This window comes from Trichosurus vulpecula, chromosome 3 (assembly GCF_011100635.1).
Source record: "Trichosurus vulpecula isolate mTriVul1 chromosome 3, mTriVul1.pri, whole genome shotgun sequence".
NCBI lineage: Eukaryota > Metazoa > Chordata > Mammalia > Diprotodontia > Phalangeridae > Trichosurus > Trichosurus vulpecula.
The window spans coordinates 366,283,019-366,355,107 of NC_050575.1; the positions used below are offsets into that span (position 1 = coordinate 366,283,019).

Below are 72,089 nucleotides of genomic sequence, written 5' to 3' on the forward strand. Positions count from 1 at the left end.
AAGGTTCATGAACCAGAAATAGTATAAAAAGCATTTTCTTTTTTTTCTTCCTATTAATTATGGGAGTTTCAGATTCCTATCTTGAGCAAGGATTCAGTTTAGTAGGAACGAAGATGGAAGTAAACTACCTGTTAAAATCACCTTGTGCATATATTCTTTTTAACACTTCTGAGCACTACCATTCCTTTGGCACTTAGCCAGATGCTTTGTATTGTTTTTGATCTCTTACTGTATAAATGCTATCTTCCAAGCAGGTTACAAGCTCCCTGATGTCAGGAACTACAAGTGTAGACTCCCTCTCCCTCCCTCCAACTCCCATCAACCTCCAATTTCTTAGTGCCTAGTGGCTCCACACCATCCATACTTGGAACCATCAGTTACAGTAAATGGAGAAGTTTTGAATGCTGTGCATAAGTTCACTTACCTTGGTAGGGTACTTTCCAGGGATGTATACATTGATAATGAGGTTGACCACTCATTGCCAGAGCTAGGCTCAGTGTTTGGGAGGTTCCAAAGCAAAGTATGGGAGAGAAGAGGTATTAGGCTGGTTACCAAACTGAAGGTCTACAGAGCTGTGGTGCTAACCTCATTGTTGTATGTCTGTGAAGCCTGGACAGTCTGCCAGAGCCATGCCAGGAAACTGAATCGCTTCCATTTGAATTGTCTTAAGAAGATTCTGAAGATTACTTGGCAGGATAAGATGCCAGACACTGAGATCTTTACTCGAACTAAATTGCCAAGCAGTCAAACTCTGCTTTAGAGAGGGCAACTCCAATGGGTTGGCCACATGGTTCAAATGCAAAATGCATGCTTGCCAAAAAGAATATTTTATGGAGAACTCACACAGGGTAAGCATTCACATGGTGGTCAGAAGAAGTGATACAAGGACACTCTCAAGGTCTCTCTCAAGAACTTTGGAATTGATTGTGTGACATGGGAGACATTGGCACAGGATGGCTCAGCATGGCATTCCCACATCAGAGAAGGTGCTGTGCTCTATAAGCAAAGCAGAATTGAAATAGCTCAAAGGAAACAAAGGATGTGCAAGTTTGGAGTATCCACCCCAAATATTCACTTGGACTATTTGTGCCTGACCTGTGGTAGAGCATTCCGAGCTCATATTGGCCTGATGAGCCACAGTAGGATGCACTGAATCTTGACTCAAGCATAGTGATGACATTTTGGTCCTCTTCAAGGACAATAATCAACCAGCCTAATGCATCCCAACGTACTAAATGGTATATGCACTTAATAATGTATAGACAATGGTACTTTGTAGTCAATCTCTGTACTACTATTGGTAAGCTGAGGGACTTTGGATGTTACTTCATCTCTCTGACACTCTATCTATATCTAGTCAATCAGATATCATAGATAGAGGGTCTGCCTTGGAGTTCAATTTCTGACTGTGACACACTAGTTTTGTGACCATGGGCAAGTTTCTCAAACTTTCAGTGTCCCTAGGCAACACCCTAGAACCATAAATTACAGACAAATTGTTGATATGCATTGCCAGAAGAAGGTTCTACATCTGGAGATCTATACTGATGAATCTAAAGGGGTTGGGGAGAAGGAGTATGATCTACAGATAAGTGTATCTTTTGTGAAGTTCAAATTCAATTAAACAAGTATGTCTTAAATAGCTACTATATGCAAGTCACTATGATTGGAATTAGTGATGCAAAAGACAAAATAAAATAGATCCTGCCCTCAGGTGTCTTACATACTAATGTGGAGAAAACCAGAGATAATGAACAAATTATACACACACACACACACACACACACACACACACACACACAGCATCTAAAATATTAAAGGGTTTGCACACATTATATTAATTATTGTTTACAATAGGTATGTGAGATAGGTGTAATTATTTTAAATTGATTTGCCCATTTTTTTGCATTGCTTGGTAAGAAAGATAGGATTCATATCTATATTTTTCCCAAATCTGAATCTAGCACCCATTTATCACACAAGAATTCTTTGTAAACTTTGAAATGATAAATATGTTAGAGATTTTTTTAACTAATAATACTACTTTGGCCACTTACTTTGACAGACTATGTTTTTATTATTATGGTGACTACTTCAAGGGACACAGATTGAAATCTCTCCAGGCTTTCTTAATGCATGTGATTTTTTTAGATTGCTCCATAAAAGACATGTGTTATGTACAAGAGGACATCTTTTTTTGTAATTTTACTCTTTTGAGGTTGCAAAATGCCTTATATGCTTCTCAAAACAACCCTGTGAGATAAATATTCCAAGTACTATTATTCTTATTTCAGATGAGAAAACTGAGGCATAACAAACTCAAGCATTTAGCCTGTAAACACTTAGCAAGTAAATCAAATGTGAGATTCAAATACATTTCCTGGTGAATTCAAGTCCAGTAATTTTTTCTGATAAACCACTCTTGGTCCTTTTTTGTTCTTTCTCTCATGCAAGTCTTTGTGATATAGAATTACCTACTTAAATGCATAATGCCTCTTTCCTTTGCTTTACACATAATTTTCATGCTTCTAAGATGAAGGTATTCCACAATTTAGAGTCATATTTAGGGAAATACAGGTAGTAGATTTGATAGAGTTCTGGGTCTGTAATGAGAAAGACCTGAGTGTAAATCTAGCCTCAAATGCTTACTAGCTGTGTGACAGTGGGCAAGTTACTTAATCTTTCTCTGATTCAGTTTCTTCTCTTGTAAAATGGGAATAATCATAACACCTACCTCTCAAGGTTGTTGTGAAGATTAAATAAGATAATATATGTAAAATGCTTAAGCATAGTGCCTGTTACAAAGTAGGTGCTTTATATTTTTTTTTATATTTTTTTCTCTTCCCTTCCCCCCATATAGAGGGACTAAGAAGAGTGTCAGTGTTTCATTCATGGGATTTTGTGGAACTGAGTATTTTGAAATCAATGAAGGCAAGGCATAGAATAAAAATTGAAATCATTGAAGGCAAGGAAAGGTGATATAGAATAAAAATTGAGAAACAGTATTTCTGTTCTTAAATTTGAAGCTCATTTCTTATTTTCTGTGTGATTTTTGGACAAGTTATTTAATCCCCCTGACTGAATTTCCAGCTTTCTCATCTTTAAAATGAAGTTGACCTACTAAACCCTGATCTTATAATAGCTAACATTTATGTCGTGCTTTAAGGTTTGCAATGTGATTTTAACATTTAACATATGTTAATTATAATCTCAGTTTCTGAAAGGCAATATAGACCCATCAACTCCTTTCTCCCCATGCCATATGCACACTCAATTTCAGACCTAGATCGTTGAATGAAGTTAGCAACTGTTGAATTTTGATAAACTAAATCTATGAGCTGCCTATTATACCGACTACCTTTAGTAGTCAGGATCAATGGGTTCCAATTTTCTTTTTTTTCATCAGGCACCACTACAAGTTAAAAAATGAATGATCACCCTTGATATAATTATATTTAATGTTCACAAATCTATACATGATACATACTGTTTTAATAGTTAATTTGTTATAAACCTTATTCCGAAATACTCATTTATAAAGATTGAGATAATAACTGATCCTACAATCTACAAAGAGTAAATGGAGTTTAATGAGTAGGGAAGTGGCTTAATTAGACTTGAGCTTTAGGAAAATTGCTTTGGCAACTGTGTCAAGAATAGATTGGAGAGGGAAGAGACTTGAGGCAGATAGACCAATTAGGAGGCTACTTCATTTTTCCTGGCTGTTATTATTTGTCCTTTGTGCTTGAAGAGCACCAATAACATTACATTTTGGAGTCAAGGATATGTTTGACTATGGTTGATCAGTTCAGTAAGAGCTCAGAAAGCTTTATCAAAATTGGGCACAAATAGTTTCTTTGAACATTTGGGATGGAGATGTCTCTAGAACTGTGCATCTCATGTTTCCTTAGTGCTACTGCGAATCTTATTTGTTCATAGAGCACAGCGCCTTCATTGATGCAGGCATGCCATGGAGGGCAGTCCTGTAGCAGTGTCTCCCATGGGGGTGTGGGGGTAGCTATGGGAGTAGACAGAAAGGGATAGTTATAGGGAGTGTCATTGAAGTAGAAATAACAAGATTTAGTATCTGACTGGACGTGTGGGGTAATTGAAGAGTTAAGGATAACACCAAAGTAGCAAACCTAAGTGATTGCAAAGGTGGGGATACCTTTGACAGCAAGAAAAGCTGGGAAGAGGAGTGGGTGTTACAGGAAAATACAGTGACTTCTGTTTTGAATATGTTAAGTTTGAGGTAGTTTGGAGACATCAAGTTGAGCTTACAGAAAGACTTCAAGGTCTTTTGCATGGCTTAAGTCAGGGGTGAGGAACCTGTGGCCTCAAGGCCACATGTGGCCCTCTACATCCTCAAGTGTGGCCCTCTGACTGAATCTAAATTTCACAGAACAAATCCCCTCAGTGAAAGGATTTGTTCTGTAAAATTTGGACTCAGTCAAAAGGCTTCACCCAAGGACCTAGAAGGCCACATGCAGCCTCAAGGTTTCAGGTTCCTCACCCCTGGCTTAAGTGAACTCTGCCAGAACTTAATATCTATTGATTTAAGTACCTCAGGCTAATTGGACAAAGATTATCTTACAAAAGATAGGTAAAGCTCACTTCTCTGCCGCTGAGGAAAAGGAAGCTACTGCATCAGATAAAATTTCCATTAGATTCCAGCCACAGTTTATCAAAGCTGAAGCAAATGAAAGCTTTGCAGATGGGTGGAGTCACAGCTTGTTGCTGGGAGATAGAGCCAAATTTGTATACTAGGCATAAGGGAACTTCTCCTTATCTCATTGTACAAATTATCCAGTGACTCTTCCCTTCCTCAATAGAATAAGTATCTATGGGAGATTATAAACCTTTGTGTAGTCTACCCCAGGACAATTAAGACAGTTATGGCCTTCAGGTTTCTGCATTATGCCGATGAGTTGAAGAAAATGGGCATATTTAGCTTAGAGAAAATGTAATGGATATAAGATAGATGTCCTCAAGTATTTGATAATGGACATATGGAAGACAGATCCATGTGATTACTTTTTGTTTGTGGGTTTTTTTTTTTTCCTGCTTAGCTTAATAGTTCCAAACAAGAAACAATGAGTGCAACACTGTAAGTTTGCCTGAAAAAAAGGCAATTTTAACCTTATGTTGGGGAACTATTTCCTTATAATTAAGGCTAGACAATTGATCTCTTTAATTGGAGGCCTTGACCATTCATCATCAACGTGCTAGTACATAACCCTTTTCAGGAAGAGATAGACTAGAAAGGTTTGAGGATACCTTCTAAATCTGACTTCTGTAATTCTTGGAATATGTTGATTGCTTGTTTTTCATCCATTATTTTTAATGCTATTCTGTCTCAATTAAATACACTGAAATTTGATAGTTTCTTTCTGTTTATTTCGTTGGCAGAGAATGCACTAAGTTAAGAGTTCAGAATTTTTTGTTTTGTTTTGTTCCATGAACCCCTCTGGAAGTCTGTTAAAACCTATGGACCCCTTAGAATGTTTTAAATTCATAAAATAAAATGTTTGATTTTCATCAAAAACAGTAGCATTTATTTAAAGATTTGATGTTTATAAATTCTTTATTTAAATGGTCTTCTTTTCTTTTCTTTTTTTTTTGGCCTAACTATAACCCAGATATTAAAACTCTTTTTATAAATGAAGACAATATCCAATCTAGGAGGGCTTTGAATTCCTGTCTAGTGTTATGATGTGTCAGTCATTGCAGGAATATCCTAATTTATTTTGAATACTCACAATACCAAAATATAGGACTTTAGATGATAGTTTTTTGGGGAGTCGCCTTTATTTATGAAGGCCATTTACTAAATTATATTTTAAATTGTAACACTGTAGTGATTCCTTACAACAACATGGAACCAGGGGACTAGCCAATGAGCCTACTCCTTAAAAACATGCACAGGCTGATGAAAAATCCAAGTGGACAAGCATGAGCATATTTTCTATCATTTCTATAGAACCAAAAGTCACTAACCAGCCAAAATGATGGTCTAACTCTTTTCTGACTAGTTAAACAGAGTGCAGGGAATGCTACGAACTTCAGTGAGGAGAACAGTCATACGTCTTGATTTATCTATGCTGATGCTTCCCCACAGTGGCCTATGAGTACATGGCCCTAAGGATGCTTTGGTTTCTGTTGTTTCTACACTTCTTGGCCTTAGCTGAAGAAATAATCGAGAGAGCTGTCTCCATGTGAGCTTTAAAATGTAAGAATGGCAAGTCATTAGAAGACCAGGAAGCAGTGTTAATGCTGAAGTTTGCAGCCAGCCATCCCAGTGGTGAAATCCCAAATTATAGCATTCAGCAGCCCCTTAAGAAGCTAATCCCTAAAGATTGAACTAATTACCAGCTCAACAGGTAACTAAGCTGAATACTCAAAAGCCGTATTTGGAAGTGACTTTCTTAGGATCAATTCTATGATAGCAATTGATTTAATTTGAATCCACTCTCCTCTAGGACTAAGGTGTTATAGAGGGGAGTGTGCCACCAGACATTATACATGCATCATGAATACATATATGCACATACATACACACAATACAAACATACACATGCATACATACATATAAATACATACAAGCATATATACACACACATACACACACATATAACAAATATAGGAATTTGGTACTTCTGTTCTTGCCTTATTGTAATAGTAAATGTTCCTTTAAAAAAACTAATAGATGCTAAATGGCTAAATGAAACTATGCCACTAATTAGTAGCAGGTTAATGTTAACTTATTCAAAGATCTAGCAGCATAGAATTGTTTCTCTCCCTCATACATAATACTCCATTAGACAACTTCATGACTTGGCCCTGCTTTACCCCCTGAAGCTCTACCCTCTAGCTTCCTCTGCTTCCTTCAAGAAGCAGATGAAATCCCATCTTCTGTAGGAGGCTCATCCCTCCACCTCTACATCACCTTCCCTCTGAGAGCATCTTTTATTTAGACTTTATATATTTTTGTCCATATAGTTATTTTATGTTTTCTCCCCCATTAGAATTAGGGGAAAAACAAAGTTTTAAATATTTTTTGGATGCCCAGAACTTAACACAATAAATACTTTTTGACTAGTGATCTAATTTCATAAAATCTCATTTAGTGGATGCACATGGTGCTGTTTAAAAATCATTTTAATAAACAAAATTATTTCTGATTATCTCTGTGTCTCTCTTGCTGTCTGTCTCTCTGACTACATCCTTCTACCTGTCCTTGTCCCTTTTTTGTCTCTCTTTCTGTCTCTGTCTCTCTCTCTGCGTACCATAACATTGTATGTAATTATTTAAATATTTAACAATTAAAAGAAGTGAAAATTAAAACCATGGAACTTATTAATAACTTATGCTCTAATCCTGATAATGTATAAGAAAGTTTAAAACAAAATCCTTTTAAACACAGAAAAAGACTAAGATTTTTCCAAAGATTTACCCTCTAAGACTAGATCTCCCAATAGCAAATATCAGTCTTTTACAGCTCCTTGCTGAGGGGCCAGTAACAAAATGTTCTTGTTGATGTGGTTACTGAAATGTTCTCATTGTTATATATTTTCTCAAGATCCTCTAGGATTTACTTTGATATTCGGAAGTATACTTAAAGTATAGTGTCTATAGAACTATGACTGTTCTATAACAGTGCCAAAAGTATTACTATATTGTTATTCATACAAATTTTATTATTTTTTTTCTTGTGTGATAGGCAATTTTGCTAACGGAATAAAAACTGAATAACTCTATCTATCCAAAATCATTACTGGGGACTTACTGAGGGACAAACTGGAAATTGACAGACCAAATGATCTCACTTGTAGCTAATCCCTGTTTCCATATCCAAAGATATCTTGAAATTAATAAAATGGGGTGTGAGGTTTTTTGGACTTAAAAATGGGCAAGAAATATGTCATCAATAAATGACAAATCCAAAAAATTATATGTTAAGTTGCCAGCCTATCTTCTATTATATTGTGACAAAAATGAAAACAGCCAAAACCAGAACAACAACAACAAGAAAAAGTGTCAATTTCTATTTTTTCTGGGATTTTTCCTTTGGTGGTGGCACAAGTGCCTGCTGCCTGCTCTTCTTTACCACAACATTTTATATAAAAGAAGTTTTCTTTGTCTCAGTTGATGTTGGCAATTCCTTGCCAAGGGAGTTTTAGCATTTTCCAGTATATTTTTGTGACATTACATAAGACTTTATGACTCAAGGTAGAAAATCCCAACATATGCACAAAACTTAAGGGATGAGGGGAGTGGAGGAGCACCATGGGCATAGCATTCCCTGATGATCAAAAAAAAAAAAAAGCAAGTCAGTCAGTGGGAGGTGGTCAGGTAGACACAGGCCTTTCCTACCGCAAGTTTCAGGCTTTAAATGATAAACAGGTTTAGCATCAGAATGGCGACCCCAGTGGCAACTCTACCACTACTGAAGAGCAGCAGCCATGAAAACCTTGATGAGACTGATAAGTCACTGGATGACATCATCAAGTTGAATAAGAGGAAAGAAAGAAAGCATAATTTTCCAAAATTGAATAAAAGACTTAATATCCTGGTGCTTGGCAATTCAGGATGAGAGTAGCCAGATGGCAAATACAAGAGCAGATTGGTTTTGGTAAAAATGGTTTGGGCTGAAGAGGGAGAATGGGCCCTGGAAAAAGATATTTTTATGGAATTATCACTGACCTGGAAGCTCATAAAGCAAATGGGGTTCATGAAGAAAACAGTCTTATCAATTGACCAAATCTGAGTAAGAATATAGAGCGATATTATCCAAGGTTAAAAAGGAAGATAGAACATCAGAGGCAAAATGAAATTCAGAGGAAACAAATCCCATTTCTCAGGAGACTTAACTAGTTAAGCAGAAGGAACAATGTTCCAGTCAATTTCACCAGGAGTGAGACTAAATTAAGTCAGGAAAAAAAAATTCTTTTCAGAAGAGGCTTAAGGTACAGGTGCACCCAGGACAACTGTCCTGGAGTGGGGAACCTGTGGCCTCAAGGCCACATCTGGCTCTCTAGGTCCTCAAATGCAGCCCTTTTACGGAATCCAAACTTCATAAATCCCCTTAATAAAAGGGTTTGTTCTGTGAAGTTTAGATTCAGTCAAAGAATCATACTTGAGGACCTACAGAGTCACATTTGGCCTCAAGGCCACAACTTCCCCACCTTTGGATGGCAAAGATAACTTATCAATGACAAACTCCTATAATAACTGGAGGAATTTTGGCTCTATCAATCCATAATCCTAAAGCAATTAATACTTCGGTAGTTCAGATACCCTCATTAATTTATACTCCTATACCATCATTTCTGATAAAAGGGATCACCCTGAGGAGAAAATTCCTAAAAGAGTTCCAAAACAATTTGACATAAAGTATTGGAAAACAGATTGGAATGATTTTGAATAAGCAGTTTGGAAAACTGAAGAAACAAAGAATTGCTCTCACTTGGAACAAAGGAAGCCACTTCGTAACTGACCGTCTGTCAAAGGGACATTCGAGTGACAACAATTTGTTTGAAAAGTTGAGTTGACAGAAGAAAATAATTCTTACTGCTTTTACTTTGAAATAGCATTTTATTTTTAATGTGTGAAGTATTCCCCTGAGATAATATCAGAGAAATCCTGATTTATTCTGTTTTTTTTTTTCTTTCTTTTCTAGTAGTATTTTACTTTTCCACAATTACATGTCAAAACAGTTTTTGGAATTCCTTTTTTTGCAAGACTTAGAGTTTCACATTTTTATCCTTCCATCCATCCCTTCTCTCCCTTCTTCTGAAAATGGTAGGCAATTTGATATAGGTCCTACATGTGCTATCACATAAAACATATTTCTGTACTAGTCATACTTGTGAAAGAGGAGACAGATCAAAAGGGAAAAAAGTACAAAAAAGAATAAAGTGAAAAAAATATTCTTTGATCTGAATTCAGAGGCCATCAGTTCCTTATCTGGAAATGGATTGCATTTTCTTTCCTGAGTCTTTTGTACTTGTCTCGGATCACTGTCTTACTGAGAGAGCTGAGTCACTCGTAGTTGATCATCACACAATGTTGCTGATGCTGTGTGCAATGTTTTCCTAGTTGTGCTCATTTTACCTTGTGTCAGTTTGTACCATTCTTTACAGGTTTTTCTGAAGTCTGCCTGCTCATCATTTCTTATGGAACAATAGTGTTCCGTTTTGTCCATGTGGGTCCTTTTCCCAGTTTTATGATGTCTTTGGGATACAGATCTAGAAGTGGTAGAGCTGGATTGAATTGTATGCACAGTTTTATAGCCCTTTGGGCATGGTTCCAAATTGCTCTCCAGAAAGGTTGAGTCAATTCACAATTCCATCAACAATGCATTAGAGTCCCAATTTTCCCACACCATATCCAATATTTATCATTTTCCTTTTTTTTGTCATAATAGCCAATCTGATAGGGGTGAGGTGGTATCTGAGAGTTGTTTTGGTTTACATTTCTTTAATCAATAGCGATTTAGAGCACTTCTTTCGATGACTATAGATAGTTTTGATTACTTTATCTGAAAAATGCCTGTTCATATCCTTTGACCATTTACCAATTGGAGAAGAATTTGTATTTTAAACTTCACTCAGTGCTCTATGCATTTGATAAATGAAGCATTTATAAGAGAAACTTGTTGTAAAAATAATTTCCCAGCTTTCTGCTTTCCTTCTAATATTGATTGCATTGGTTTTGTTTATATGAAAGCTTTTTTAATATAATCAGAATTATCTATTTCATAATTCATAATGCCTGTAACTCACTTAACTTCTTCTTTAAGAATTTGGATGCTAAGGGGGCGGAGCCAAGATGGCAGCTGGAAAGCAGGGACTAGCGTGACCTCCCTGCCGAGTCCCTTCAAAAACCTATAAAAAATGACTCTGAACCAATTCTAGAATGGCAGAACCCACAAAACAGCAGAGTGAAGCAGGGCTCTAGCCCAGGACAGCCTGGATGGTCTCTGAGTGAGGCCTATCCCACACGGAGCTGTGAGCCGGGAGGGGAGCAGAGCAGAGCCCAGTGTGAGCAGTGCAGACCAACCAGACCAGGAGCCGGGCAGAGCATGCCCTAGCACCCTGAATCAGTGAGCTGCAGCAGTAACCGGACTTTTCAACCCACAAACACCAAAGACAGTGGAGAAGGTTAGTGGGAAGACAGCGGAGAAGGTTAGTGGGAAAAGCTGCAGGAGTGGAAAGAGTTCGCAGTTCGGCTTCCAGCCCCGGGGGGGGGGGGGGGGGGGCAGCGGAGGTGGGGCAGCGACAGCTGTTGTTACTTCCGGCTCCAGGCCCACCTGGTGGGAGGAAATAAGTGGTGGATCAGAGCAGGAGTGCACACCCTGCTGAAGATCTAAGCCCAGTCCGGGTTGGGGGTTCTTGGGGAAGGAGCAGTGCTGGTGTGGCAGAGCTGGCACATCCCCACCAAACGTGGAACATAGAACTCCTTAGTCTGCAAGCAGTCATACCCCACTGAAAAACTCAAGGGTCAAGTTAGGTGGTTGGGAATATGGCCAGGCAGCGAAAACACACTAAGATTCAGTCTCAGACTTTGCATTCTTTCTTTGGTGACAAAGAAGACCAAAACATACAGCCAGAAGAAGTCAACAAAGTGCAAGAGCCTACACCAAAAGCCTCCAAGAAAAACATGATCTGGTCCCAGGCCATGGAAGAACTCAAAAAGGATTTAGAAAAGCAAGTTAGAGAAGTAGAGGAAAAATTGGGAAGAGAAATGAGAAGGATGCGAGAAAACTATGAAAAACAAGTCAATGACTTGCTAAAGGAGACCCAAAAAATACTGAAAAATACACTGAAAAAAACAACACCTTAAAAATAGACTAACACAAATGGCAAAAGAGCTCCAAAAAGCCAATGAGGAGAAGAATGCCTTGAAAGGCAGAATTAGCCAAATGGAAAAGGAGGTCCAAAAGACCAGTGAAGAAAATACTACTTTAAAAATTAGATTGGAGCAAGTGGAAGCTAGTGACTTTATGAGAAATCAAGATATTATAAAACAGAACCAAAGGAATGAAAAAATGGAAGACAATGTGAAATATCTCCTTGGAAAAACCATTGACCTGGAAAATAGATCCAGGAGAGATAATGTAAAAATTATTGGACTACCTGAAAGCTATGATCAAAAAAAGAGCCTAGATATCATCTTTCAAGAAATTATCAAGGAGAACTGCCCTGATATTCTAGAGCCAGAGGGTAAAATAGAAATTAAAAGAATCCATTGATCGCCTCCTCAAATAGATCCCAAAAAGAAATCTCCTAGGAATATTGTCGCCAAATTCCAGAGCTCCCAGATCAAGGAGAAAATACTTCAAGCAGCCAGAAAGAAACAATTTGAGCATTGTGGAAACACAATCAGAATAACCAAAGATCTGGCAGCTTCTACATTAAGAGATCGAAGGGCTTGGAATACAATATTCCGGAGGTCAATGGAGCTAGGATTAAAACCAAGAATCACCTACCCAGCAAAACTGAGTATCATGCTCCAAGGGAAAATATGGATTTTTAATAAAATAGAGGACTTTCAAGCTTTCTCAGTGAAAAGACCAGAACTGAATAGAAAATTTGACTTTCAAACACAAGAATCAAGAGAAGCTTGAAAAGGTAATCAAGAAAAAGAACAAGAAAAAGAAATTGCAAGGGACTTACTAAAGTTGAACTGTTTTGTTTACATGCCTACATGGAAAGATGACATGTATGATTCATGAGACCTCAGTATTAGGGTAGCTGAAGGGAATATGCATATATATATATATATATATATATATATATATATATATATATATGTATATATATATATTTATATATAAGTGAATGTGTATGTATGTATTTATCTATGTGTATATATATATATATGGAGAGGGAGAGAGAGAGAGAGAGAGAGAGAGAGAGCGCAGACACAGGATGAGTTGAAGATGAAGGGAAGATATCTAAAAGAAATAAAATCAAATTAAGGGATGAGAGAGGAACATGTCAAGAGAGGGAGATAGGGAGAGATAGAATGGGATGGATTATCTCACATAAAGGTGGCAAGAGGAAGCAGTTCTGTGGGAGGAGGGGAGAGGGCAGGTGAGGGGGGAATGAGTGAATCTTGCTGTCATCAGATTTGGCCTGAGGAGGGAATACCATACATATACAATTGGGTATCTTACCCCACAGGAAAGAAGAGGGAAGAAGATAAAAAAGGGGGGGATGATGGAGGGGAGGGCAGATGGGGGTGGAGGTAATCAAAAACAAACACTTTCGAAAGGGGACAGGGTCAAGGGAGAAAATTCAATAAAGGGGGATGGGTTGGGAAGGAGCAAAATATAGTCAGTCTTTCACAACATGTGTATTGTAGAAGGGGTATACATAATGATACACATGTGGCCTATGTTGAATTGCTTGACTTCTTGGGGAGGGTGAGTGGGAAGGGAGGAGGGGGGAGAATTTGGAACTCAAAGTTTTTAAAAACAGATGTTCAAAAACAACAAAAAAAAAGTTTTTGCATGCAACTAGAAAGTAAGATACACAGGCAATGGGGAGTAGAAATTTAGCTTGCCCTACAAGAAAAGAAGGGAAAAGGGGATGGGAGGGGAGTGGGGTGACAGAAGGGAGGGCTGATTGGGGTACAGGGCAACCAGAATATATGCCATCTTGGAGTAGGGGGAGGGTAGAAATGGGGAGAAAATTTGTAATTCAAACTCTTGTGAAAACCCATGGTGAAAACTAAATATGTTAAATAAATAAATTAAATAAAATCACCAAAAAAAAAAAGAATTTGGATGCTAGCCATCAATACCACCTGATACTGGCTAAGAAATACAGTGGTAGATCAGTGGAATAAAGTTAGGTACACAAGACTACAGTAATGTACTATAGTGTATAGTAATGTACACTTTGATGAACCCAAAGACTCCAGCTTCTGAAATAAGAACTCACTATTTGACCAAAACTGGAAAATAGTATGTCAGGAACTAGGCATAGACCTACATATTACACCATATGCCAAAATAAAGTCAAAATGGGTATGATTTAGATATAAGGGCTGATATTATAAACAAATTAGGAGAGCAAGGAATAGTTTACCTGTCAGATCTATGGAGAACAGAAGAATTTATAACCAAACAAGAGATAGAAAACATTACGAAATACAAAATGGATAATTTTGATTACATTAAATTTAAAAAGTTTTGCACATACAAACCCAATGTGACCAAGATTAGAAGAGAAGCAGAAAACTGGGAAACAATTTTTACAACAAGTGTCTCTCATAAAGGCCCCATTTCCAAAATATATAGATAACTGACTCAAATTTATAAGAATACAAGTCATTTGGGGGTAGAGCCAAGATGGCGGCTGGAAAGCAGGGACTTGCTTAAGCTCCTGCCCCAGGTCTGTCCAAACACCTATAAAAATAGTAATGAAAAATTTCTAGAGCTGCAGAACCCACGAAATAGCAAAGGGAAGCAGGGCTCCAGCCCAGGACAGCCTGGATGGTCGCTGGGAAGGGTCTATCACACGGAGCTGGGAGTGGAGCGGAGTGGAGCCCAGCATGGGCCACACCAGGACCAAACAGAACAGGAGCCGGGCGGAACAGGTGTAGTGCCCTGAATAAGTGAGCTATGGCAGTTACCAGACTTCTCAATCCACAAAGGCCAAAGACAATAGAGAAGGTTAGTGGAAAAAGCTGCTGGGACAGAGTGAAAGGAACTTGTGGTTGGCCACCACCCTGGAGGTGGTACAGCTTTGAGGCTGCTTCCAGAGCTACAGCTGCAGTTGCTTCCGGCCCCAGGCTCACCTGGTGGGAGGAATGAATCTGCAGATTGGAGTGGGAGTGCAAAGCCTGCTTTAGGCTGCCTGGATATGGGCTGCAATCCTGGTTGGTGGTTCTTGGGGCAGAAGGATCACTGGTATGGCAGAGCTTGCTGTGTAGAAGCAGCTCTGAAAATAGCAGTGCAGCTCCTCAAGCTTGAGACAAAGTACTATCTACTCTACAAGCAGTCATACCCTGACAAAAACCTCAAGGGTCAAGTAGTTGGCTGGGAACATGAACAGACAGGAAAACAGTCTCAGATTCAGACTCAGACATTGGAATCTTTTTTGGTGACAAAGAAGATCAAAACAGACAGCCAGAAGAAGTCAACAAAGTCAAAGAGCCTACAACAAAAGCCTCCAAGAAAAGTATGAATTGGTCTCAGGCCATGGAAGAGCTCAAAAAAGGATTTGGAAAAGCAAGTGAGAGAAGTAGAGGAAAAATTGGGAAGAGAAATGAGAAGGATGCGAGAAAACCATGAAAAACAAGTCAATGACTGGCTAAAGGAGACACAAGAAAATACTGAAGGAAATAACACCTTAAAAAACAGACTAACTCAAATGTCAAAAGAGCTCCAAAAAGCCAATGAGGAGAAGAATGCCTTGAAAGGCAGAATTAGCCAAATGGAAAAGGAGGTCCAAAGGACCACTGAAGAAAATACTACCTTAAAAATTAGAATAGAGTAAGTGGAAGGTAGTGACTTTATGAGAAATCAAGAAATTGTAAAACAGAACCAAAGGAATGAAAAAGTGGAAGACAATGTGAAATATCTCATTGGAAAAACCACTGACCTGGAAAATAGATCCAGGAGAGATAATGTAAAAATTATTGGACTACCTGAAAGCCATGATCAAAAAAAGACCCTAGATATCATCTTTTAAGAAATTATCAAGGAGAACTTCCCTGATATTCTAGAGCCAGAGGGTAAAAAAGAAACTGAAAGAATCTACCAATCACCTCCTGAAAAAGATCCCTAAAAGAAAACTAGGAATACTATCGCCAAGTTCCAGAGCTCCCAGATCAAGGAGAAAACACTGCAAGCAGCCAGAAAGAAATAATTTGAATATTGTGGAAACACAATCAGGATAATACAAGATCTAGAAGCTTCTACATTAAGTGATTGCAGGCCTTGGAATGTGATATTCCAGAGGTCAACAGAGCTGGCATTAAAACCAAGAATCACCTACCCAGCAAAACTGAGTATAATGCTCCAAGGCAAAATATGGATTTTCAATAAAATAGAGGACTTTTAATCTTTCTTAGTGAAAGGACCAGAGCTAAATAGAAAATTTGACTTTCAAACACAAGAATCAAAAGAAGCACACAAAGGTAAACAAGAAAATCATAAGGCACTTACTAAAGTGGAATTGTTATGTTTACATTCCTACATGGAAAGATGATATGTATAATTCATGAGACCTCAGTGTTAGGGTAGCTGAAGGGAATATACATATATACATATATATATATATATATATATATATATACACATGTGTGTGTGCGTATACGTATACATACATACATACAGAGAAAGAGAGAGAGAGAGAGAGAGCAAGGGCACAGAGTGAATTGAATATGAAAGGATGATATTTAAAAAAATAAAATCAAATTAAGGGATGAGAGAGGAATATATTGAGAGAGGGAGAAAGGGAGAGATAGAATGGGGTACATTATCTCACATAAAAGTGGCAAGAAAAATCAGTTCGTTGGAAGGGAAGAGGGGGCAGGTGAGGGGGAATGAGTGAATCTTGCTCTTATCAGATTTGGCTTGAGGAGGGAATAACATACACACTCAACTGGGTATCTTACCCCACAGGAAAGAAAGAGGAAGGGGATATAAAAGGGGGGATGATAGAAGGGAGGGCAAATAGGGGGAGGAGGTAAGCAAAAGCAAACACTTTCAAAAAGGGACAGGGTCAAGGGAGAAAACTGAATAAAGCGGGATAGGATAGGATGGAGGGAGATATAGTTAGTCTTTCACAACATGAGTATTATGGAAGGGTTTTACATAATGATACACGTGTGGTCTATGTGGAATTGCTTGCCTTCTTAGAGAGGGTGGGTGGGAAGGGAAGAGGGGAGAGAATCTGGAACTCAAAGTTTTAAAAGTAGATGTTCAAAAAAAAGTTGTTTTTGCATGCAACTGGGAAATAAGATATAAAGGCTATGGGGCATAGAAATTTATTTTGCCCTACAAGAAAGTAAGGGAAAAGGGGATGGGGGAGTGGGGTGACAGAAGGGAGTGCTGACTGGGGAATGGGGCAATCAGAATATATGCCATCTTGGAGCAGAGGGAGGGTAGAAATGGGGAGAAAATTTGTAATTCAAAATCTTGTGGAAATCAATGCTGAAAATTAAAAATATTAAATAAATACTAAAAAAACTATAAAAAAGAAGAATACAAGTCATTCCCAATTGATATGTGGTGAAAGGATATGACCAGGCTGTTTTCAGATGAAGAAATCAATACTATCTACAGGCATATTTTAAAAAGGCTCTAAATCACTACTGATTAGAGTAGTGCAAATTAAAACAACTCTGAGGTACACCTCAAGTCTATCAGATTGTCTAACATGACAAAGCAGGACAGTGACAAATTCTGGAGATTTGGGAAAATTGGAACTTTAATCCATTGTTGGTGGAGTTCTGAATTTACCTAGCCATTCTGGAGAGCAATTTGGAACTATGCCCAAAGGGCTGTAAAATTGTGCAGATGCTTTGATCCAACATTGTCACTTCTTGGTTTGTATCCCAAAGAGATCATAAAAACAAGAAAACGACGCAAATGTACAAAAATATTTATAGCAGTTCATTTTGTGGTGGCAAAGAATTGGACATTGAGGGGATGACCATCAATTCAGGAATGGCTGAACAAGTTTTGGTATATCGATGTAATGGAATGCTATTGTCCCATAAGAAATGGTGAGCAGGCAGACTTCAGAAAAACCTGGAAAGACTGGCATGAACCGATGCTGAGTGAAATGAGCAGAACCAGGAAAACATTACACACTAACAGCAACATTGTGCAATGATGAACTTTGATACACTTAGTTCTTCTTACCAATGCAATGATCTAAGAAAATTCCAAAAGACTCGTGAGGGAAAATCCTATCCACATTCAGAGAAAGAACTATGGAGTCTGAATGCAGATCGAAGAATGCTATTTTTCTTTCCTTTCTTTTTCCTCACGGTTTTTCTTTTTGTTTCTAATTTGTCTTTACAATATGACTATTGTGGAACTAAGTTAAATATGATTGTACATGTATAGCCTATATCAGATTGTGTGCCATCTCGGGAAGGAGGGAAGGGAAGGAGATGGAGAAAATGTAAAATTCAAAATCTTATAAAAGCAAATCTTGAGAACTAAAACTAAATAAATATTTTTAAAATATTAATAAAAGGAATTTGGATGCTATACCATTAGGTGTATATATGTTTAGTATTGATATAAATTCATAGTCTATGGTACCTTTTAGCAAGATGTAGTCTCACTCCTTATTTCTTTTAATTAGGTCTATTTTTGCTTTGTCTGAGATCAGTATTGCTATACCTGCCTTTTTTTTTTTAAACTTTAGCTGAAGCATAACAGATTCTTCTCCAGCCCCTACCTTTACTCTATGTGTATGTCTCTCTGTTTCAAGTGTGTTTCTTATAAACAACATATTTTAGGATTCTGTTTTTTGATCCCTTCTTCTTTATGCTTTCTTTTTATGGGAGACTTCATCCCATTCACATTCATAGTTATGATTACTAACTGTGTATTTCCTTTTATCCTGTTTTTCCTCATGTTTGTTCTCTCTCTCTCAGCCTTTCCCTCTTGACCAGTTTTTTGCTTCAGTCTACTGCCTCCCCTGGTCTGCCTTTTATTCTGTCAGTTGACACCCTTTTACTTATTCTCCTTCCCTCCTGCTTCCCTGTTAGCTATGGTAGATTTCTATTTTCAACTGATTGTGTATATTATTCCCTCTTTGAGCCAATACTGATGAGAGCAAGGTTCAAGTGATATCCATAGTCCACCTTCCCATTTTTCCCTCTACTCTAATAGCCTTTTTGCACTTCTTCATGTGAAATAATTTACCTCATTCTACCGTGCCTTTCCTTCTGCACCCAGTGTACTCTTTCTCATTCACCTTATTCCTACACCCTCTATGTTTATTTCCTGTAGCTGTATTTGTTGTACCTACAGTGAGCACACGTCAGAGTATAAGTTTTAATTGGAGAATTTATTAGCCGGCGACCGTCCAGGGCACAAGCAGCTCAAATCAGAATGGCCCCACATAGACCTCAAAGGGAGATATTTATACAGAAATCAAGGTGCAGTGGTTAATTATCTCTTGAAACTTATGCACCAGGTCACCAGGTCCAGGGGAACAGGATCAAAGACCCTGATGGATCAAAGACCCTGACAGGTTATCTTTGGTGGGATAATCTTATCTATTGACATTCCTTGGAGCAGTCACTGAGCCCCAGGGACATTTGCTAATGCCAAATGGCAAGGTCTTAGTCCATTCTTTCTTATGCAAACTGGGGGTTTTATCAGGGGCTGTGGGGTGGGGGTCTTCAGCAATAACTGGTTTCTCAAGTATCACATACTATTAGTGGTACAATTTTTAAGAATTAAAAGTATCATTTTCCCATGTAGGGATGCAAACCATTCAGCTCCATTGAGTCCCTTATCTTTTCTTTTCCCTTTTGCCCTTTTTAGGCTTCTCTTTGGTCTTGGTATTGCAAAATTGCAAAATTTTGGTTTAATTCTGGTCTTTCCCATATGAAGGCTTGAAATCTTTCTATTTCTATTTCATTGAACAACCACTTTTCCACTGCTTAATTTTGTTGGATCCTTGACGGTAGTTCTAGTTCCTTTGCCTTTTGGAATATCATATTCCATAACCTCTGATCTTTTAATGTTGTAACTGCTAAATCCTGTGTAATTCTGATTGTGGCTTCCCAATATTTGAATTTTCTTTCTGACAACTCACAGTATTTTTTCCTTGACCTGATAGTTCTGAAATTTTACTATAATGTTCCTTGGAGATTTTGTTTTGGGATCTCTTTCCTGAAGTGATCAGTGGTTTCTTCCTATGCCTACTTTGCTACTGGTTCCAGGATATCAGATCAGTTTTCCTTGGTAATTTCCTGAAAGATTCTGTCCAGGTCCTCCTTTTGATTGTGGCTTTCAGATAGCCCAATGATTCTGACATTGTCTCTCTTGGATCTATTTTCCAGTTCAGTTGTTTTTCCCATGAGATATTTTATATTTTCTTCTATTTTTTTTCATTTTTTTGAATTTGTTTGATTGATTCTTGATGTGTCATAGAGTCATTAGTTTCCACTTGCCCAATTCTAATTTTTAAAGAGTTGTTTTCCTCAATTAGCTTTTGAAGTTTCTTTTCAATTTGGCAAGTGGTACTTTTTAAGGAGTTGTTTCTTTTAGTGGATTTTTGTATCTCCTTTTCCATTTGGCCAGTTCTACTTTTTAAGCAGTTGTTTTCTTTTTCCAAGCTGTTGGCTCTTTTCTCATAATTCTCTTGCATCGCTCTCATTTTTTTTCCCAATTTTTTTCTACCTCCCTTATATAATTTTGAGCTCCTTTTTGGGCTCTTCAGTTTGTTCTTTCAGGGCCTGAGACCATTTCCTCTTTTATTTTGGGACTTTGTCCATAGGTATTCTGACATTGTTGTCCCATTCTGCATTTGTGTCTTGGTCTTCCCTGCCACCATAATAACTTTCTATGGCCAGTTTGTTCATTTTTGCTTATCTTTTTTAGCCTTTTTTGCTTTCTTTTAAGTTTGATCTCTGTTGCAGGGGTGAAAGAGGCACTGGCTAAAGCTTCTTCAGGGGCTGCAGACCCTGGCTGTTTACCTGGTGCTACACTGATGTTGCCCTGAGGCCCAAGGTGGAAACCTAATGTCTGCTGCTCCACTGAGAGGGTGGAGTGAGGAGGAGGCTGGTGCTGCTAGAGGCTATAGAGGTCTGGCAGCTTACCCCGTGCTGCACTGGGTTCTTAGTGTTGGTGTTTGCAGTGTGCTGAGGCCAGAGGGGTGTTTATGTGTTCCCTCCAGATACAATGAAGCCTGTGGCTGTCTGGCTGCTGGCAACTACCTGTTTGCCCAGGGCTAAGCTGAAGCAAGAAGTGGGGTCCTGGAGCTGGCAGCTGCCCATTTGCTTTCTGATTTATTCTTTAAAGTATCCTTTTTGATGTAACAGAAATTTCTACATGGCCTTCATGAGATGGTAAAGAAGTGCATTCTTTTTTGGTTATTCATACAATATATGTGCAATAGACCTGTAGAAGTTTATTATTTTTGTGATAACTCTATTCAGTAGCTTTTCTTTCCTCTACCTATTCAGATTGGTTAGACATGTCCATTATAAATCCCTTTTTATAGAGGCTAAAGTCTTTATCAGTCTATTTTTTTTTTCTAATTGGCATTTGAGGTGGAAAAAAATTCATCAGGGATACAAAAAAGCCAATCAAGGAATTTAGAATTTCAATTCTTGCATGCCATGCATATATCTGAAACTTGTTTTCTCTTGAGGTGAAGGTTTTTTTTAGGGAATGGGTCCATACAGAAGGTAAATTTCTCAGTATGCCCTTTTATTTTTCTAGAAAAATAAACCTGTAGTGGCTATATTTTAACAAGAGATTTGACTCTGGGCATTAGTACCAGCATGTTTAGAGGTTGCAAATGGTTGTTTGCATGTTCATAATCTTGTATAGTAACTGTGGGGGAGAATATCTATTGTAAAAATGTCACTTTTTTGTTTTTTATCAAATGGAGGAAAGGAAAAGGGAAATAACACAAGGAATGACTAGTGAAGAGATGAATGACAGGACTTGAAGCTTCACATCTAGGTCATAGGTATTGTCTAAAGAAAAACAGGCCTGAGAGCTGTACCCATGTCCGAGTGTTCAAATCATATTTTAAAACAATTGGCATAAAATGAATCTGTCTTGTTAGAAACTCAGCAGTAATGTTAACATCTTTAAAGTTCTAAGCTCTACCATCCAGGATGTTTAATTTAACATTCATTAAACACATTGGAAGGGGGCGGAGCCAAGATGGTGGCTGGTAAGCAGGAACTAGAGAGAGCTCCCTACCCGAGTCCCTCCAAAAACCTATAAAAATGGCTCTGAACCAATTCTAGAATGGCAGAACCCACAGAACAGCAGAGGGAAGCAGGGCTCCAGCCCAGGACAGCCTGGATGGTCTCTGGGTGAGGTCTATTCCACACGGAGCTGGGAACTGAGTGGAGCAGAGCCCAGCCTGAGCGGCGTGGACCATCTGGACCAGAAGCCAGGCGGAGGGGGCCCTAGCGCCCTGAATATGTGAGCTGCGGCAGTTACCAGACCCCTCAACCCACAAACACCAAAGACTGCGGAGAAGGTTAGTGGGAAAAGCTGCGGGAGTGGAAGGAGTTAGCGGTTCGGCTTCCAGCCCCAGGCGCAGCGGAGGTGGGGCAGCTACGGCTGCTGCTGCTTCTGGCTCCAGGCCCACCTGGTGGGAGGAACTAAGTGGCAGATCAGAGCAGGAGTGCAACAGCCTGCTGAAGATCTAAGCCCAGTCTGGACTGGGGGTTCTTGGGGAAGGAGGAGTGCGGGTCTGACAGAGCTGGCACCTCCCCCCCAAACGTGGAACATAGAACTCATTAGTCTACAAGCAGTCATATCCCACTGAAAAACTCAAGGGTCAAGTTAGTGGGTTGGGAATATGGCCAGGAAGCGAAAACACACCCAGATTCAGTCTCAGACTTTGGATTCTTTCTTTGGTGACAAAGAAGACCAAAACATACAGCCTAAAGAAGACAACAAAGTCATAGAGCCTACAGCAAAAGCCTCCAAGAAAAACATGAACTGGCCCCAGGCCATAGAAGAACTCAAAAAGGAGTTGGAAAAGCAAGTTAGAGAAGTAGAGGAAAAATTGGGAAGAGAAATGAGAAGGATGCGAGAAAACCATGAAAAACAAGTCAATGACTTGCTAAAGGAGACCCAAAAAAATACTGAAAAATACACTGAAGAAAACAACACCTTAAAAAACAGACTAACTCAAATGGCAAAAGAGCTCCAAAAAGCCAATGAGGAGAAGAATGCCAAATGGAAAAGGAGGTCCAAAGGACCAGTGAAGAAAATACTACTTTAAAAATTAGATTGGAGCAAGTGGAAGCTAGTGACTTTATGAGAAATCAGGATATTATAAAACAGAACCAAAGGAATGAAAAAATGGAAGACAATGTGAAATATCTCCTTGGAAAAATCACTGACCTGGAAAATAGATCCAGGAGAGATAATTTAAAAATTATTGGACTACCTGAAAGCCATGATCAAAAAAAGAGCCTAGATATCATCTTTCAAGAAATTGTCAAGGAGAACTGCCCTGATATTCTAGAGCCACAGAGCAAAATAGAAATTGAAAGAATCCATCTATCGCCTCCTCAAATAGATCCCAAAAAGAAATCTCCTAGGAATATTGTTGCCAAATTCCAGAGCTCCCAGATCAAGGAGAAAATATTGCATGCTGCCAGAAAGAAACAATTTGAGTATTGTGAAAACCCAATCAGAATAACCCAAGATCTGGCAGCTTCTACATTAAGAGATCGAAGGGCTTGGAATGCGATATTCCGGAGGTCAATGGAGCTAGGATTAAAACCTAGAATCACCTACCCAGCAAAACTGAGTATCATGCTCCAAGGCAAAATATGGATTTTCAATAAAATAGAGGACTTTCAAGCTTTCTCAGTGAAAAGACCAGAACTGAATAGAAAATTTGACTTTCAAACACAAGAATCAAGAGAAGCATGAAAAGGTAATCAAGAAACGGAAATTGCAAGGGACTTACTAAAGTTGAACTGTTTTGTTTACATTCCTACATGGAAAGATGATGTGTATGATTCATGAGACCTCAGTATTAGGGTAGTTGAAGGGAATATGCATAAATGTGTGTGTGTGTGTGTGTGTGTGTGTGTGTGTGTGTATATATATATGTTTATGTATATATATAAGTGAATGTGTATGTATGTATATATCTACGTGTATATGTAGGTATGTGTATATGTATGTGTTTATATGTATATATATATATATATATATATATGTGTGTGTGTGTGTGTGTAAAAGAGAGAGAGCAGACACAGGGTGAGTTGAAGATGAAGGGAAGATATCTAAAAGAAATAAAATGAAATTAAGGTATGAGAGAGCAACATACTGAGAGAGGGAGATAGGGAGAGATAGAATGGGGTGGATTATCTCACATAAAGGTGGCAAGAGGAAGCAGTTCTGTGGGAGGAGGGGACAGGGCAGGTGAGGGGGCAATGAGTGAACCTTGCTCTCATCAGATTTGGCCTGAGAGGGAATACCATACATACTCAGTTGGGTATCTTACCCCACAGGAAAGAAGAGGGAGGAAGATAAAAAAAAATAAAAGGGGGGGTGGGGATGATGGAGGGGAGGGCAGATGGGGGTGGAGGTAATCAAAACAAACACTTTGAAAGGGGGACAGGGTCAAGGGAGAAAATTCAATAAAGCGGGATGGGTTGGGAAGGAGCAAAATGTAGTTAGCCTTTCACAACATGAGTATTGTGGAAGGGTTATACATAATGATACATGTGTGGCCTAGGTTGAACTGCTCGACTTCTTAGGGAGGGTGGGCGGGAAGGGAAGAGGGGAGAGAATTTGCAACTCAAAGTTTTAAAATCAGATGCTCAAAAACAAGAAAAGTTTTTGCATGCAACTAAAAAATAAGATACACAGGCAATGGGGCATAGAAATTTATCTTGCCCTACAAGAAAGGAAGGGAAAAGGGGATGAGAGGGGAGGGGGGTGATAGAGGGGAGGGCTGACTGGGGAACAGGGCAACCAGAATATAAGCCATCTTGGAGTTGGGGGGAGGGTAGAAACGGGGAGAAAATTTGTAATTCAAAGTGTTGTGAAAAGCAATGCTGAAAACCAAATATGTTAAATAAATAAATTTAAATTAAAAAAAAAACACATTGGAAAAAACATTGAGGTGACACCTTAAAAAAACAAACAAACTAAAACAGCTTTGTAAATGTGAACTTATCAAATAGAAAAAACAAAAAGATGAGATACTGAATAGGGGGTGAGCTATAACTTCATTTTTTTTTTACTTGTGGTTTTTTTACTTAACAACTTCATGTTAATGGAGTGTTGTCCAGACTCTTATAGAGAGAAATGGTAATTTTATTTGGGTTTTGGCAATCTCTTGCACCCAAAATGTGCTTGAGGGACCCTTAGATTGTTGAATACCATGATGCCAAACTACATAGGAACATTTCATCTACAATCTTTTCATTTCTAAACCTGACTTTTTTTTATGTGCTTTGTCATTTTAAAAATGGATGTTGCGGATTTTTGATCACATTAAGAGTGTTGACTTTATTTTCCTATAAAGAGGATTATTTTCCATCCCATCTCTTCAGTTTATCCTCTTCCCAATCTCCTGCCCCTTATAGAATTTTTTTATTTGGTCTCTTAAGAAGCTAGTGAAAGAAAGCTATCAATGACATTTGCATGCCTATACCAATGAAGTCAGTCTGCCTGAGAGTAACTTTCTGGTTTATATTGATGAAGAATTACAGGGAGTCAGGGGGGAACCTAAAAGAAAGTTAAAATTGTTTATGGCATTTATGTTTCTAATAGAGACCAGGGACAGCTTTCAAATCATTTTCATAGATACAACGCTAATAGTCAATTCATGAAAAGTAGATTTTAAAGTGAGAGTGTTCCAGGTTGATTGATGATTTTAAAAACAAATAACAAAAATATGAGATACAATCTTACTTTCATCATCTTTTGTAGAAAAATTTGAAAGGGGAGTATTTTTTTAATTTTCCTATTGTATTAGTTTTAGAAACATAAAAATAAATGTAGGTGATATTTTATTTTGAAATACCTCATTAGATGTTTACATAAAGTATATCAAACAACAAGTAGGACTGGTTTTGATTTCTGAAGCTTTTTGTCTTAATGTTCCCATAACATTATTGAAGCTAAAGTTTTCTTTTTAAAAATACAAAATTATTGAGGCAAACTGTTTGCTCTCCTTTTTTTTTTTTTTTTTTTTCCTCTTTTGTTTTTTTTTTTTTTTTTTTAGTTTTGCTTCTTCTTTCTCCTGATTTGTTCCATTGGTCATAATTCTTCTTTACAACTCGACTATTGTGTAAATAATTTCAATGAGAAGTTATATGTAGAAGATATATCAGATTCCATGCCATCTTGGGGAGGGAGGGGGGATAAGAAAATCTGGAAATCAAAATCATGTGGAACTGAGTGTTGTAACCTAAAAATTTTAAAAATCTTAATCAAAAAAAATAAAAATACAAAATTACATTTGCTACTACTAAATTGAAAATTTTGATTATTGACTTTTAACAAACATTGAAAATAGTTACGTTAATGGCGGGAAAAGTCCTGGTTGGAGTATAAGTAGTCAATTTGGGTTAGTCATCCTCTTTCAGTGTAAACAATTTCTGTGTTCTAGGATGCAACTCAAAATTATTTTTGCGTTAACATCAGTGCACAACATTAACACAATGTATCATGAAAAGAAAAATTGTATTTAATGAGAACATGCTTTATGCTGTACTTGGGGCATTTTTTGCAAAAGTTATTACATTTAGAACAATTCTGAAGCTAATTAAAAATAGATTGTCACAGCTTTAGAAAAAACAAAGGCTGGGACAATTGGTTCCTTGACAATTTTCAAAGTCATCCATCAAAATATTCAAATGGGTGTTTTCAAAGCTGCTGTTAAGAAAAAAAAAATACTACCCCCCATTCTTTTCCTCCCCAATCTAATTCTTCTAAGGAGACATTTAAAGTTATGAGTCATTAGAAATCATTTAGTCCAACCACCCACTCATACAAGGATCCAGTTCTATAACACTGTTATTATGAATGATTTCTAATGGTGATGGGGAGTTCTCTACATCGTGAATCAGATTCTTCCACTGATGATCAGCCTAAACTTTAAGAGCATTCTTCCTCTAAATGGTCTGTCATCTCCCTCGTTAAACTTCTACCCTTTGCTCCTACTGCAGTTTCTCCTTCTGATACAAAGAAAAAAAAGTGGTTTCCTTTTACTCATAATGCTGTCTCAAAAAAGAATCATACATATATATGTGTGTACATATGTGTGTATTCATGTTCCTTCCTACATATGTGCCCCTAACAATCTACTTTAATCAATTTTTCTCAAGGCTAAACATTTCCATTTTATTCTACTGGTTCTTATATATCACCATTTCCATATAACTAATCCACCCTTATATACTCTCATTGATCAACATCCCTTTAAGAAGCAGATACCCTAAACTACATTCAGTATTGCAGAATTGGACTGAGCTAAAAATCTTGGGATATGTATGCTACATATTAATTAACATGGTATAAAATTGTATGCTAAGACAGGATGGCATAGCTTCCCTTCAAATAAGGAAGCCTTGGGTTTGAGTGCCAGCTCAGACACAAACTTGGAAAGTAACTTGTTTTTATTATTAATGTTCTAGTCCTTTCTGCAGATAATCCTCTAAGAATATAAAATTTCAGAGCAGGTGCTGATTTGCAGTGGTTGAAGGAATTGCCCATACCAGCAAAATCAAAGGTCTAGTTAAAAAAAGATTTTGTTCCATTTTAATAGCCACATCACAATGTTAATGCACATAGAAATTTTATTTAATAAAACATTATATTTTTTTTCTTTTAACATCTACTGATTTCAAGCCATATTCCTTCAGTCCTGCATTTGTGTAATTAATGTTTTGAACCTAAATATAGGAGTTAACATTTATAGCTGTTAAATTCCATCTGGTTGATTCAAGCTCAATTTTCTAGCTTAATATGGTAATTTTGAATCTTGATTGTCATGTTTCATATTATATAGCCCTGCCAACTTTGTGTCAAGCCCAATTTTGATAAGTATCTCCTTTATGTCTTCTAAGTCAATACTAAGAGATGAAAGGTCAAGGACTGATCAGTAGAGAACTATGAAAGACTACTGGAAAACTCCCTCCAGGAAGCCCTCCTGAGATTTTTCTGTAGGCCACAGTTTCCTTACTATAAAATGAAATGCTTGACTTAAATGACATCTATGTAAATTCTGACTCAAACCCTCTCTGAGGTATCGTTTTATTTCACACAACTAAGTTGACAAATCCATAATTAGCCATATAAACAAGAAAATCAAATAGCACTCAACTGCAACTAAATACTTTGGTAAAGTTGCAAAAACAAAATGAAAAATACAGTTACTAATGCACATGAACCCCTACAAAACCACCCCACACTTGAAGAATGTTGTGGGTTAGTGGGTAAGGATTAACTAAAAAACAAAGCTCATATATTTCTGCTTATGTGTATCTTCTGTTTGTGCAAATATAAGGCAAGTGATTTCAAAGCAAATTACATTTAATAAAATAGCATAGTAAAATAAGAGACACCTCCCCCCACACAAATAAATACATTGATACACTCTACATGGGATTTCATCTTACTGGATTTGGTCCTTTATTCTCAGTTTTTGAGGTGTATGAGTCTCATTGCAACACAAAAGAACTATAATTGTTAGCTTATTATTATACACAACTGTTATATTCTAATTATGAATTTCAAATTCAACAAACATTCATTGATCTCCTATTACATGTCTAGATTATTTCCATAGCCTCCTAATTGGTCTCCCTGCCTCAAGTCTCTTACCACTCCAGTTCATCCTAAACACTGCGACCAAAGAAAATTTTCTCAAGTGTAGATCTGACTACGTGACTCCCTTGCTTAAACATCTTCAGTGGCTTTAGAATAAAAGATGAATCCCTCTGCTTAGCTGTTAAAGCCCTACATAACCTGTCCACAACCTATATTTCCAGGCTCACTGAATGTTACTCCCTTTCTCAAACACTGTCATTGATCCAAATGAGTAATATCCCTTTCCTTAATTAAAAAAAAAAACATTCCTTCTACTAACTCCACATTTTTGCATTGTCCACCCCCATGTCTTAAATGAATTTCCTCCTCAATTCTTTGTCTTTGAATATTTCTCTTAATTTAAAGTGCAGCTCCTGACCATCTCCATCCCCATCTTCTGTATAAGGCTTTTCCTGATCCCTGCAATTCATTGAGTCCACCTTCCTAAACAACCTAGTATTTTATTTAACAACTTTGAATATATTTGTAGTTATTAACTTTGTATTTATAGTATATTTATTTTTATATATACTTCATTTTTCCACTATTATACCATGATTGTCTTCAAGTACGTATTCTTTCATTCTTTGTTCTTAAATGCCTGGTGCTTATCAGTGTAGTCTGGCACATAGACAGAGATTAATACATGCTTATTGATTGACATTTCATGCAAGGATCTGTACTAATCAGTAGGGAGATTTCTTCTACTTTGAAGTATCTCAGTAAAGAAAGAGAACAAGCACAATTTCTAATCTTAAGAAGTTTGTAATCAAATTCATTAATTTATCAAAAGATAATGAGGTGAATACTAAATGCTACCTCCACTACTAGGCCTTTTCTTATTTGTAACCCCTACTCTATTATTTTGCACTTAATTTTCTATGTAGATTTTCTTTTCCCTAATACAATGTAAACCCCATTGATGTCGGGGATTTTTTTATGTCTTTACATCCGCAGTACCTATTGGAATGTCTTCTGTATACTGAAAGCTTAGTAAATGCTTGTTGAATGCAATGGAATGGAAGTACTACATACAGAGCATTGTGTGAGGGACACAGGCACTGCTCTCAAGGGACTGACAATCTAATAGAGAGAGAGCCGTGTCAACAAATAACCATGATAAAAGGGAGAGTGAATTAAATGAAAAGAAAGAGCTCCAGGGAAATTCTATGCAGAATTTGAGGAAAGATAATAACATAATGAATATTGGAGAAGTATCAGAGATATGTCAAATGGGGACTTTTAGTTAATTGGACATATAACTTGGATGAAGGGGAAAATACCACACTGGTTAATCCCTTTAAGTGATGAAGATCTAAAAAAATTGTAAAAAAATTAGTCTGGAAGTTCAACGAACAATGTGTGTGTATCTATGTGTATGTGTATGGTATTACTAGTGAGCTGGAATTGTCTGTAGTAATAGAGTTGTCTCACCAAGTGTTTTGTAGCATGAGAGATTAACCATGCAATGATTGCCACTTTTATCATCTGTGACATTTTGAGATGCAGATGTTGCATTTTTTTTGCACAAAAAGAAACATGTAATTGTTATAAAGCACTACTCTGAAATCAGTCTGATTATTGGATTTGATTTAAAATGTCATCTCATAAAGGTTATGTTCAATTGTGAAGATTAAATTCATGTGGCCATATGTTAGAAAAATCTTATGTATTGAAAATATACTCAGTTGAAGATTATAAACTTGAAAATTTCCAGAGGAAAAATATCTTGCTTTTTTTCTTAAGCCATTGTCTCTCAATTAAAAAATCATTACATTAAACTCACAAATGGTAATTTATTATGGCAAATGTAATTCCACAAATGGCAAATCATTCTATCTAAAGATTTGGTGGCATTTTAATAAAAAAAAATACATGAAATTTGCCACTATGCTAGAAATGAAGAATCAGCAAAGAGGATTATTGTTTTACCCTAATAATAATGTAACCATTGAGAGAATAACATTTTCCAATTGCAATTACATGCCCTAATTTTAAAGGCACTATCAGTTACAATAATTTGGCAGATTTGGTCCATATTTCTTTCAGGAATTTATTTCTTCATTATGCCTCAAAACAAATTTATGGTGCATTTATGTTGGTGAAGATAATTTGCTTAGTTTATTGTGAATGGAAATCAGTAATTACATACAATCCCATTTTCTATAGACATAAAGTTAATTCATGGTAGTAATTTTACACACAATATTAGCTTGTGTTAGTTATGATGAAAATGTTACTATGGCAAATGCCTCTATTAGAGCATAATTTCCTTGGACTTGATGAAAAAGGAAACACTGACTTAGTAATATCACTTTAGGGGTTGATTTTGTGGTGAGAATATAGATGAATACTTCAGTTTTTGGTAAGATTATGGTCCACACCCTACTAACCAACACCAAGATAAAACAAACTAAAACAAACCAAAACAACAACTTTCAAAGCCTACCCTAACTTTTGAAGTTTAGATTATAATTTTCCACACAGATTCATATACAGATACTCTGAAGTCCCCTTGAGGAATGGAGACAACCCTGGATTTTTGAAGCCCATGCAAATTCTAGTAGATCCAGCCTATAGAGGCTGCTTGGTATAGTGCATATAATGTAAGACTTGGATTCAGGAAAGAGCTACGCTCAAATAGAGCTGATGCCTATCAGCACTGAAAGCATGAAGTCTCTGAAACTTAATTTTCCTATCTGTAAATTGGGATGATAACAGTAATACCTCCACTGCAGGATAATAGTTAGGCTTAAATGAAATAATGTGTGTAAAACACTTCAGGAAATTAAAGTCTATTATTATTGCCAAGCCCTCAAACTGTCAGTTATGTCTCTCATAAAAAGCTGTACATCTTTCATCAGAGGACAAGCTTATCACCAGAAGATTGCACATTAAATGATTATTTTGTTTTGTTTATTTGTTTTGACACATTTCAAGAAGCCCTAAATACTAAGGTGTAGGACATTTGGGATATACTGATATGTTTCTATGAAGGACGTGACTGCATGAATTACTTTATGGATTTTTGGTATTAGTATGAACATTAGAAATCATTAGTCTAATCCCCTAACTTTACCAATAAAGAAAAAGTCCATAAAGCTGAAGTAACTCAATATCCTAGGACCTGAGGATACAAAAACAATAGCAGTAAGTTCCCTATTCTCGAGGAGTTTGCATTCTTCTGGGGACAAACAACTTGTATGGAAATAGGTAAATATAAAATATATGCAAAAAAACTAAGTAATGTGGGAGGGGGGAGGAGAAAAGTAACCTGGGAGTTTGTGGAAATGCTCATAATAGGAGGTGACACAGGAACTGAGGCAGAAAGGAAACTAGGTACACTCTTAGAAGGAGCAGAGAGAGCATGCCCAATGTGAGGGACAGTGTAAGCAATGGCCCAGAGGCAAAAGATGAAACAGACAATAATAAGTTGGTCAGTTTGATTGAATAATAAAAAGTAAGGAAAAATCATGTAAAAATCAACTAGAAATTATATTCCAGAGCAACATTACTTTTTTTTTTGTTTTTAAATTCATTTTATTTTCAATTCACAGAACAAAAAAAAAAAGCATTTCCATAGCAGTACAATAAAAAAAAAAAAAAGATGATTGCACATGAAACTGCAAATTTACCAAGGACAACTTGCTATTCCCTCCAAATATACAACAAAGTTGTCATGTACATTTCTTTTTGTTTCCTTTTTTTCTTCCCTCTTCCCCTGCCCTAGAGATGACAACCATTACACAAATACACACACACACACACACACACACACACACCACATATGTAAAACTATTCCATACACATTTCCTTTTATCAATTCTTTCTTTGGAAGCAAATAGCAATAGTCTTCATACATTCTTTATTTTTAATCTGTATATTTATAATAGTTGAAGTGGCTTAGTTGCTCCAAGTTATCCTTAAAAGAATATTGCTGTCACTCTATACAGTGCTCTCTTGGTTCTGCTTACTTCACTCTTCATCATTTTGCCCAACTCTCTCCATGCCTGTCTAAGATCATTGAGCTCCTCATTTCTTATAGCACAGTATTTCATCACAACCACATGCCATAACTTGTTCAACCATTCCCCAGTTGATGGGGATCCTTGCAATTTCTAGTTCTTTGCCACCACAAAGAGAGCTACTATAAACATCCCATTCACATTCAAAGTTATAATTACTATTTGTGAATTTCCCTCCATCTTATTTTTATTCACTATTTTCTTTTTCAGTCTCTCTTTTTACATATCCCTCTCACCTTATCTTCTTCCTCCACTCTCCCACCCTCCACTTCACTCACCCTTCCGAGTCCTCTTATCCTCTTCCCCCACCCAGGGAATCTCAAAATCCACATCCTTTTCCAAAAGTCTCCCCCATCCATCCCATTCTCCCCTTACCATCCCAAATCCCAAACCACATATCCCTCTAAAAGTCCCTCCCCATCCTGTAACCCCAGTTTTCTCAATTCTCTACATGTTCAGAAAACTTCTACACCCTTCTAGAAGTACTCATTGTTTCCTCTTCAACCCAAATGAGAGTAAGGTTCCAACATTACCAGCCTTCCACCCTCACCTGTCTCCTCTGTATTAGTTCTTCCTTTCCATACCCCATTTTTATAATATAATTGCTCCCTTTTACCTTTTCCTATCCAGTTTTTTTATAATCACCTCATCATTCACAAATAAGCCCCAACCTTTATTTCAAACTACCTTAGTAAGGATGAGTTTTTAAGAATACTCATAACATATATATATATGTATATGTATATATATATATACACATATATATATATATGTAATAAACAGTTTGTCCTTAATGAGCATGTTGTAATTAATGTTTTATGTTTCTTCTGACCTTTTGTATAATTTTCCATTGAGTTCTGGTCTCTTTATTACAAATACCTGAAAGTGTGGCAGTTTGTTAAATATCCTTTTTTTCATTCAGGATTATACTCAACTTTGCTGGGTAAGTTATTCTTATTAAAAGCTGCAGAAGGAAAACAGAATGATTTCTGCTATATGGACAGAGTCAATAGACAGACAAACTTAAGCCTCTTGAACAAGGAAGTGACATGATCAGAACTGAGTTTAGGAATACATTTTGACAGCTGTGTGAAAGATAGATTAAAAACTGGAGAGATTAGAGCAGGGATTCTTAATCTTTTTTGTATAAAGGATTCCTTTGGGTTTCTTTTGAAACCTACAGATTCCTTCTCAGAACAAAGTCAAATAATTGAAGAAATGTTAAATTTCAGCTAGAAGTTAGTGAAAATAAAGATGCAATTTTTCCCCATCTAAATTCACAGACCCACTATAATCTATGCATGGAACCTTTGAGAGTCTTTGGACCTAAGGCTATGATTATCCAGGAATCTACATTAGAGGAAGGGAGATTAAAAAGCAGGATATTTTAACCATACTGGTGAAAGACTTGTTTGTTTGTTTTGGGGGGCTACAGTGGTAAATTGGTGACCTGCCCATGTGCACATGAGTAGCAGAGCTAATGAAAAAAAAAATAAGGCATTGGGTTTGGAATCAAAGAACTTCAACGTGTATGATGATCCCTCGGTTCTACTCACTTTATTTTATATCAATTTATACCCACTTACATACCTATATACACATATATAATATATATGTATTTACGTATATACATATATATTTGTGCAATCACAGTTTTTTTCCTAAAACCATCCTGTCATTTCTTACATCTCAATAGTATTCCACTATAATCATAGTAGTATTTTATCACAATCATATGCCACAATTTGTTCAGTCATTCCCCAATTGATGATCATCCCTCAATTTCCAGTTCTTTGCCACCACAAAAAGAGCTCCTATAAACATTTTTTGTATGAATAGGTCCTTTTCCCTTTTCTTTGATATTTTTGGGATACAGTTCTAGTAGTGATATTGCTGAGTCAAAGGGTATACATGGTTTTATAGCTCTTTAGGCATAGTTGTCAATTGCTTTCCAGAATGGTTGAACCAGTGCAGAACTCTATCAACAGTGCATGTGCCCTGTTTTCCCATATCCTCTCCAGCATTTGTCATTTTCCTTTTCTGTAGCCAATCTGGTAGATGTAAAGTAGATATGGTATTTTAAGAAATGTTGTGAGAGAGTGTTCCCGATCACTCCAACATATTCAACTCATATCAATGACCTCTGACTATGTATCTTGAGGTTAGGGAGGCACACTGTCTCATGTTTCAGGCTTTCTCATGCTGCTGTTTTCAGAGATAGTTCTATAGGTCTACAAGTTTTCAGTGCTTCTGGAGAGAAGTGTGATCTCTTAGACAGTACTCTGGTTTTTATTTAGAAAGCATCTCTGTTTCCTTAGGACTCCAAGTGCTAGTGCTCCTTTCTGCCTTGAACCTGAGACCAAGGCCCCTACTACCTCATGACTGTTCAGAAGTATTCCTCTTTGCTACTGGGGCCCAGAATAGCATATGGGCAAAGAAGTTGCTGCAGTGCCCAGTCATAAACCCAATGCCAGTGAAGGCCCTTCTATAGACTCTTTCTGACCCCTTTTCCTAACTCTTTACCATCCCTTGGCTGAGAGCTCCTGAAATTTTTGCTACCACTGACCTAGTCACCTCCAAGGTTCACTGATGGCACAGTGTGTGTCTCAGGTTAGCCACCACTCCAGTGTCAGAGACGACTTCTGCTGACCTCCAAAATTGTCTTAGGCTGAAAAACATCTTGCCCCAATCTTGTGTTGGCTCTGCTGCTCCAGTATTTGATTTGAGGTGTTATTATAAGTTGTTTGGTGGAGAATTTTCAAAGAGTTTGACTGAGTTGCTGCCTCAACTCTGCCTTCCCAATTATACTTATTTCAGTTTCTCAGTGGATATCATGATCTCTTTCCCTAACTTCTTAGTATTGTTCCTGTGTATATTGGTTATATGTATGCTTATATAGGTAAATTCTCTCTCCACCAAGAGAATGGAAACTACTCATGAGTAGTGACTGTATCACTTCCTGTGTTTGAATCTTAAGCACAATGTACTGAATACTGCTTAATAAACACTTGATTGATCTCACCAAAACGAGCACTCCTTTAAACTATGCAGTTCATAACCCATCTTCCTCCATATTAGTTCTTCCTTTCCACACCCCATCTTTATAATACAATTGCTCCCTTTTACCTTTTCCTTACCAGTTTTGTCTTTTTCATAATCACCTCATCATTCATAAATCAGCCCCAACCTTTCTTTCAAACTTCCTTATTAAGGATAACAGTTTTAAGAATACTAGTAAAGTATAGTAAAGTATTCCTTTCTATCTTCTGAAATTCTTGCCCAGGCCCTCCCATAAATATTCAAGATAAATCTACCCAAGATGCTCAATACCTTCTTTAAGATCTTTTGACATTTTGGGGTAGCAAGGTTAACACTGAGGTTGCCCATATACTGCCCCTCACTTTTACTACATAACTATTCCACGTCATCCTCCATACTTACATTTCTTAAATGTTGTCTTTTTATACCATTTCTGGATCATGGGTTTAGATGTTAATGTGTTTCAGGCTATTGATACTCATTATGCAGTCCAACATTTGTGTTACTGGCAATATTTTCCTTTGGACATGCTGGTAGTCTAAGTTTTGCTGTCATGTAGTACTACTGGGAGGGTATTAGTGATAAAAAAGAGCTTCAATGTCATAAAGTGGTTTGGAATCATTGAAAATCCTTTACAATCTATATTCACTGTATAAATATTAATCTATAAAAAACATTTCCCATTCATGGTAGCAGACATAAAAAGAGATGAGGAAGATAAAAGAGCTATCATACTAAGGATGAAATTAGTTGTAAGCCAACATACTTGGAATTAGAGATGGGGACTGAACTTGTGATTTCATAAGCATAGAGATCTCCCAGGAGAATAAACTTCTTCTACCAAAAGAGATTGGCAATTTCTGAGCAACTTATAGTCAACAAAAATTGTTAAGAAATTTAAGTCTTCACTGTTTTAAGGATAGACTTCTATCCACTTCCACTGTATCATGCTGACTTGAATGCTTGGAATTGCTATATAGATATTTTAAATAAAATAATGTAATTATGGCTAGGCGACCGCTTCGGGCCCCGGCGGCGCAGACCCCGCACCACACCCCTGGCGGTCCGGGGGACCAGTGGCTTTTCTCCCCGCCCCGCCGGTCCATTCCCGTCCAAGGTGCCCCGGGCTTCTCTTCTGCCCTAGCCCAGCCTGCCGCTCAGGGGCGGGGGTCTGTGATCATGGCCTGTCTTTTCAAGAAGAAGACGGTAGACGATGTAATAAAGGAGCAGAATCGAGAGTTACGAGGTACACAGAGGGCTATAATGAGAGATCGAGCAGCATTAGAAAAACAGGAAAAACAGCTGGAATTAGAAATTAAGAAAATGGCGAAGATTGGTAACAAAGAAGCCTGCAGGGTTTTAGCTAAGCAGCTTGTGCAACTGAGGAAACAGAAAACTAGAACTTTTGCTGTGAGTTCAAAAGTCACTTCTATGTCTACACAAACTAAAGTAATGAACTCCCAGATGAAGATGGCTGGAGCCATGTCAACTACTGCAAAAACAATGCAGGCAGTTAACAAGAAGATGGATCCACAAAAGACATTGCAAACAATGCAGAATTTCCAGAAGGAAAACATGAAAATGGAAATGACTGAAGAAATGATCAATGACACACTGGATGACATTTTTGATGGATCTGATGATGAAGAAGAAAGCCAGGATATTGTAAACCAGGTGCTTGATGAAATTGGAATTGAAATCTCTGGAAAGATGGCCAAGGCACCATCAGCTGCCCGAGGCTTACCATCTGCATCTACGTCAAAAGCATCTACCATCTCTGATGAAGAGATTGAACGGCAACTTAAAGCTTTGGGAGTAGATTAGCTGAAATTAATTTATGATACGTATTAATGATTTACAATCAGTATAAAACTGGCACTGTAGATTCCTTTTACAAAACTTATTTATTTTGCAAAGAAGACAGTCAATGAAGTTTCAGGCCACACCTTGTTTAAAATCTTTTTGCCAAAGAATGATTTACAAAAAGAAAAAACAGTTTGAATCTTAATTACCAAATACTTTGAAGTGATTATGTCTAAACCTCTTTCCTGCATGGCATACTATTCTAAGATTCTGTTAGGTTAGTGCCAGATCACACTTGCATTCTAAATCCTTTTTCCCCATGTAGAGAAATGGCACGAAGCAGCAACACAAAGAATTGCAAAAGATTCAAATGACAGGAGACCTGCATCTGCTACTTTTATTTTGAAATCGATTCTGAACCTTGGCCACAAGAACTGCAATTATCAAATTATATTTAAAATGGTTTGAAAGGAAAGCCCTCTTTCAATATGTAAAGTCTATAACTTTTTAAAACATTCTTGGCACCTGCCTTAAATACTTGCAGCACAAAACTATTGTGCAGATCTTTAAAATTATTAGTGAGAAACTTGAATTATCTATTAAAAACTTAGATTGAGATCTAGTTTTAGAATTCTCCAGGTTTCTTATCTGGGACCTGCCACTTTACTTGACTAATTAGTGCACAGAACTGGTAATCAGGAAATCTGAGTTCTAGACCTAACTCAGACCAGTAGTGTGGCCTTGGAAAAGTCACCTGCCCTCTCTGGACCTCAATTTCTTCAAGCTGTAAAATGAGAGGGTCTGTACAAGGTGGTCTGCAAAAGATCTCCTCCAGCTATAAAATTCTAAAAAATTAGCAGTGAAGGACACTGATTATTTTAATTACAATAATAATGTAACAATTTGTTGGCCCTTGAAAGAACTGTTGTGCCTTTCTCTATATGAATCCTACTTTTCCTTCCACACTCTTATGAGCTCAATTCATCCTTAGACTGAAGCTACTTTCCAGATGCCATTGTGTCCCATATTAAGCACTACTACTAAAAGGATAATGTTAAACATTGCAATTTTAAAGCAAAACTAATTGAAGTTTTTGTAAATAAACCTGTCAGAAAAATGCTGCCTAAAAAAGTGTATTAATATACTATGCTGTATTTTTTTAAGGTAGAAATGTTGTAGTATTTCATGTGTACATATTGGGAAAATTGAACAAAAATAGGATGTAAGTCCTTGTGTTCATTTGGTATCGTTCTTTAAAATAACTTCATGGTAGAAATTGTGTTTAATATTTTTTCCCTAAAAATGTCACTATAGACTACGAGAGACCAGAGTTAAGTCATGTGGAAAATTGAGGGTGGTGGGAATTGTGTGCTATCATGATGATGAATTAAACCCTGAATAAAACCAAAAAAAGGGGAACAAATTCCCTATAAGGATTGATAGGCAGGGAGAAGAAACTGGACTCTACATCTATATAATCAAAAAATTGCACTTTGATTTAGGAACTGATAATGGGAATTTTTTAGTTGACATAGCTTCTCTGAACATAAAAGCCTATCTAGAGATTACTGGATTACAGAGAAAAAAAACAAAACCCTGAAACTCTTTGGTGCTCTTGGGTGTAAATAATAATGCTAACTGTGTTTACTTCTTCTTCATTTATTTTTTGGGGACTCTTCATTTTTATAAATTATTTTGTTTTAAAAAATCCAATAAAGGTTTTATTCCTGGAAAAAAAAAATAATGTAATTATGCTAGAACCTCGTCGAAGTAAAATAAATCAAAGTGAAGGCACGGTGTGGGATTTCGTTTTTTTCTGTATTGAAAATTAGCACAGTGACAGCCAAATCTTTATGCCAAAAATATAGTTGCAAAAAGTAGCTTCTGTGTATCACAATTCATAACAGTTTGTTAAACAATTCCTATGAAATAGCTCTGGAGTATCCTTGTCATTGTTGTTTTTCAGTTCTTTCAGTCCTGTCCAACTCTTTGTGACCCCATTTGGAGTTTTCTTGGTGAACACACTGGTGAGTCTTCCTTATCCAGCTCATTTAACAGATAAAGAAACTGAGGTAAAAGTGATAAATGATTTGCCCAGGGTCACATAACTAGTAAGAGTTTGGCACAGATTTGAACTCAGGTCTTCCTGACTCCAAGCTGAGCCCTCTATCCACTGCATCACCTAGCTGGCCAAGGTGTCCTTGTTCAAAACTAAATATGAATCAATAGTACAAAGATGTACTCAAAAAACTTAATCACTCTATATTGAGAGATTTAGAGTTTCTGGAAGGCAGTAGGTGATAATCTTATAGTACTCTGTCTCTTCCAGATTTATAAAGTATTGCATATTCTGTGTATCCTATTTTAAAGGAATGGAAAACCTGAATGAAATCCAGAGGTGAGCACTTAGAATGGTGAAGAGCCTTGAAAGATGACTGCCTGGAACTCCTTGAAGAACATAGATATACTTCTTTGAGAAACCAGAGTTCAAAGGTAAGCAGCTGTGTAAGATGGGTGAAAGGTAGCTGCCCATGACTATTAGTTAATTCCATGGCTATAAAAGGTAATTAAGACATTCATTTGTTGCTTGGAATCATTGTTGGTGTGGCCATGCAAAATACAAACCCTAAATGATTTTATTATATTGTGTCAAGAATAGAGTACAAAGCAAGCACTGAGGAGATCACATGGAGATCAAGGTATGGAATGGAAGCTATCATGACATTTGTGTTCTGTTGTTGAGAGTAGTGGTGTGAGAATATTAAGAGATGACAAAGTATAGTATCATTCTGAGCCTTATATAGTCACTACTTATGTAAAGAGAGTGACTAGTGAGGCAAAAAGACCCAAAGCTTTGAAAGTGATTGATATTAATGTGAATGTGGTTGGACTCATATCAATATCACCAGCAGCATTGTGAGCGCAGTTCTCTTTCCTGTCGTCACTTTTGAAAGATTGGTAGAAGCAGTGGAAAAATATTGGGGAAATCAGTGTAGTAGCTTTCACTGATTATTTGAAAGCTTAAATAGAAATAATGTATATAGGTAAGTTACTTCCCCCTCAGCATTTCAAGAGAAGTAGGGGCTGATAGCAAGCTCTCTTGGCCATGTGGGAGGCAAAACAAAACACACCAAAAATAAGCTTCATCCTACTTTTGAATTTAATTCTATTGCAGATCCATTTTATTATATTACAAGCACTTGCGGTAAGAGTCAAAGCCTGACACTTTTCCTATGCCAGCCAAAGATCTCCGATTGAAAGCAATCATATCTTGTTTTCATACCATGATGTGAAAAAGTCAAGAGCTAAATTAGGCTGGATTATAAGCTATTATTAAATGTAAGAAAAGTAATATTCCATATAAGGAGGGATATAGACAGAGTATATCACTCTCAGAGGATACCCAGTTCATCATATTAAGAAGAGGAATGCTGGTGATAGCAATTACGAGAGACTTAGTCAATTTTGAAAGTTCTTATGGGCTCAATACACATTTTTCCCATTTCTAAACTTAAGATGAGAATCTTTAGCTTCAATTATTTGAATGAGAGGTGAGAACTCCATTAGGTCTTGAAGCTTCAACAGCATCAAATCATCCCTAGACCCTATGTGCCATATGTCTTTCTATGACATCACAGTGGAATAAATGTAGGCAGGTAGCAATGCCAGTGTAGAATTCAAAGTCATCTAGTGCTTCTCTCTAGAGGAGAGATTAGAAGCCTTGAAGAATTTGGGGTGGAAATGGTTACATGAAATTGGACCAGGGAACATACATTTGCAACTGGATTGGGTTGCTGTTTTGACATAGGGATTGGGGTATTATTTAGCTTTGTTAGCACTGGTCACTTTATCTCCACCTCATGAAAGAACTTATCAATATGCTACTCCCAAAGAAGGTTCAGAAGGGTTATACCAAGATGCCACATATAATATACCTATAGCAACCTAAGAGCAAGATCACGGTTATAGGAAAGGAAATGTTAGTGGCCAACAGTCAGATTAATCATGGGGAAGGAAACAAACACACAAACAAAACAAAGGGAAGGAAGACTAGTGAGACTACATGAGTAATAAGAAACCTTGACAAATGGATTGGATTAAGATGGGATTACTGGAGGTTTTTAGTTGTAACTAGTGTTAGGGTGACAAAGTACAAAAGATTAAGACTGAGGATGGTATCTTAATGAATAGAAGCAAGAAACTGAATTCAAGAAGGAGGGCTGGGAAGGAGGGAAGGAGAAAAAGAGGGAGAAAGGGATGGAAGGGGGAGAGAGACACAGAGAGAGACAGAGAGAGACAGAGAACCAGATAAAATAGGAAAAGCAAGGAGAGAATATAAAAATATTGATGGAGCAGGGGTATCATGATATAGAGAATGGAATACACTAGAAATGCTCAGAACATGAAAATACCTAGATCCAAGCAGATCTTTTGTTTGCATATTGGTTACAGAGTAAATTTGGATTACCTTAAGTAAATTGTTGGTCTGTCCAAGAAGATTTTTAGAAGGTTAGCATTATCCCTAAGGTGATGATGGGGTTGCTCCTGGAGTTAACATTGATTATAAAATCCTGAGTAGATTGCTGGGAATATGTGCAGGCTGGTGAAATTACAGATTTTTTGAGTCCCAAGCATATAGGATGATCCAAAAATTCTTATTGTAAGTTTAAGCTTTAAGAAATTAAAATTCTATTAAGATTTTCAGGCCACCTTATACCTGGGATTTTAGGTCACAGTGTCCTCCAGTGACAAAATTAAAGGTTTTCAGCTTTAAAGGGGACTTCAGTAGACATCTATGCCAATCAAGTCTTAAAAAGGATTCCCTCAACAACATATCAAATGACTATCAGTTCTTTACTGAAAGAATTTCACTGTGAGGAAACTCCTTACTTTCAGAGGCATCCCATTCTACTTTGAGAATACCATAATATTAAAATAGAAGTAATAAAGAATAATGCTAACTCCATATTTATCAAGAATTTTGCTTGGTTGGGACTCCATGGAACACAATTCCCTACTCTGGATAAAATGATCATCTGAAATCTCATCATCATGCTGACTAATTAAGCTTTGGAAACTCTTTTTTTTTCTTTTTTTTTTCTTTTTTTTTTGATTTTAAATGCAATTTATTTATTTAACATATTTGGTTTTCAACATTGATTTTCACAACATTTTGAATTACAAATTTTCTCCCCATTTCTACCCTCCCCCCCACTCCAAGATGGCTTATATTCTGGTTACCCTGTTCCCCAGTCAGCCCTCCCCTCTATCACCCCCATCCCCTCTCATCCCCTTTTCCCTTCCTTTCTTGTAGGGCAAGATAAATTTCTACACCCCATTGCCTGTGTATCTTATTTTTTAGTTGCATATAAAAACTTTTTTTGTTTTTGAACATCTGTTTTTAAAACTTTGAGTTCCAAATTCTCTTCCCTCTTCCCTTCCCACCCACCCTCCCTAAGAAGTTGAGCAATTCAACCTAGGCCACACATGTATTATTATGTATAACCCTTTGACAATACTCATGTTGTGAAAGGCTAACTACATTTTGCTCCTTCCCAACCCATCCCACTTTATTGAATTTTCTCCCTTGAAACTCAATACCTTTCATCTTTCTCAATCTATTGTCCCTCTGATTGGAAGGCTGGAGGGTGGAATACTAAATTCTTCCCAAAGTTTTCCTTTATAAGGGGCTGGGATATAAACTTGTTAGTCAACTATCCACTTTCTCCATCAGCTGCACTTCTTGGTTTGGACTCCATAGAACACAATATCCTGGGCTGGGTACCCTTTGGTGCCTCTCCCTACCCTTCTCTCCTTTCCTGCTTTCATTTTTCATGGTCTTCCTCTTTTAGATTATAAACTACTTCAGGACAAGGATTATCTTTTTCTTAGTTTTACTCCCAGCACTTAGCATAGTGCTTGACACATAATATGTGCTTAATATATTTATTGAATTGAATAGCAAGCCTTTATTGATACTAAATATTTAGCCTAAAGCAGAAAAGACTTAGGGCTATCTGTAAATGTAGAAAGTAGAATAAGACGTGTTCTTCTTAGCTTCCATAACCACAACTAATAACAATAGGTCAAAAGTTGCGAAGTGCCAGACTATAATGTCTTTTTAACAATTAGCACTACCTGAAAGTAAATGGGTTGGCCTATAGTACACACTAAATGTTTGTTGAACAAATCCATGCTATAAGAACTCTTTAAACAAATACCTGTTAGGACATCATAGAAGGAATTCTGACCCAGGTAAGAATCCATGACCTCTTAAGTCTCTTCTGGCTGAGAGATTCTGTGATTCAGTTTTGGGGGTGAGGGGTGCAGTAAAACAAATGTAGAATTAACTTGATCTAGGAGAGTAGAGGGGACTGAGGACATGCCAAAGATCTTGAATATTCAGGAGAGTAATTATCCCTGTTTTGTAATATATCTTAGTTGCATATAGAATAGTATCCTATTAAAAAGGAGCCCTGAGATTCATATTCATTTCAGGGATATATTTGCCTCAATAATAATAACAGCAACAGCAACAATTATATATATATTATATATATATACATATATATTTGATATATATGTATATTATATATGTTTTTTAGGTCTCTGATATAGCATTCATGACAAAATAGCATGTTCTAGTGGACAGAATTACTGGGCATGGAGTCAAGGAAAGATGCTGGTGTCATTGCAAAGTGCTAGTTTTGGAATTGTAGGATCTTACCTGAGTGGCCGGCTATAATGTTAATACAATTTGAAGATCTTCCCCACTCCTTAATAGGCCTATGTGGCCTGCTTTGAACCTGAGTCACATGAGCCTGGGTCACGAGGGCTGTGATGCCCTCTGGCCCTGAAAAAGGGTATATATACTCTGAGGTTAAGCATTTTGCTTTGGGACTCACTCATTGGAAGAGCGTTCATGTGATTCAGCCAGACTAGACTTTGGGTAGCCGTTAAGGAGCATCCCCCCCACCCCCCAGGCTTTGAAAAACTCAGATTTTGGTGCTTTTCTCTCTGGTAACTATGCATGTATTGCTTTTGGTCAGACAGTTGGAAGCCCTGTCTGTTGGTCTTTGCTGTTTGTATTTACTCTGTTTATATAATTTCTGCTTGTAATTTCTGTTTGTATTTTCTCTGAAGTTCAGGGTGCTGACTTTTCGCCCTGAACTAAGTAAATGATACACACACACACACGTATATATAAATGTACATATATACACGTGTGTGTGTGTGTGTGTGTGTGTGTTGGGTTTGATTTAAAGTAAGATTGTTGATCCTTTGAAGTTGCTTTCCTTTAGAAAAGCAGATCAAAGAACCTGTGCTAGCAGCCCTCCTGTGTGCTGGTGTTATTGGTCTTATACCCCCACAGCCGCTGGGAGTAACATTGTTGTTACACTAGCCCTACGACCTATTTTGGTATTTCGGTTTGGTCAAGCTCCTTTCATTTAACTAGGCTTCAATTCGCTCATCCGTAAATCAAAAGGGGATTGGGCTAGGTGGCCTCCCAGGTTCCTCCTACTTCTCCATCCTATGATCTTAAATCCTACTTATGACAGTGATTATCTCTGCAACTCTGAAAATAGCATTTAACTTATCTGTGCTTTCAGCATCTCCCTAGGACATGAAGGTCTACCAAATCACAGAACAGTTGCCATCAGTGTTTGTAGAGAGATTTCCTATACTGACAAAATCACATCACCTTCCCATATGATTGATATCCATAATAACTGTACAGTAGTTTTAGATTCTTAAGGCACTTCACACATATAATTGGTACACAGAATTTAGTTGGTCTGTTTCTGTGCTTCATCTTGAATGTTGTTGTTGAGTCTTTTCAGTTGTAGTAAACTCTTAGTGACCTCACTAGGGTTTTCTTAGCAAAGATATTGGAGTGGTTTGCCATTTCTTTCTCTAGCTCATTTGACAAATGGGGAAACTGAGGCAAATCCAGTCAAATGACTTGTCTAGGGTTACATGGCTATTAAGTGTCTGAGGCCAGACTTGAACTCCAGCTCCAGGACTCTATCCACTGCACCATCTAGCTTTCCTGTGCATCCAGAATCCATGTTTATATTTTAAAGTATGATGATGTAAATGCCTGTAGAAGAAGCTTTCATGAACAATTGCTAATTTGTACCATGAGAAGACTTGTAAAAAGGAAGGATAGCAGTATTCATTATTCTCAAATTGATACTGTAGAAAACTAGATTGTGGTAGGTTGAATGATTATTAAGAGTCATATGGCATATTAATGTGTGGGGGCAGGTCTGAGATGAAAATACCATAGCTTTTTTTATTCTCCTTCATATACATTTTCTGAGCTATTCAATAACTACCTAATATGTTAATCTGTGCTGGACAATAAAAAGAGAATTTTGTGAGGTCAAGTTGTTAAGCAATGCCAGAACAGTTGGAGGATTTAATTTGAATTTATTTAATTCCATATATTATGCAGTTTCTCTCCATGAAGGTTAAATGAATAGTTTTGTCTGTTTAGCTCTCTGATCACTAAAGGACTGGGAAAGAGTCCCCTGTGTTTTTCATAGGCTTCCTATGACCAAGGGCCTACTCTTATTTATCAATTGTTAAAAATCTTGACTACACAAATTGCCCACTACATTATTAAAATAGACATACCAATAAAATCCACACAATCATAATCTATTACTAAAACTCTGTTAACTGTTTTGATACTTGACAACATTTCTCATTCCATTTAGTCTGCTGTTTTTTTTAAAGTACTATTCACTTGTGTGAGTTAATTTTTGAACTAATAATAAAAGTATTTCTTAGAAGAAAAAAATTCTGGAATGATATATTTTAATCAATGATTACTTTTATCTTTTCGTTGAGGTATACTGTTTGACAATGTTTGAACTCATTTTTTTTACCCCATTCTTTCAGGTTAAAAATTGGTGCTCAAGAGTTCTGAAAATGAAACATTAAAGAGTCAAGATTTCTTCTTTTTTGTTAGCACTTGGAAGATGAAAAAACATATATATATATATGTATATGCATGTATATATTTACATGTCTATGTATACATATATGTTGTTGCGACAATCTGTTACCAGCTTATGTAAGGGTGTAAGACCTGCCAACAACCAGCACACAGAAAGCTGCCAACATAGATTCTTTTGTTCTGCTTTACTAAGGAAAGTAACATTAAGGGGTTAACAATCTCAGTTTAATCAAACATACAAATATCATTCACTTAATTCAGGGGGAAAAGCCAGTACCCTGAACTTCAGAGCAAATACAAACAAATTACAAACATCAACAGACAGACCTTGTCTGATTCAAATCTCAATGCATAGTTACCAGGGTTCAACAAAGTACGAACATCAGGGTTTACAAGCTGGGGGGCTCTTAACAGCTGTCCAGAGTCTCTTCCAGTCACATGCCACTCTTCCAGTGAGTGAGAGCCCCCACAAATATCTCTGTTCTAGCTTTTTATACCCTCTTTAGCCATTATCAAACGACCAGAACTTAGGTTCCTACTATTGGCTCTGGTCTTAGCAACTCCCCTTAAGACCCTAAGGGTTTCACACCCACATAGGCTCAAGCACCTAGTAGACATGAGTTTGGGCCTCAGGCTTTGCTCAATCAAAGACACTTAACCATTTTAAAACAGCAAGAAAGTCCCAACTTAATTGATATTACATATGTATATACACATATTTCCCTTGAAAAATGAAAGCACCCATTCTATAGCAATATCATCCATTTCCTTTGGCAAAGTACTGACCTCCTCAGGAATCGATAGTATTATCTTTCTTTGTATATCACCTTACACAAAAAATGGAAATGCATGATGTAAGATTTCTGACATGACTATCTTTGAAGAGGTTCCCCTGCTTTGCACAATTCTGTATTCCTTGCTTTGAATGATGATATTTAACTCTTATGTGACAAAACACCCATTTTCCTTTCATTAGAGTCCATCAAGCCAGAGTGGAATGGCTTAGCTCAAGGGGATGATCTGGCTGTAAGACATTAGATTTGGAATTACCCACATCTGCAGAATCAGAGATCTTTCTGGTGGCAGAGTGAGGACAACCTTCCAGTGTTCTGAGAGAGATAAAAAGAGTTACACTATTAAGGGACTTTCCATAAGAGAGCACTTGAAAACGTCTCTACTCTGAAGAGACATGGAAATCAAAATGAAAATAGATAATTTGGTCAGGATAAAATCTCTTCATTAAGGTTTTCTGACACTGTGGATAGTGTAGACAAAAGGATAGTACCAATTCTTGAGCATCTTACCATCTAACTCTTTGTAGAGACTCATTCCACAAACATTTCAAATTTGGCAAATATTTATTTAGCATTTGCAGAGGTAACTGCTGGAGGAGAGCCAAAGATGAGTCAGACATCCATCTTGAAGAACTTATAGCATTGTTGGAAAGAAATAATCACAAGAATGATACTCAAAACCTTAAAAAATACTCAGAATATAAAGTTTTTAAATGAAATACAAAGAAGGGGCATTTAGGTGGCGCAGTGAGTAGAGCACAGGCCCTGAAGTCAGGAGGACCTGAGTTCAAATCCGGCCTCAGTCACTTGACACACTTACTAGCTGTGTGATCTTGGGCAAGTCACTTAACCCCAATTGCCCTGCCTTTCCCCCTCCAAAAAATAAAAACACAAAGAAATACAAAGATCAGAGAAGAGGATTAAGGAAAGGCTTTATGGAAGATGTGTCAGTTGAGCTATTTCTTGAACAATGGGCAGGATTTCATTGTTTTCCCCTATTGTGCTGCTGAGAGTATGGAAAAGTAGAAAGAGAACTAGCTTTTGTGTCAGAATACATCAAAGTTTAAATTCTACCAGTTACTACTTGTGTGGTTTGGACAAGCCACTCAACTTACCTTTGCTTCAGTTTCATTATCTGTAAAATAAAGGGTTTGAACTAGATGGCATCTAAAGTTCCTTCTAGCTATGGTCCTGTGATTTTGATAAGCAGAGTTTGTGGAAAGGACATTTCAGGAGTATGGAACAATATTCTGGGGGAAAATGCATGACATTTCAAAAGGGGGAAAAGATACTTATTATAGTATCAGAATTATAAAGTCAGGAACTCTTTCAAAGCTTGGTATTTTATCTAGCACTAAACATAGGATTCTTATGCAATGTTTGATAAGTGTTTCTTTAATTGAATTAGATGGGATGGTAAATTTAATCATATTGGAGAATAGAACATGTGGAAGGCTTTCCGGTGTTGGCAGCCCAAGCGGAGGAGCAGAAATGGCACCTCGCAAGGGGAAGGAAAAGAAGGAAGAGCAGGTCATCAGCCTTGGACCTCAAATTGCAGAAGGAGAGAATGTGTTTGGTGTCTGCCATATCTTTGCTTCCTTCAACGACACCTTTGTCCATGTGACTGATCTCTCTGGCAAAGAAACCATCTGCTGGGTGACTGGTGGAATGAAGGTCAAGGCTGATAGAGACGAATCTTCTCCCTATGCTGCTATGTTGGCCGCTCAGGATGTTGCCCAGAGATGTAAAGAACTAGGCATCACTGACCTTCACATCAAACTTCGGGCCACAGGGGGAAATAGGACTAAGACCCCTGGCCCTGGGGCACAGTCAGCCCTGAGAGCTCTGGCACGTTCTGGAATGAAGATTGGGCGTATTGAGGATGTCACTCCAATCCCCTCTGAAAGCACTCACAGAAAGGGTGGTCGCCGTGGTCGCCATCTGTGAATATCACTGGCTGGATTATTTTTGTCAATAAAAGTGTCACAATGGTCAAAAAAAAAAAAGAACATGTGGAAGAGTCTATTTTGTGATACTGTTTAAAAGCTTGTTGGAGCCAGGTTTTGAAAGGCCTTGAATGTAGTTAGGAGGATGAACTTTATTCTGTAGTTAGTCAATCCATTTTTTTTCCTGCAATGTAGTGATTAGGTAACACTTCTGCATTGTAAATAGTACTCTCCAGTGCTTAAGAATAATTATAGGAGAAGGGAAACCTGGGGAGGAAGAGAAAAACTGGAATATAATTATACTAATCAGAGATAGAGGCACTGAGGTTTACAAAGGTATCTATGGAATTGGGGGAAGGGGGAAGTAATGGAGAGATGAAAGAGTTGCAATGGGAACATAGTTACCTGGAATTGGATGCTTAGGGATCTGGAAGTGGGACAAACAAAAGTGGAATATTAAAGATGATGCTCAACTTTCAAGCCTGAGTGATATGCATGGTAGATCCATTAACAGAATTGGGGAAGTCAGAAAGCTATAGGGGTTTGCAAAGGAAGAAAATGAGTTCAATTTAAGACACATTCCATTTGAGATTCCCACAATATATCCAACTCATCACGTTTCCATGAATTTGATGTATCTGTCCATTTTTCATCTGGTAATGATTCTTGCCCTTAATATTTTTTTTTTGCCAACTAGAGGCAATCAGGAATCATTTTCAGTTATATGTCAACAACATCTAATGCACTTCCTTTTGTCTTTTTCAACATAGTTGACACCTTACTTCAGGTTGTCAGCTATGCCTAATTTTCTCCCTGCCTCCAATTTTTCTCCTCTCCAATCCATAAGGCAACCTATAATGTTTTTTTGTAAACATCACTTTTTGGTTTTTAAAGACCTGCTTCATGACCATGGTATTAATTGTGAAGGGGCACTATAGTTCAATGGTAGTTTCCTGCCTTTTGTAGGTTGTAATGACTTATGTTGTCATTAACCAAGAGTAGTTATTTTTAAAATAAAAAAAATGGCTCTCATACTGAAGAACTCTCTGCTTATGTATTAAGTTATGCATGCATGTACAATTGATTTTCATCATTTGTGGTAGCTGTGTTCCATAAAGTCACCACAAATACGCAACCATAGTTGCTAGGTGAAAATACCAAGTTAGAGTTGTGCAAGCCTCTGATCACAACATTTTTATCAATCAATAAATACCCTTGTTTTATATGTGTCTCTCTTTAAAGACATTATTAATTATATTTCTTACAATTAGTTATATGAAATATTACTTATAATGAAACAATATTTCAATTATAACTTTTATATAATGTACTCTACTAAATTGTGATTGAACTACTTTGCATTTTTCACTCAGGCACATACACAGTACACATATAGAGTACTCACTCACATAGAGTAAACACATACAGAACTTTGAAAACATACTTTGCACTGCGTGGTACAATAAAGTGATGAAAAAAATTAGCAAATATTAAGCATTTAAACTTTTATAAAAACATTAACTAAAATTTTGGTGGAGCTGAATAATGTGTGAAGGAGTAGTGCACTTTGTGATTTAACCTTTCAACCTTGATTTGCCCCAATGGAGACATAGGAAGAACCTGGTAGAACTTATTCTGAGGAAGAGAAAGACTTTGACTAGGGTAGGTGTTGATATGTGGCAGTTCTATCTAAGGATTCTGGTTCACACAACTTGTTGGCAGATTCCAATTTTTTCCTCTATATCTAGCTTCAAAAATTATCTCAGCCTTGTCTGCTTGACTTTTTGTCTCAAAACATTAAGCATCTTGGCTTACAGGGTGAATGTAATGGAGGTTAGGTGTGTATATTTGAGGCTGTGTTTAAGTATAAGGACTTCAGCTGGGGAAGTATAGAATGAATGAATCAATTTTTTAACCACTCTGCATGTGTCTACGAATGACTAAGAAAGCACAGAGAATATTGATTTTGGGGTTACAAAGAAATTTTAGCAAGTAGGCAAATTCACAATGTCACCTGCAAATAATGTTTATCTATTGTATTTACTTTTAATTTATTCTTCTATTTGTATATTTATCTACTTATTTTTTTGTTTATTTAGTTCTTTCTTTGTTCATTTATTTATATGCTAGCTTGTTTATAGATACTAATTATAGCATAGTCTCCATTAGAAGAATTATCAATTCAAATGGTAGTCTGGTAATCTGACCCTTAAAAACTTGTCCATATTATTTCCCTACAGAGACTCTTTTCACTAACATGAATACTCTTTACTCCATGCCTTGGCTCATGCCTTTTCCTCTAGATAGAATGATTTTCTGATTATGGAAAAGCCAAATGTTCATTTCATGCTCAATGAGGCCTTCCTCAAGACCTCATTATTCTATAACTACTCCCTAGGGACTGTTCTATTACCTACTTTTTAAATGCAATTTTTTGAATCTTAAGTGTATGGTGTCTTAGATTGAATTTTTTCTTCAGTTATATATCTTGTCTCCTCAATTAGATTATTGTCCCGGTATCGATCATATCTTGCAGATAATGAAAATTTTTTTACATATATTATACATGCATTTATTACATATATGCAAAAATAACATGTGCCTATGTAATATTTTTCATAATGATGCTAGATATTTCACATTGACATATGAAGTATAGTGTTCGTGTTAATTGATAATCTGAAAGTTCTGTTTGTTAGCTTGAAAGGGTGGGTCTCTGATGATTATCCCATCCCATTTAAAAGTAATTTTATATATACATATATATATATATATATATATATTTTTTTTTAGGTAAAAACATGTATTGATCAAATAAGATCAGCTATCAGTGTAACCAGGGCCTGTACAATTTTCAGGATCAAGCTAGTACGTGAGAGATTTTGTTACATGCCGAAGAACTTCTGTAGAAAGGAGGTGATATCTCAACAACAGATATTCTGAGGGTCTACAACGAAAGAAAAATGAGTACAGGGGCATGCTGAACTGGAAAGCAATAGCCCGGATACAACAAGAAAAAAAAATAGAATCGAATTATACAAAAGATGGGATATCAAGCTGCATCTTTGGACCTATAGGCATTTTAGAACACAAGAAAAAGGTTCATGAAACCAGGTACATATAACTACTCAAGCACTGAAGAAAGTTCAAGAAAATGTCTGCTTTTCTCCCAACATTCTCTCCTGGCACCTGCCTATCAATAAAGACTAGTATAATCTGTTACTTTTTTACTTAAATATATCCAGCAATATGAATCTTGCTGCAAGCACAAAATATTCAGAGGTTAACTAGAAAGATTTATAAATGTAAAGTAAGACAGAGATTTGTGCTTAAATGTTAGAAATTTAACTAAATGATTGGCTCAAAGCTATTGCTATACTTTTTAATATAAGGTTCCAAAAGTAATAAAGAAGGGAATCTTATGCCATCATATGGACATCAGTCTCAAAATGTGCTACTAACTTTTCAAATCATACTTATACAACTACTTCTACCAGCACCGATCACAATTAATCTAGATGATATGATCTTGGGCAATTTCATGTCCTATAAATCATCTATAGAGGAACTACCTAACACATCAGAGTTTCCTCTACACTTCTTAAGGTTTAATGGGTAGCAGTGAAGCATTTGACCTTCAATTTCCCATTGTTTACTCGTTATACACCTAGCATATCTTCTTTTCTTATCATCATTTTTGATCAGTCATTTTCAGTCATGTCTGACTCATTTGGGATTTTCTTGGCAAAGATACTGGAGTGATTTGCCATTTCCTTCTCCAGCTAATTTTACGGATGAGAAAACTGAGGCAAACAGGATTAGGTGATTTGCACGGGGTCACACAATGTCTGAGTCCAAATTTGAACTCACGAAGGTGAGTATTTTTCACTCCAGGCCTGACACTCTATCCAATGTACCACCTGGCTCCCCAGGCATTTTCTTTATTATGTCTTTTATATCATTGCTGTTTACATAAAAGCTACTAGTGATCATATACTACAGTTGACTGGTACCCACTAGTGTCTCTCTCTGAACATTCATCTTTTTCAATCTTGCTCCTTTATAGGCAACAGATTATACTAGTCTCTGTTGATAGGCGGGGGCCAGGAAAGAATGCTGGGAAGAAAGCAGACATTTTCTTGGAACTTTCTTCAATGCTTTAGTAGTTATGTGCACCTTGTTTCATCAACCTTTTTCTTCTGTTCTAAGATGCCTATAGGTCCAAAGACACAACTTGATGTCCCATATTTCATGTGTTATGGATCTCATTGAGAAGGCTCTATTATACTCTGGGATTTGGAATAATTAGCAAAAGTAAAGCATCAGTTGCAAATAGAAGAAAGACATTGAAGGATATCATCTATAGGAAATCCATCTTCCATTTGAACTCTGAGACATTCTCCATGATACCAATGAAACATTTTACAAACTAGGCTCCATGTTTTATGTCCTATCCTATACTGATAATCAGCAAAGGGTTGAACAAATTTATTTGGATGTATCTATCAAGTAATCTTGTAAAGAAATTATAGAAAACTTTTACTTCTTCTATGAAAATTGAAGTGGGAATATGTCTTTATCCTTTCCACCTTGCTTTTGCCCATCTTTTATGAATTTGCCACAGAATAATTTGCATTCTCAAGACTGGTTGAAGTAGGGGAAGAGAAGTGTTGAAGGTGTGTGAGACAACTCAAGTAATATTCAGAGACTTCTCATAGAAGCAAAAAGGAGAAAAAGGAGTCTTTATTTATGATCTCTAGAGAAAGAGACAATTCCGAACCAACAAACAATCTGTAGGGAGAGGCGGCGCCCAGATGGCAGAACCCAGCTATGTACTCCTAATGCAAACAACCTCCACCCACCACTGACTTTTACTGTCATTGGTGGAGTTCAGGCTCACAATCTAAACATGGAAATCTACTCCAGGCAGAAGGGACAAGGAAATGCTAATTTAGCCAATGCCAACTCTTACGAACACTTTTATCCTTATTTGTAGAGGCTCCTGCTGAGGGGGTGTCAGGCTGCTCTAAGTTTCAGACTCCCACAGGTCCTACAGGTCAGGTGATTTTTAACAACTCAAAACTTGGGCCCAGCTGTCAATCAGAAGCCCTGAGCCATGCTGAAAGGTCCCCACCTCTATTCATCCCACTCAATTTACAGAAAGGCTGACACCCAGATTCCATGAGAGGTTTTCACAATCCCAATCAAAGGGAAAGTTGAAGGTGTTTCTCCAAACTGATAAGCAGTGAGAAGTAAAGCAACAGAAGTAAATAGGAGATAACTCCACTTGGATAAGGGAGCAGGTAAACAAATCTATTCATTGGAAGATATTGTAGATATCTTATCTTATTGTAGATATTTATCAATGTAAGAATGAAATCTTTGTATCATATTCTGAAGTTTTATAGGTATGAAAAAGCAAGAGCTGAAGAATTTGAGTTTAAAAAGAATTTTCAGGGGCAGAGACCAGATGGCAAAGTGTAGACAGCATTTTTGCAGTTCTTTCCCAATACACTCACCTACAACAACCTTAAAAAATGCCAAACTGGATTCTGTTTGCAAAAACCAACAAAAAGTTACAGTGAAGTTATGTGAATGACAAGATAAAAGAGCAGACTTTTTTTCCTGATCCCCATGACTTCTTAAATCTTTGCAAAACAGAAAATTATCTGCCAAAGATAAAATAACTTCAGCTATTTATATGGCCTAGGATACTAAACCCACCCCGCCAAGTTAAAAACAAAGCCCAAACCCGGAGACTGATGCTCACTGAGCCTGAGCTCACTTAGTGTACTGCCACCCAAACACACACACACATTCCTGGCAGTACTGCACTAGCAGAACCTAAGACACGACACAGACCTACATCAAAACCAATTCCTACATTCTGCTTAGCCCTCCCCTTTTTCCCATTCTGTAGAGATTATGGCTCTGGGGGGCTATAACCCTGCAACTGTGAAAAACTACTTCTGCAAAGCTCTGATCTGCAAGTAGCTCTGTAGTACCAGTGATGGTAACTTAATTTCCAGTGCTGAGGAAAGAAATTACCCATCACAGCAGGCTTTGAATTGCCCACAACAGACCAAAGAACTAAAAAATAGGTGGGACATGTTACCAGGACAGAACACTGTGTGTGCAGAGCTGTGCTGCACTCCCCTAAGCCTGAGGGAAAAGTACAATATTCGGTTCTGACCATCCAGAAGTCAGTTGGGGCAGACCCCTGGGCTGGTGAACCATGAATTGTCCAATGTAGGAGGAAGATGAAACATTCCGAGATCCAGACCCCAAGGAAATCACAGTCAGGGCTGAGAGAATCAGAAGTGAGAGATAAGAAAAATAAAAAGAGGGGGGAGGGGAGGAGATTGAAAATATCAACTATTTCAGGAAGAAGAAATCTCAAAAACATTTGAATGTAAACATAAATAAATGGGGAAATAAACAGGAACAACAGAAGGAAATATGGTCTCCAGATCTACTAAACCAGTTATATATGAATATTGCAAAATCACTGAAAATTATCCAACAGTTTTTGTGACAGAAGACACTATGGAAGTTGGGGAGAATATGTAACTACCACATGCTATTCCTGAGTGGTTTAAGAGAGAAATGAGTATTATGAAAGCAGAATTTATGTCTTACATAGTAAAACAAAGAAAACTGAACAGAATAAACAAACTTGAATCTTCAATGGCAAGACTCATCAAAAACAAACGGAAAAATCAAGGAGAGAGAGCAAAAGATTGAGAATGCAAATACAAAGAAGTAAAAGAAAATCCAGAAGAAGAAAAGCAAAAAATCAATAACATTTTAAAAAATACATTCGCTATGCAAGCAACATGTATATAGTTTTCTCAAAGGTAGGATGTGTATAGAAATACTGAAGATCAAACTTCTTCCAGAAGAACAAGATGGGGGAAAAAGAATCTTAATACCATAATGAAAGAAACAATAGAAGAGAACTGCCCAGAACTGAAAACAGAATATTAAATTTTAATGGAAAGAAATTTCAATTTATCCAGAAAGGAAAAAAACAAACAAAACAAAAAACAAACAAAAAATCCAAGGCTACAAACTCCAAGACACCAAGTGGTTAATATAACAATTAAATTTAGAAACAAGTTCTGTAAGCCATCTGGAGAAAGACTTTCAAATACAAAGAAAAGGATATTTGAATAATTCAAGACCATTTCACACCCACTAGTAAAAGGAGGACATATCTAAAGGTGTGAGTGAGGCACTAGGGCCAAATTTAGAGCTAACAGTGAGGGGAAGATGACTTATTGTGTCAGAGAAGAACTTCTAAGCAGTGGGTGAGGAGGAGGGGCTAAAGACTGAAATGGGGAGGAAAGAGACCGTACTTTAGGTATTAGAGGGGGTTCCACTGGTGGATGAATGCTCCTATGGGTGAAGAGAAATGAGAATTTTACAATGATATGTTTCTAGGGTTTTGATTCCTGAAAAATCTACATATCCGGAGGTGGGGTGTGGGAGTTGGAACATCAAAGGACAACTGGCACATGGAACAGTAGGAAAGCCTGGATCCAGGGAGGAGAATTCCAGGCAAATATATATATTTTTTTTAAAAAGTCAACAAGAGAAGGTATAAAACCGTAGAAGGGATGGAAGAACCTTACCATGCAGCAGTTTTCTCTCTGATATCTAAAATAATTGGTATTGTCCTAAAAGTAAGATATAATAGAAAAGTGAATCAACAAGGTAAAAGTCCTACTAGGCAGTGACAGAAAGTCCCTAGAGGGCAGAATTTAGAATGGATTGAGTGGAAGCTTTGTTTCTACTAAGAATAAGGAGAAAAGAGAGGCCAGATGATTATAGTTTCCATGAATCAGGGAATGAGGGCATGGAACAAACAATAAAATATGGATAATGAAAAGAGTGAAATAAACACTTTTTTGAAAGGAGTGTAAAGTATTGAAAATGATGCAAAAAAAATGAAAAGGACTAGTTGAAAGGGAAGAAAGGGGGAATTTGCCTGACTGAGACAGAGAGAAAAAGGAGCAGAAATGATGCGGGCATGGGATCTGGACCCCTAAAAACAAAAGCTCTTAAACTTTCCCACACAATCAAGTCCCTGAATTCAGGTCCTGGTGTTCACCTGAGGCATCTGGCCCACCCCAGTCTACCCGGATACTCAATAATCCTTTAACTGTCTTCTCACTGTGGCCCTACCACATAACTCCTTTCATTGTCTACATCTGATCCAGGTCAGGCTATTTGCGACTCCTTAATCTCATCCAGATCTTCCCACAGTCTTTTTCTGTATAAAGGAATCAATCTTATCTCCATTAAGAATCACCCTATTGGCACCACAATAAACTCTCTTCTTTCCAAATCACAGATTTACTAGAAATCTTGCCTACCCAATGGTGTTATAATAAAACCTCACTACTCTGAAAAAAGGCTTGAGTGGTCACATTCTTTTGAGGCAGACCCACCTTGTACCCATGCTGTCAGGCTTCCCAGCACCCCAAACTGCAACAGAAATATATAACCAGATAAAAGCAGGAAAAATGAAATATCAAACAAAACCTAAAGGGAAAGGGGTAACAAAAGAGAAGAGGGGATCAAAGGAGGTGAAGTGAAGAGAATCAGTGGGAAACACAGACACTTAAAGACTAAAGTAACTCAAGGAGAATATTACCATGTTTACAACACAAAAGGGGAAAGAGCATGACATGAAAAATATAGAAACAGTTGAAGGAAAATATAAACCTAACTCCTTAAATGTAAATAGGAATTGATTAAGAAATCCAATAAAAATAATGCAGATTAGATAAGAAGTCAAAACCCTGCAATCTGTTGCTTACAAGAATCATGAAAAAACAAAGATATACACAAATTTAACCTGAGGTGATAGGGGAAAAAAAATTACTAGCATCGAGTGAATCCAAAAAAGCAAGAGTTGCTATCATACTGTGACAGAAAGCAAAAACAAACATTCAAAAATATAAAATGGATAAATACTATAGAAAGCAAACCATCAATAATACATGCTAACGTTCCAAATTTGACTTAGCATCCAAATTCATAAAGGAAATATTATCTGAGCTCCAAGAAGACATAGATAGTAATATAATAATGACAAAATACTTCAATATATCTCTATTTCACACACACACACACACACACACACACACACACACACATAATTAACAGATATTCCCCAATAGATAAGTGTTCAAAAGATATCAACAAATTGTTTTTAAAATAACTGCAAAGAATTTACAATCACATGAAAAAAATGTTTGAAAGCACTAACAGTAAGAGAAAAGCAAATCAAAAGAACTCTGAGGTTTCACCTTACATCACACAAATTTGCAAAAAAGCCAAAAAAGAAGTCAGCAATTTTGGAGAAGTTGTGGGAAGTTACAGACATAAGTGTCATGGTAGATAGAGGGCTCGGCCTGAAATCAGGAAAATCTGAGTTGTAATCCAGCCTCAGATACTTACTAGCTGGGTGATCCTGGGCAAGTCACTTAATTTCTGTTTCCCTCAGTTTCCTCATTTGTAAAATAAGAATAATAATAGCACCTACCTACTAGGAGAAAAAAAAGCCCCATATTCTCTAAAATATAGCTAAGAATTAGAAAAAAAATAGATGCCCATAAATTGGGGGATAGTAAACAAATTGTGGTACATGAATGTAATGGAATATTACTATAATGTAAGAAATAATGTGTGTGATCAATACAGAGTCACATGGAGTGAGCTATGTGAACTTATGCGGAGTGAACTAAGCAGAACCAGGAAAACAGTATACAGTAACTACCATGTAAATAAAAAGGACAACAACATATGAAAAAAATCAAAATAAATTTAACAAAACTAGAGAGATCAAGTGAGACTTGAGTGAAGAAATATAACAAATGGCCCTCAAACTACCCCTTGATGGAGGTCAATCCCTAGGTGTTACACATTGCACATAATTTTGGACTTTAGATGTATCAAGCAGTTATGCTTATTTTTTTCTCTTTTTGACCCCTCCCCCACCACTATTTGTCACATGGGGTGGGTTTTGGGGAGAGATAGGGGTATATGGGATACAATGTTGATATAAGAAAAAGAAAACATCAATAAAATATTGCTAAAAAAACTTATAGTGATTAATGTTACTTTTTGTTTGTTTTTTTCCAAACATGAGCAGCTTTAGAAGATAGAAAATAAAGTCTGAAAATACTGGGGTTAGGGCTGGTTAGGAGTGAAATATGGCAGAAGACCATAAAGCTGTGGGCTTTGGTAGTGCCTACAGCATCAGCAGGGAGCAATGTCTAGGGATAGTAAGGTAACTAAAAACCTGGTGATGAGATGCCACAGGACCCCTTTGCTATCGTTGGGCAAAAGATCAGGTGCCATTTGGCTACTCTTTTGCCCATTACCCCATTCCTGGTCATGGTACCAGAGCACAGAAAATTGATCAGAGCTACAAGGCGGCAGGGGCCTTTTGTGAATAAGGGTCAGAGAGCTGACTAGGAAGACAATGATCAGACCTCTCCCAAGAGGCAATGAAAACTTACTGGCAACCACTGAGCTTTAAAATATCTGTCTTAAAGCAGTGACCACACCCCTCCTCAGATCATACCACCTGGAAGCACCAAAAACTGACAGACTCCTAGAGCTAGCTCTGAAAACACAAGCAAGCAAGGCCTGAAGCTTGGGAAAATGCTCCCTTCACCTTAGAAAAAGAGTCCAATTTAACATAAAATTAAAATTCAAAAAATAGGTCAGACTGAGCAAAAACAGCAACAAAAAGAAAAGAACGTGACCACAGAATGTTACTATGGTGATGGGGAAGATCAAGACAAAAACTCCGAAGACAATAAAGTCAAACCAGCTACATGCAAAGCCTCAAAGAAAAATGTAATTGGGTCACAGGACCAAAAAAAAAAAATTCCTAGAAGAGTTGAAAAAGGACTTTCAAAAATAAATAAGAATGGTAGTGGAAGAAAATTGGGAAAAGAAATGAAAGCAATGAAAGAAAATTGTGAAAATAGATCAATAGCTTAATAAAGGAAGTATTACTACTATTACTACTACTACTACTAATAATAATAATACCTTAAAAAACAAAATTGGCCAAAAATCTACTGAGGAGAAAAACACCTTTTAAAGCAGAATTGCCCAAATGGGAAAAGAAGAACAAAAATTCAATGAAGAAAGTAATTCTTTAAGAAGTAGAATTGGCCAAATAGAAAAAAAGGTGCAAAAGTTCATTGAAGAAAATAATTCTTAAAAATTATAATTCAGGAAGTGAAACCTAAAGACTCCAGAAGACACCAAGAAATGATAAAAAATGAAAAAAAAAATAGAAAAAATGTAAAATACTTCATCCTAAAAACTGATTTGACAAAAAGATCTAAGAGAGATAATTTAAGCGTTATTGGACTATCTGAAAGCTATGATCAAAAAAGAGCCTAAACATCATATTTCAATATATTATCACAGAAAACTGCCCTTATATCCCAGAAATAGAGAACAAATAGAAAGTGAAAGAATTCACACTGATTACCTCCTGAAAGAGATTACAAAATCGAAACTCCCAGGAAATCACAGCCAAATTTTAGAGCTCCTAGGTCTAGAAGAAAATATTGTAAGTATTCAGAAAAATAGTGCAGACATTGTGGAAGCACATTCAGGTTCACACAAGATTTAGCAGCTTCAAATATTTAAGTCCCAAAGTTCTTCTAACCACCATGTGAGCACTTGCCCTGCGTGAGTTCTCCATAAAATAGTCTTTTTGCAAGCATACATTCGGCATTCTAACAACACGGCCAGCCCATTGTAGTTGTGCTCTCCACAGTAGAGTTTGAATGCAAGGTGGTTTAGTTTGAGAAAGGACCTCAGTGTCTGGTATCTTATCCTGCCAGGTAACCTTCAGAATCTTCCTAAGACAATTTGAATGGAAATAGTATAGTTTCCTGGCTTGGCATTGATATACTGTCCAGGTTTCATAGGCATACAATGAGGGCAGCACAATGGCTCTCTAGATCTTCAGTGTGGTAGTCAGTCTAATACCTCTTCTCTCCCACACTTTCCTTTGGAGCCTCCCAAACTCTGAGCTAGATCCGGCAGTGTGTGTCAACCTCATTATTGATTCGTACATCTCTAGAAAGTATACTGCCAAGGTAAGTGAACTTATGCACAACATTTAAAATTTCTCCATTTGCTGTAACCAATGGTTCCATGTATGGATGATGTGGTGCTGGCTGATGGATTACCTGTGTAATCTTGGTGTTAATTGTTAGGCCTAAATTAGCACAAGCAGCTGAAAATTGATCCATACCTTTTTGCATTTCAGCTTCAGAGGCTGCACTGAGGGCATAGTCATTGCCTATTAAAATAGTCTATGTATGAAGTGATACTGGTTTAAGCTAAGAAAAGAAAGAGACACAGATGGCAGTTATTAAGTATTATGTGCAGGCACTGTGCTAAATATCAGAGAGACACATGTAAGGCACTAGCTGCTATCTAGAAGCTCACATTTCTAAGCCTATCCTAAAAGGTCAAGATTAGAGGGATGTCCACTCAGAGCACGGAGGACAGCCTGAGAATATTTGTGAAAACAGATCCTTGTTGCTGAAAACAGTAACCTTAACAATGAACCCTCGGAAATTCTTAAATTGGCAAAGAAAAATTACTGTTTCAACGCCAAGAAAAAGAAAGTCATTCATTCCTTTGCAAACTCCTCTCTAGAAATATATTATGGATTGCTGTTGAGATTCTATTCATTTGTAACTTTGGCAGGGTCATGATTACAGGTGAATTATTATTTCTTTAGGACATTTCATACCTATGTTATCTTTATGTAAATGAAGTCTAGTGATCTCAATTCTTCAATTATCTGTCTCCAACTCTATGTTCCTGTGTCTATGTCTATCTATGTCTCCGTCTATCTCTCTCTCTATGTCTGTGTTTCTGTCTCTTTTCTTCCTCCAGCTACTTATAAGTACAAATTGGTGTTATGGATTCTATGAAAAGACCTCAGAATTGAAATAATCCTTTAACCAAATACAGAAGGGTCTTGGCTAAGATGATGCAGACTAAGATTTAGAAATTAAGAATTTTTTTTCCACACTCACTTGTTATGATAGAGGTAACAATATCAACAGCTCTGTCTCCCCTCTTTAAATAAATGATATTCATAGAGAAGAGAAAATAAAGAAGAGAAATTGCTAAGGATATACAATAAACTAATAGAGGCTGACAAAGAAAGCTTTTTAGATAGCTCTGAAAACATTTGGAACTTAGTGAAGAATAAACACTAGAAAGCCCAATAAAAGATGATTTTAGGTAGATGTTTGGTCTTTTAAAGGAGGCAGTTGATTCCTAGTAATCTTTCAAAATGTTTTTATAAATCTTCTTGATTAAAAAAGTAAATCAGAATTCATAAAATCATAGGGTTTCAGAATTGGAAAAGGCCTCTGAGTTCATTCTCTCCAGTAACATATTATATTACAACCTTGAAAGTGTTCATCCAGGCATCATTTGAAGTCCCTCAGTGAAATGTAATTTAATACCTTAAGAGTTATCAAATCCTATTTTTGTACATGTCCTTACTATACGTTTTTAAAAATTCTTAATATAGAACAAAATATGACTTTCTATGATTATATCAATATTCCACTATTAGACTTAGTCCAAAATATAAACTCAAAATTTAAGGATGAGAATGAGGACGGAGGAGGCAAAAAGCATTTGTTAGGTGCCTGTGGGTCCAGCACTGTGCTAGTCTACACACAAACACACATGTTATATGTACACATATATGTTTGTGTGCATGTGGAATAGCTAGATGACAGAGCAGAGTAGACAGAGTACTGGGCCTAGAGTCAGGAAGACTTTGTGAATTTAAATATGGCCTCGTACTAGCTCTGTGACACTGGACAAGTCACTTAACCCTGTTTTCCTCAGGTTCCTCATCTGTAAAATGACTTGTAGAAGGAAATGGAAAACCACTCCAGTGTCCTGCCAAGAAAACACAAATGGGGTCATGAAAAGTCAAACATGACTGTACAATGACTGAAAAAAAAAACAATAACAACATATATGTGTGTGTATAACAAATACATGTGTATAGTCATGTGAGTGAGGTAGGTGCCATTATAATTCTCATTTTATAGGAGAGGAAACTGAGGCAGACAGAGGTTAATTGACTCAGCCAGAGTCATAAGTTTTTGAGACCAGATTTTGACTTAGGTCTTCCTGACTCCAGGTCCAGTGCTCTATCTACTTCACCACCTAACTTCCTCACTAGGGACCTTAGAATTCACCTAGACCAACCCCCTTATCTGGAGCCAATTAAAAACAAAGTCTAATCTCTTTTCTGTAGAAAATCCAGATACATTTCTCCAACTTCAGAGTCCTAGTTTTAAATCCCACATTTACTGCTAACTATCTGAGTCACCTTAAGCAAGGCACTAACTTACCAGGGTCTCAGTTTCTCCATTTTAAAATGAGAGTCTTAGAATGCATGGGCCTTACAAGCTCTAAGGATGTTCCTTCCATAGCTACACCTATGATCTTAAGTAGTTGGGAGGAAGCTATTATGTTAGCTATTAATTTGAAGAAATGTGTATAATTTCCAGAACCTGATGTTCTCCTGTATTACTTACATATTTACAGAATTTATGAAGTGAAAGAAGCTCAGTGACCAAATAGATATTTGTTTTTCCTCATTGGACGTCTCCAACTAGTGACAAAAAATTTACATTCTTAAACCATTGGCTTAGCTATGACTTCACTCTGTTCAAGAAGCTTCTGTGGTTCCTTATTGCCAACAAGATCCAATACATGCTACTTTATTTGGCTTTTAAATCCCTTCAAACCTGACTATAGCCTACCTTTGCAAATTTAACTATCACTCAGCCTCATGAACAGAGTTCAGCCAAACTAGACTTCGTTTTCCTGATATGTAACATAGTGTCTCATACTTCTGTCCCTCTCTGTAGACTGTTTCTAAATACTGGAATGCCATCCCTATTCATTTCTTGTCTTGTATCATCTATCTTTATTCAAATCTCAGCTAAATGCCTCCTTCTCTGTAAGAGGATTTTCCTAGTCATTAGTGCCTGGACAAAATCACTATGTATTTCATTTGTAAATAACCTGTATTTACTTTATCTATGAATGGTTGTCTCCCCTGGCAGAAACTCCTTGCTTCCAGGCTCTATTTTGCTTTTGTATTTATATGCCCCGTAACAAGTATATTGCCTGACACATAGTAGGGATTTGACAAATGCTTTTCGATTCCCCATTTGTTCCTGGGAATCTTTGGGAGACAAGTAACTTTATTTGTGCACATCCATCTCACCACTATTACATTATATCTAGTTCTCAAAATAATTGCAGATTTCTCTCACGAGCATCTCCCATAAATTCTAATCTCCTCAGCATCTATAAATAAAATTCGAAAAGTGAGTCTAGAAGGACAAGGTAATAAGTCCTTTCACAGATGAAAGAAGACATATGTCGATTTAAATCATGCAGGATAGGTGGCAAATATAGACAGGCATAATCTGTAATATAAGTCAATTTGCAGCTCTTTCTTTTTCCTTTTTCACAAACAAAATTCCATTTGAGATGGTAGAAGATTCATCATTTTTTAAAATCACCAATTTTTCCTAGTCGTTATAGTTATAAATTACTTGCATCTATTCATATTTGTTAACTCCAGGGCCTCCTCATGCTCTAATATTTCCAAATAAAGGTAGCATCTACTTGGATGAAACCTCACATCATTATAAATCTAAAGACCCTCACTCTTTGTGGTCTGACAACCTGACAGTGCTAGGGAAGACATATCACCCAATATTGTTCCCAAACACTTTGCCCATAGTAGTTCTCAATGCTGATCCTTCCCCATTGGCTTGAAAACAGAATTGTACTCAATTCAATAAACCTTTATTAAGTGCCTATTTTATGTGGAACTCCCTCTGTTTAGTTAGTTCTATAGATGAGAAAAGAGTCTAGGTAAACCACAGACCATGCCATTGTGGAGCCTACAGAATGACAGAGGAATATGAAATAGACATGAATAAAGATAATACAATGTAACGTATTTGATGAAAAATAAAGTGAATAAAACCATTTGACGTAGCATGATATAGTGGTTAGGGCATGAAATTTGAAGACCAGAAGTCCTGCATTCAAATACTGTCTGAGAGTCAAACTGTTTGTGTGACTCTAGGCAAGTTACTTAAGACTCTGTGTGGTACTTTTCTTATATTTACAAGGATGGATTCAGCTCAATAACCTATCAAGTTCCTTACGGATACGTACCTAAGATCCCCCATTCCTGCAGTTCTCCCCCTCCTTTTCTCCATCTTCTAACCTCTGTGCCCACCTTCTCCAAGAATCCTACCTTCTATAAGAACCCTTTCCTGAGCCCCCTTAATGACAGTGCCTCCCCTCTGCTGATTATTTCCAATTTGTCAAGTCTCTGTTCAGTTTGTATATATCTATTTGCATGTTGTCCCTCCCATTACACTATGAGCTTTTTGAGACTAGGGACTGTTTTTTGTTTGTTTTGTTTTTTTTTTTTTTTTCATTTAGTTTGCTTTTTCCTTTCTTTGTATCACCAGCACTTAGCCCACTTCCTTGCACACAGTAGGCTTGAAAATGCTTGATGACTGACTGAATGACTGATTCAGGATCTGAAGCAGAAGAAGTCATTATTACCTGCAATGATCATTAAAAGTTTCCTGGAGGAGATTACATATGAATTAGAATATAAAGAACATGCTAAAATTAAACAAGAAGGAGGTAGGAGAAAGAATATGAAAAAGCATGGAATGTGAGGAAATGCAGAAAAAGTACAGCAAGGGGTTAGTAATCCAATTTGGCAGATATAAAATAAATGGTAAAGCATAGAATGAAAGCAGATTTAAAAAAAAAAAGGAGAGTGGCATCAGATTTTCAAAGTTTTGAGGTGCCATGGTAAAAATTTTGATTTTTACATACCCATGAAATAAATGAAAACAATCTTTTTTTTAGGACAACTCATTTTTTGCAGATTCAGAAAAACAAATATCAAGAATAAAGAACCTTAGTACTCTCATGTTTCCTCTTTTGTCTTATATTGTTAAGATAATTCATTTTGTTAAACTACAGACATACAAACTCCCTCGCCCCTGACTCACTCAAAATATCTCCTCATTATTATTTGCATCCCCAGTCAGGAAAGTGATACATACATTAAAAATATCGTCAGAAGTTTTTAAATAGGCATTCAAAACTCGAATGGCAGCATTATATTGTAAATTCATTTGGAACTTTTTACATTTGATTTGCCAAAACGATAAGGATAATCACTCCGCACTCCATCGTTATGTTAAAAAGTTCACTAACCTTAATATTAGAAGTTCCTTTCAAATGCACCATCTTTCCTCTTTATTGCATATTACCTCTAATTGAGGCTTCAGGTTAAGTCAGGAAAGGGCAGCTTTCTTAATTGCTGCATTGCTAAACTTCTTCAGTTATTCTGTTTCCTTCAGCTCTTTGACACACAGCAGGTTCTACTCACAAATAAATGATTAGAAATTCCCTGTTGTAGCGGCAGACAGAATCAGAATCATAGCTGGCTGAATTGTTAAAGGAGGAAATTCTATCAGAGAAGACTTCAGCCAGGTAGCATTGGTTGCTATTTGACGACTAGTTGAATATAAACACTCTGGACACTGATACTTTGGGTTTTGACCATGTGATTCTACTCTAAAAACTAGCAGGTGCTTAATGAAAATTTGGTGAATTTAATGGAATTAGTCTAAGGCTAACCCCAGTAGCAGGCCCTCTAGAACAAAGCATTTCCCAATCTGTAGAGAAAGAAGGATGAGTGTCCTTTCTTCCATTGCCTATACTCTTCTCCCCTGATCATTCTTTTTCTGAGAAAAATTGTCAGTAACTCATCCTGTATTTAGTTCCCACTTCAGTCAGCACCAAACGCCTTTTTCACAGCTGTGACTACTTATGGATCCAAGTGGCAAGCCCAGCCTCTTTAGCAAATGCTCCCACAGGTGGAAGAGATGCACTTCAATTGGCCAAGGCCCAATTTACAGATGAGAAACTCCTTCAGACATCCCCCTCCATGACTGCTAGGAGGCCCCATTTGGCTAGACAAGTATATCATGTCTGTTATCTTTCTTTGCCTTTTAAGACAGATAATTAGAAGTTAGAAGTGTTTGTGATTTATTTTTAAGCCTTATTTTTTTTCCTCTTTAGCTGTTCAAGTTGCATAAACCTTAGCTTAGTACAGGGGCTCGTCATCTTTTTTCTTGTGTTGTGGACCCCTTTGGAAGCCTACAGACCTTGTCTCAGAATATTGCTTCAAATATTTAAAATGAAATATAAGATTAAAAAAGAAATCAATTATATTGTAATACAGTTTTCAAAATTGTTTTGAAAATGTACCCAGGGCCTAGGTTAAGCACCTTTGTCTTAGCAAGCAGCCTATAGTTTCTTCATATGTAAAATGGTGATAATAATATCAGCTACCTAAAAGAGTTGTTATAAGTTTGAAATGAGATATTTTTGAAGCACTTAGTGAATGTCTGGCAAAAAGTAGGCACTTAAATGCTACTTTCCCTTCCTCCATACCACCTCATAGCAGTGGAACTTTAAGAAAGTCAATCAGCGTTACACAGAAAATGTACCAGAGGTGTTGCTATTTAACATGTCTGACCCCATTTGGGGTTTTCTTGGCAAAGATACTGGAGTAATTTGTCATTTCCTTCTCCAGCTCATTTTACAGATGGGGAAAGTGAGGCAAACAGGGTTAAGCAACCTGCCCAGGGTCACACAGCTAGTAAGTGTCAAGGCCAGATTTGAACTAAGGAAGATCAGTCTTCCTGATGTCAGGGTTGGGGGATATCTATCTACAGTGTTACTTAGCTGCCCTGTGTCAGAGGTAGTAAAAACGTATTGCCCCAGAGCATGTAACTTCTTGAGAACAAGGACTGTTTCATTTTTGTCTTCCTGTCTCACCTGTCTCCCCACAATCCCTTTCATGTAATAGGTGCTTAATAAATACTTGATTAAATGAATTAATTGTGTTTCTTATCCCACAACCAGTATTTACTTTCACCTCACACACACAGTCTTGTGTTCCTGCTCTACCTTGGTGCTTTAAAGGGGGTTCAATTAAATTTAGGAAATGTTTATTATGTGTCAACTGTATTCGTAGCACTGTGCTATGTGCCTCAGATAAAAAGAGCAGAAAAAAAAAGATTCTCCCATAAATTTCCTACAAATCACTAAAGACAACATATGGTTGGTGTGGTAAAGGAAGGTACATCGGATAAAATTAAAACATTTATATCTTATGAAGGCTCTCGCGGTACAGTTCTGATCCTACATGCTATTTATTCGAATCAGTCCTTAATCTTAACTTTCTCTTAGAGAAGAGGAGAATGTAATGTGTGGTACAGAATGCTTGACTATGAGTTTAAAACTAGATTTGACAGACTCCAGAGTTTCACAAAAGCTTATCTTTAAGTTTTTACCCTGCCCCACCCCACCCCAACTCAGAATTTCTTTGGGAATACCATGATCTAATTTATGTCTAGGTTTCCACAAATGTGGATAAAAGTTCCCTGATTTCTGTGAAGACAGTCATTCTAACAATAATGAATACAAGGGCAATCTTTTTATCACCTCACAGAAAGAACACAGAAACCCTCAAAGACTCAAAGAAATGCATAGATTGGTATGTTATCTTTCCTGTTTTTTCAGGTGAAGACCCTTCCTTAAAAGTACCTCCACCATCTTTCAGAAAAACAGCACTATCCTGTGGTTTGAACTTGTTTCTGACAAGTAACTATGGAGTTTCTAAAGGGCTCCTCTGTTGAGCCACTGTCCAGACTTCATTTCAAAGTGTAGAGTGGGGTAGGGAACCTGTGGCCTTCTAGGTCCTTGGGTGTGGCCTTTTGACTGAGTCCAAGTTTTATAGAATAAATCCTTTTATTAAGGATTTTATTATGTTATTTTTATTTTACTATTTTTTAATTTTTTTTAGTTTATTATTTTATTAAGAGGACTGTAGACACAACCATATAGGGTACAGGGTATTGTGTATGTGTGTGTGTGTGTCTGTGTGTGTGTGTCTGTGTGTAAAACTATGAATAGAAGTGAAGGGCCACCTGTTGCGGATATTCTGAGGGAATATTTTAATTCGCTCTGAAAATTTAATAGAATATAAGGAATTATACATAAGTTTCAGTCAACCATTTTTCTAGATATTAGCTATGTGGTATCTTATTTCCTCTAGGGAAAAAAAATCCTTTTTTTTTTGTTTGTTTGTTTTTGGAATACTTTAGCAACTTGCCTATCACTTAATGTTTCTAGCCTTATTATTCTTACCCCCTTCTTTCCTTCTCAAATTCTTCAATTTAACCAAATTGTCCTTTCTGTTCCTCACCGTATGGCACTACATCCCCTAACTCTGAGTTTGTACTGACTCCTCCCATGATGTTTCAACAATCTGGCTAGCTGCCGTGATAGTGAAAGACCAACACAAGCCCAACAACAAGCATGCTATGAGCACACTGCAAAAGCCCAGGTTCTTTTCATCTGCTTTACTAAGGAAAGCAACGTTAAGGGGTTAACAAGCTTACTTTAATTCAGCATACAAATACCATTCACTTAGTTCAGGGGAAAAAGCCAGCACTCTGAACTTCAGAGCAAATACAAATTACAAACATCGACAGACAGACCAAATACAATTCATAGTAACCAATATCTAAGGTTCAGCCCGGGAGCTCCTAACAAGGGCTGGCCAAAGTAACTCGTGCCACCATGGCTGTGGGTAAGAGCTCTGAAAAATAGAAAGCCAATCCCTGGTTTTATATCTTTTTCAGGGTCAAGGGTGAGTCACACCTAAAATCGTCACAAAGAGGCGATTTAAACCCATGTGGCCTCTGATGTCCCAAACATGTCACTCAAACTCATGTATAAACTAGGCCCTCCCCTGAGGCAAGGAGGTCACCAAGGACTCTCAATCTAACCAAGGAAACAAAGGCCATACTCTTCTAGGGCACTTAGTTGAACTGAGTGCTAAGAGCCCATTTTGTTTACCAACACACATGGCTGGAACATACCCCTTTCTTATCTCAGTTACCTCTTTTATATTCATTTATATTGAGCTCAACTCTGCTTTCTCAATTAGGCCTTTCTCTATAGCCACACTCCCAACTGCTAGTGACCTCCTATCCTGAGCTATCTCATGTTATTTATTATTCTCTATGGGTTTATATATGCACATATTGTTTCCACAGATAGAATGTAAGCTCCTTGAGAACATGGACTACTTCATTTTTCTAAGTATCTCCATCATTTAACACAATGTATGGTATTGAATGACAGAGACAAAAGACATTTTAGTGCAATCACTGAAAAGATGGAAAACTAATAGGATACATGAGGGACAGAATAATCAAGAAAATTTTCAAGATTATGAACCCGGATAACTGGAAAATGTAGTGGTACCTGATTTCTATGAAGGCAGTCATTCTAACAGTAATGGACATAAAGGCAATCTTTGTATCACCTCACAGAAAGAATACAGAACCCCCCAAAGACTCAAAGAAATGCATAAAATGGTAGGTTATCCTTCCTGTTTTTTTCAGGTGAAGCCCCTTCTTTATGTGACTTCCTCAAGAGGCATTCCACAGTTCAAGAGAAGACACAGAGAAAGCAGATTATAGGGCTAACTTACATTTTGTTTTGGTGTATGCGATGTTAGCACAAGGCACAGTGGATAAAGTGAGAGGCCTGGAGTTAGGAAGATTCATCTTCATGAGTTCAAATCTGGCCTCAGATACTTACTAACTGTGTGACCCTGGCCAAGCCTTTTAACCCTGTTTACCTCAATATCTTCACCTATAAAATGAGCTAGAAAAGGAAATGGCAAAGCACTCCAGTATCTTTGCCAAGAAAACCCAAATGAGGTTATGAAAAGTCAGACAGGACTGAAAAAGCCTGAACAACAATAACAAGAAAAATCAAGGGAAATGGAGAATTATAGAAGATGGATGGGTCTGTGGGTGAATGCAGTGTTTGAGAAATATTGAGTTCCAGATATCTGTGGAATATCCCCAGTGGAGATTTTCTGCAAGCAATTGGTGATATAGAGACCAATGATCTAGAGACAATCAAGCAATTATGCCTGGATATAGAGATTTGGAAGTCATCTGAAGATACATGCTAATCAAAAGCATACACAATGATGTCTGGGAGAAGGTGTGGAGAAAGAAGAGAAGATGATGAAGGATTGAGATTTGGAATATACCTATGGATAGAAGTAAGAATAAGGATGAAGTAAAGAAAAGTGGGGAATGATTAGATAGGTAGGAGTACCAGAAGAGAAAAAATGCCATATAAACTCAGGAAGTACAGAGTATCCAAGATGGGCTTGTCACTGTTGACAAAAGGTACAGAGTGGTCAAAGCGGATGAGGATTTTTTAAAAAAAGAACATAAATTTAGCAATCAAGGACCCAGTCATAACCTTGAAAAAAGCAGTTTCAGTTAAATGATGGGAACGAAGCCTGACTTCAAGAGATTGAAAAGTGAGTGGAAGGTGAGGAAACAGAAGGAGGGAGGGTAGATTGCTTTTTCTAGGAGTTTGTCTATGAAGGAGAGGAGATATACAGGATTATAATTTGAGAGGCAGGCAGGCCCAAGTGAAAGCTTTTTGTTTTGTTGCTTTGTCTGGTTTGAAGAAGGTGGGAGAGGCATAGTCACAATGATGAAGAATTAGCTAACATTTATATAGAGTTACAACATTTACATGGTGCTTTACATATATTATCTCATTTTGATCATTTGGCTGTGTTCATATGTTGCAGGGAAGTAGCCAGTACATAGGAGATGGAAGTCAAGAAGGAAAGGCATCATCATAAGGGTAATCTTTTGGAGGGGACAGGATCAAAAGCAAAAATGGAAGTTATATGTTTGCCAACTAAAAGAGTTTACCTCTCTGAACTGGAAC

The 72,089-nt window shown here is 37.0% G+C and overlaps 2 protein-coding genes and 1 pseudogene across 2 annotated transcripts; all 3 read left to right on the forward strand.

The window, feature by feature from the left end:
* Positions 1 to 8,416: 8,416 nt before the first annotated feature.
* On the forward strand, positions 8,417 to 36,730 carry LOC118842614 (annotated as a pseudogene).
* Positions 36,601 to 38,506, forward strand: LOC118844720 (charged multivesicular body protein 2b). The gene has a single exon (XM_036752682.1). The coding sequence runs from the start codon at positions 36,766 to 36,768 to the stop codon at positions 37,408 to 37,410; it is 645 nt and encodes a 214-aa protein (XP_036608577.1). The 5' UTR covers positions 36,601 to 36,765; the 3' UTR covers positions 37,411 to 38,506.
* A 10,124-nt stretch (positions 38,507 to 48,630) lies between these two features.
* Positions 48,631 to 49,095, forward strand: LOC118844206 (40S ribosomal protein S14-like). Its single transcript, XM_036752048.1, has one exon. It carries the CDS (start codon positions 48,640 to 48,642, stop codon positions 49,093 to 49,095), a length of 456 nt encoding a protein of 151 aa, XP_036607943.1. The 5' UTR covers positions 48,631 to 48,639.
* Positions 49,096 to 72,089: the final 22,994 nt, after the last annotated feature.

Coding starts and splice junctions, on each gene's coding strand:
- LOC118844206 (XM_036752048.1), top strand. CDS start 48,640: ATGGCACCTCGCAAGGGGAAGGAAAAGAAGGAAGAGCAGGTCATCAGC.
- LOC118844720 (XM_036752682.1), top strand. CDS start 36,766: ATGGCCTGTCTTTTCAAGAAGAAGACGGTAGACGATGTAATAAAGGAG.